The sequence below is a fragment of the Petromyzon marinus genome, unplaced genomic scaffold (assembly GCF_048934315.1).
Source record: "Petromyzon marinus isolate PM22_M1 ecotype Great Lakes invasive population unplaced genomic scaffold, UKy_Petmar_22M1.pri1.0 PM_G_Scaffold_54, whole genome shotgun sequence".
Taxonomy (NCBI): domain Eukaryota; kingdom Metazoa; phylum Chordata; class Hyperoartia; order Petromyzontiformes; family Petromyzontidae; genus Petromyzon; species Petromyzon marinus.
Genome location: NW_027423007.1, coordinates 644,769 through 716,857, shown reverse-complemented (window position 1 = coordinate 716,857; position 72,089 = coordinate 644,769). Strand labels below are relative to the sequence as shown.

The 72,089-nt window shown below is 47.3% G+C and overlaps 2 protein-coding genes across 2 annotated transcripts; one reads left to right on the top strand and one right to left on the bottom strand.

The window, feature by feature from the left end:
• Positions 1-18,904: 18,904 nt before the first annotated feature.
• LOC142917895 (neuronal cell adhesion molecule-like) lies at positions 18,905-34,405 on the bottom strand. The gene is made up of 14 exons (XM_076062238.1): positions 34,280-34,405; positions 33,081-33,239; positions 31,304-31,409; positions 30,892-31,124; positions 30,298-30,420; positions 29,405-29,572; positions 28,610-28,718; positions 27,595-27,797; positions 25,790-25,924; positions 25,140-25,283; positions 23,682-23,793; positions 21,304-21,470; positions 20,843-21,121; positions 18,905-20,340 (listed from the first exon to the last, which is right to left on the bottom strand). The coding sequence occupies exons 2-14, from the start codon at positions 33,175-33,177 to the stop codon at positions 20,075-20,077; spliced, it is 2,142 nt and encodes a 713-aa protein (XP_075918353.1). The 5' UTR covers positions 33,178-33,239; positions 34,280-34,405; the 3' UTR covers positions 18,905-20,074.
• A 14,455-nt stretch (positions 34,406-48,860) lies between these two features.
• LOC116937382 (gap junction gamma-1 protein-like) lies at positions 48,861-58,310 on the top strand. Its single transcript, XM_076062209.1, has 4 exons — positions 48,861-48,948; positions 55,145-55,479; positions 55,632-56,093; positions 57,544-58,310. Exons 2-4 carry the CDS (start codon positions 55,178-55,180, stop codon positions 57,986-57,988), a joined length of 1,209 nt encoding a protein of 402 aa, XP_075918324.1. The 5' UTR covers positions 48,861-48,948; positions 55,145-55,177; the 3' UTR covers positions 57,989-58,310.
• The last annotated feature ends 13,779 nt before the right edge of the window (positions 58,311-72,089 follow it).

The window sequence follows — 72,089 nt, the reverse complement described above, 5'->3', positions numbered from 1 at the left end:
CGCGGTCCAGACCTCCCCAGAGACCCTGGCTGACAGAGGAGGTGTTCAGGATGGTTGAGAAAAAGCGACAGGCCCACTGTCATCGGCTACATAATCCCACATCAGAGAATGAGGAGGCTTACCGCAGCCTTCGCTCAGAGGTTCGGAGAGCCGTGAGGCACTGCAAGGATGGGTGGTGGTCGCGGGTTGCTGAGGAGATGGAGTCTGCCTCAGTGGCCCGTGATCACAAATCTCTATTTAACTCCATCAAAAAAGTAACCTGCAGCGCCACACCTATTACCATCATTAGGGGAAAAAACGGTGATCCAATCTCCGACCCCCAGGAACAGGTTCGCAGTTTTGCTGAGCATTTCTGTGAGGTCCTGGGGGAGGGAAAATCCCTCAGCCAGGAAAACATCGTGGCACAAAGTGAGGATGACGCTGCTGAGGCTGCGGTGCCTCAAATATTGGAAGAAGTCACCCCCTGTGAGTGGCTGGCTGAGGTGCCATCTGGTGAGGAAGTATTGAAGGCGATCCGGAGTCTGAGACCAGGAAAGGCAGCGGGCAGAGATGATCTCCCAAGCGAAATGCTGAGAGAGGGTGGCGTTTGTGCACAGACTGCCCTATATGACATCATAACAACAGTCTGGACCACTGGACGGGTTCCGCAGGATTGGAAGGATGCCCTGGTGGTCCCCCTTTTTAAGAAGGGGGACCGCACAGACTGTAACAACTACAGGGGCATCTCACTCCTCAGTGTGCCAGGAAAGGTCCTGGCAAGGATTATTCAGCATCGCCTTGCCAGGCACGCTGAGGAGAGGCTTGCGGAGCCCCAATGCGGTTTCAGGAAAGGGCGGTCCTGCACAGATGCCATATTTTCTGTCCGTCTGCTACAACAGAGGTGTAGGGAATTCCAACAAGACCTACATCTCTGCTTTATTGACCTGGTCAAGGCCTATGATACCATCAGTAGGCCTGGGCTCTGGGTCGTTCTTCGTGCTTTTGGAGTACCTGACCCTCTGCTCACGATCATTAAGGACCTTCATGATGGTGAGCGGGCCCGGGTAAAACTCCGTGGCCGGGAGTCAGAGCCATTCCCTGTACACCTTGGGGTGCGACAGGGATGTCCTCTGGCTCCCACATTATTTAACATCTATTTTGACCACGTAGTTCGTGAAGCCTTCAATAGCTGTACCGGGGGAATCTCCATATGGTACAGATATAATGGGAGGCTAATCGATGCCCGGGTGCGGTCAAGGGATGGCTCCCTATTGCTCAACCACGTTATGTATGCTGATGATTTGGTAATAGCTGCTCAGTCAGAGGAGGAGTTGGAGACGCTGCTGCTGAGACTGGAGCGTGCCACTAAGAGGTGGGGCCTTACCATCAGCCCCACCAAAACTAAGCACCTGCCTGGGTATTTTGTACCATCGGACACTCCACCCCCACAACTCCCAATCGGTGATGGGGCAGTTGTGGAGAGAGTGGAGAGTTTCCCATACCTGGGCAGTGTGCTTATGACTGGCTCCAGTTTAACAGCAGAGGTCTCACTCCGAATCAGTCGAGCGGCAATATCTTTTCATCGGTTGCGTAACGCTGTGTGGAAGCTACCTGGTCTGTCGCTCCGCACTAAGCTTCAGGTCTTCTCGGCCACGGTCATTCCCTCCCTTCTCTACGCTTGCGAAACGTGGACCCCCCTAATGGAACATCTTTGCCGGTTAGAAACATTTAGGCTGGCCTGCCTACGATCCATCCTGGGTTTAACCAGACTGGATTGTGTGAGGAGCTCACAAATCCTTGAAAGATCTGGGCAGGGTCCCATCGGTGAGCTCCTCCGGCAGGCAAGGCTGCGATGGCTGGGTCATGTAGCCCGCATGCCCAGCCACCGCATGCCGAAACAGCTTTTGTTTGGCCGGATTGAGGGGGCTAAGCGGGCGCGGCACGGGCTAGAGAAGAGAAGGAGTGATGTGGTACAGGAGGACGTGGAGCTGAGTGGACTTGCCGATGACTGGTACCAGCGGTGTCAAGATCGGCCTCTGTGGAGGAGGCTCGTGAAGGATGCTACTGGGCAGTTGGAGGCAGTCGCCCTCCAACAACAACGGAGGGCGGAGGAGCGACGCTCAGAACAACGAGCGGAGCGCCGGGTGGCTAAAGCACAGCAGGTTGGCACAGTAGGGGGCACAGGTGGTGCATCAGCCAGTCATCTCAGTCAGTCGACCCGTGGCACCTGGGTCTGCCCAGTGACCTCCTGCCAGCGGGCGTTCGACACTTCACGTGGCCTCACGGTGCACATAGCCTGGCACAAGCGTCGTGGTGACGTCACCGTCACTTAGTGGCGAATGGCGGTTGTTGTTGTAAGAGAGTGTGTGTGTGAGAGTGTATGTGAGTGTGTGTGTGAGAGAGAGTGCATGTGTATGTCAGAAAGAGTGTGTGTGTGTGTGTGTGAAAGAGTGTGTGTAGGTTCGGAGAGCTGTGAGGCGCTGCAAGGATGGGTGGTGGTCGCAGGTTGCTGAGGAGATGGAGTCTGCCTCAATGGCCTGCGATCACAAATCCCTATTTAACTCCATCAAAAAAATAACCTGCAGCGCCACACCTATTACCATTATTATGGGAAAGAACGGTGATCCAATCTCCGACACCCAGGAACAGGTTTGCAGATTTGCTGAGCATTTCTGTGAGGTCCTGGGGGAGGGGGAATCCCTCAGACTGGAAAACATCATAGGACAAAGTGGGGATGAGTGGCTGGCTGAGGTGACATCCGTTGAGGAAGTACTTAAGGTAATCCAGAGTCTGAGACCAGGAAAGGCACTGGGCAGAGATCTCCCAAGCGAAATGCTGAGGGAGGGTGGCATTTGTACACAGACTTCCCTACATGACATCATAACAACAGTCTGGACCACTGGACAGTTTTGGCAGGACTGGAAGGATGCCCTGGTGGTTCCCCTCTTTAAGAAGGGGGACCACACAGACTATAACAACTACAGGGGCATCTCACTCCTCAGTGTGCCGGGAAAGGTCCTTGCAAGGATTATTCAACATCGCCTTGCCAGGCACGCTGAGGAGAGGCTTGTGGAGCCCAAATGTGGTTTCAGGAAAAGGCAGTCCTGCACAGATGCCATATTTTCTGTCCGTCTGCTACAGCAAAGGTATAGGGAATTCCAACAAGACCTACATCTCTGCTTTATTTACCTGGTAAAGGCCTATAATACCATCAGTAGGCCTGGGCTCTGGGTTGTTCTTTGTGCTTTTGGAGTCCCTGACCCTCTGCTCACGATCATTAAGGACCTTCATGATGATGTGGTACAGGAGGACGTGGAGCTGAGTGGACTTGCCGATGACTGGTACCAGCGGTGTCAAGATTGGCCTCTGTGGAGGAGGCTCATGAAGGATGCTACTTGGCAGTTGGAGGCAGTCGCCCTCCAACAACAACGGAGGGTGGAGGAGCGACGCTCACAACAATGAGCAGAGTACCGGGTGGCTAAAGCACAGCAGGTTGCCACAGTAGGGGGCACAGGTGGTGCATCAGCCAGTCATCTCAGTCAGTCGACCCCTGGCACCTGGGTCTGCCCCGTGACCTCCTGCCAGCGGGCGTTCGACACTTCACGTGGCCTCAAGGTGCACATGGCCTGGCACAAGCGTCGTGGTGACGTCACCGCCACTTAGTGGCGAATGACGGTTGTTGTTGTGTGTGATAGTGTGTGAGAGTGTGTGTGTGTATGATAGAGAGTGTGTGTGTGTGAGAGAGTGTGTGTGAGTGAGAGAGTGCGTGTGTGTGAGAGAGAGTGTGTGTGTGTGTCAGAGAGCGTGTGTGTGAGAGAGAGTGTGCACGCGTGTCGCACAGAGGACGCTCTGACTGAGTTAGCCTTCACTGCGTCTCGTTGGACATGTTTACCTATCATCAGGCGTATTTAGCGTGTAAGGAATTCATTGTATTTGAACGGAGAAGATTGGTAAACAGGAAATTAGAATGCGTGCCGTTGTGGTTCGCGAGTATGGGAGTTTGGTTACTCCAGCAGACAGCGGGCTATGAACTGTGTTTACTTCTTCGTCGTCATTGCGATCCATGGGAAGAAAGCCCGTAGTAGGTGTCCACCTATTACAAGGCCGTAGTAGCCATGGAATCAACATTCGGGGGGACCAAATCTTCCAGGGTGTCTGGGGGTCCCAACCCAGAAAAATATCTACATTTTAAAACTAATTTCCTGCCTAAAATATTAAAAAATTCAGTAACACATGGGATGGCTTTTTATTTATTTCTTACAATAATGTCTAAAAGTGTCTTAAATTACATTGCTCTGTTTTTTCTTCATAACCTTTTCTTGTTACATTGTATGTAATGGCAGAGATTAGCGATTAATAAAGTACAACCATAACCACAATTATATAAACAGAAATCTATGCATTGATTTATATGAAGACAAGTCCAGATATTGTGGCCAGCGTTTAGCAAATTGTTGTTTTTACTTACATAGCAAAGCAATTATTTTTTATAGCAATACTAGCGGTAAGTACCCGGCGTTGCCCGGGCGAAAAAGATAGACACACATCAACTTACACACAGACATCGACCCACACACATAGAAACACATCGACTTACACGCGCACACACATACACATATGGACTCACACAGACAGACATCGACTTACACACACATATGAACTTACGCACACATAGACATCCACTTTAGATACACACACATGGAGTTACACACACATATCGACATACACACATACAGCGACTCACACACACACACATCGACTCACACACAGACAAAGGTGAACTCATACACACATTGACGTAAAAACACATGTCATTACACACACACATATCGAGTAAGACACACATACACATGGACGTATATACACACACATGGACCGACGCACGCACATCGACTTACACACACACATAAACTCGCACACACATAAATAGACTGACACACACATTTCCCTACACACATATGGACTCTGACATACAGAGATCTACTTTAGATACACACACATGGAGTTACACACACATATCAACTCACACACATGTATGGACTTACACACACACATGTGGACTAACATAGAGACATATGCACTGACACACACATACACATGGACGTACACACACACATCGACTGACACACATAGACACACAAACGCACATTGACTTACACACTGACATGGAGCCATGCACACACATCGACAAACACACACACACACATCGACTAACATACACACAGCGACTGATACACACACATGGACTGACACGCACCCTTGGATTGACACACACACAAACACATCGACCTACACACACACACATCGGGGGTTGTCCGTTAGAAAAAAACAGACACATGCATGGTCCTTCACGCACACACATATGGACTCAAACACACACATCGAATCACACACACACACATCGACGTGCACAGCAATCCCCGATTATGGCACACCTATGAGCATCACAGTACTACGTATCAGTAAATAGTGTGACGTGAGCAATCGAAACAGTAGAAATGCATAGAAGAAATCAGCTGAAATAAGTGTACATGAAAGAGCATCAGTATGCACAGGTAAGTTGAGAAGCAGGCTACAGTCTAGATTATAGAGTGGCAGTACGTGGCAGCCTCGGCCGGTTGGTGCGCCCTGTTTTGTCCAGTAAAGTCTTGAGAGGGGCCTGCTGTTAAGCACACCCGTGTTGGTGAGGGGGGCCTGCTGTTCAACACACCCGTGCTGGTGAGAGAGGCCTGCTGTTCATCACACCCGTGCTGGTGAGAGAGGCCTGCTGTTCATCACACCCGTGCTGGTGAGAGAGGCCTGCTGTTGAAGGGCCTGCTGTTCAGCACACCCGTGCTGGTGAGAGGGGCCTGCTGTTCAGCACACCTGTGCTGGTGAGAGGGGCCTGCTGTTCAACACATCCGTGTTGGTGAGAGGGGCCTGCTGTTCATCACACCCGTGCTGGTGAGAGAGTCCTACTGTTCAGCACACCCGTGCTGGTGAGAGAGGCCTACTGTTCATCACACCCGTGCTGGTGAGAGAGTCCTGCTGTTCAGAACACCCGTGCTGGTGAGAGAGGCCTACTGTTCATCACACCAGTGCTGGTGAGAGAGTCCTGCTGTTCAGCACACCCGTGCTGGTGCGAAGATGGCGCCGATGATGGTAGCCTCAGCCGGTCGGTGCACCCTGTTTTGTCTTGTTTTGTCTGTCAATTCAGTGTTTTGCCAAGATTTTCGGAGTTCTCTAACAAGAAACGAACTTTTAAATATCAGGGAAACAACTCCTGTGAATTTAATTCCTACTTTTCTGCTTCCAGCGGCAGAATTAGTAGGCATTCTAGTCAATGCCGCGCTAGGCTTTGCTCAAGCAGCGAAACGCCGCCCAAGGGGTAAACGGTCGGGGGCTCTAGTACGGCTACGCAGACGCGGGATCCGAACAGTGCTTCCGAGCTTTTCCCTCTCCAACGTACGTTCACTGTACAACAAAATGGATGAACTTCAGCTACTGATGGTAAAAAACAAAGACTTTCTTTCATCTTCTGTTTTGTGCTTCATGGAGACATGGCTGTGTGATTTGATTCCGGACACTTCGCTACAACTAGTAGGATTCCATCTTGTAAGATCGGATCGTGACATAGCACTCTCTCACAAGACGAAAGGCGGTGGTATTTGTTTTTACATTAACAGTGGCTGGTGTGTAGATGTCACAGTGATTCTGCAACATTGTTCTCCACTCCTTGAATCAATTTTTATAACCTGTAAACCGTTTTACTCGCCTCGCGAGTTCGCGTCGCTCATTTTGGTCGGAGTTTATTTGCCGCCTTGTCCTCAGGTTAAAGAGGCCCAACGCATGCTCGCCGATCAGATTCTGAGTGTGGAGCGAGCAAATCCAGATTCGTTGGTTATCGTACTTGGCGACTTTAACAAAGGTAATCTCAGCCACGAACTCCCCAAATACATACAATTTATTAAATACCCGAACAAAGAGAAGGGAACACTCTGGATCACTGCTACACTACAGTCAGTAGAGCCTACCACGCCGTCCCCCGAGCAGCACTAGGACACTCTGACCATGCCATGGTCCACCTGATTCCTGCATACAGGCAGAAACTCAAACTCTGTAAACCTGCTGTGAGGACATCTAAACAGTGGACCAGTGAGGCTGTGGAAGATTTGCGGGCATGCTTAGACTGTACTGACTGGGATATGTTCACGACTGCTACCAATAGTCTGGATGAACTCACAGAGGCTGTGACGTCCTACATCAGCTTCTGTGAGGGCTGCTGTATCCCAACACGTAACAGGGTGAACTTTAACAACAATAAGCCCTGGTTCTCAGCAAAGCTCAGAAGGTTGAGGTTGGAGAAGGAGGAAGCGTTTAGGAGTGGGGATAGAGACAGATTCAAGGAGTCGAAGAACAGGTTTAGCAAAGCGGTGAGAGAGGCTAAACGACTGTACTCAGAGAGACTAAAACACTAGTTCTCTACTAACGACGCTGCTTCTGTCTGGAGAGGGCTCAGGTAGATCACCAACTACAAACCCAGAGCCCCCCACACCACTAACGACTCCCGCCTAGCCAACGACCTGAACGAGTTCTACTGTAGATTTGAAAGACAATTGGACTGTCCTGAACCACCCCTTCCCACCCAAGAGGCCCCATCCCCCACCCATACTACAGAGACGACTCTCTCCTTTCAGGAGGGAGAAGTTAATAGACTTTTCAAGAGGCAGAATCCACGCAAAGCAGCCGGGCCGGACTCTGTCTCTCCAGCCACCCTCAGGCACTGCGCTGACCAGCTGTCTCCGGTGTTCACCAACATCTTTAACACCTCCCTGGAGACATGCCATGTACCAGCCTGTCTCAAGTCCTCCACCATCATCCCTGTGCCCAAAAAGCTAAGGCCAACAGGACTAAATGATTACAGACCGGTCGCCCTTACATCTGTGGTAATGAAGTCTTTTGAGCGCCTGGTCCTGGCACACCTCAAAGCCATCACAGACCCTCTCCTGGACCCCCTTCAGTTTGCCTACAGAGCCAACAGGTCTGTGGACGACGCAGTTAACATGGCCCTCCACTTCACCCTACAGCATCTGGATGCCCCAGCATCCTACGCCAGGATCCTGTTTGTGGACTTCAGCTCTGCCTTCAACACCATCATCCCTGCCCTGCTTCAGGACAAGCTCTTCCAGCTGAACGTGCCCTACACCACCTGTAAATGGATCACAGACTTCCTGTCTGACAGGAAGCAGTGCGTTAAGCTGGGAACACAAGTCTCTGACTCCAGGTCCATCAGCACCGGAACTCCTCAGGGCTGCGTCCTTTCCCCTCTACTCTTCTCCCTGTATACCAACAGCTGCACCTCCAATCATCTGTCCGTCAAACTCTTGAAGTTTGCGGACGACACCACCCTCATTGGGCTGATCTCTGGTGGAGATGAGTCTGACTATAGGTGGGAAGCTGACAACCTGGTGACCTGGTGTAGCCAGAACAACTTAGAGCTAAATGCTCTAAAGACAGTTGAGATGGTTGTGGACTTCAGGAAGAATACAGCCCCACTCACCCCCATCACCCTGTTAGACTCCCCAGTCAAAATTGTAGAGTCCTTCCGCTTCCTGGGCACTATTCTCTCCCGGGACCTCAAGTGGGAACTGAACATCAGCTCCCTCACCAAGAGAGCTCAACAGAGGATGTACTTTCTACGGCAGCTGAAGAAATTCAACCTGCCAAAGACAATGATGGTGCAATTCTATACAGCGATCATTGAATCCATCCTCACCTCCTCCATAACCGTCTGGTATGCTGCTGCCACTGCCAAGGACAAGAGCAGACTGCAGCGTATCATCCACACTGCTGAGAAGGTAATTGCCTGCAATCTACCAACCCTCGAGGACCTGCACACGACAAGGACCATGAGGCGAGCGAGGAAGATTATGGCCGATTCCTCCCACCCTGGACACTCTTTGTTTCAGCTACTCCCCTCTGGCAGAAGGCTTCGGTCCATCAGGACCAAAACCTCACGCCATAAAAACAGCTTCTTCCCATCTGCTGCTGGCCTGTTAAACAAGGCCAAGGGCTTACACTGATTTTAACATTGTATCTACATAATGACACCTTGCCGATATTAACTATGTTAACCTATTTGTATTTTTATTTTTAAATTATATATTAAAGCTATTTTAAATTCGATATTTATTCAATTTTATATACTTCAGCCCCTTGGTGTTAGTTAGACTTTTAACCCTTATTATTATAGTAAGACTTGTTTAAAACTTATTTAAGATTTTAGATTCCTATATGTTGAATGTATGCACCATCCTGCCAAAGTAAATTCCGTGTCGGTGTGAACTTTCATGGCGAATAAAACCCCTTTCTGATTCTGATTCTGATTGACATAAGCATTGCTACAGTCGACATAAAAAGCTCGCAATACGGGCAGCAGCTGAAAAAGCAGGATACAGTCGACATGAAAGGCTGGCAGTACACTGAGTGAGGTAAAGAAGCAAGCAACAGATTATAGACTGGCATACACTCATAATGGGCAAAAGCAAAATTAGCAGTGTATATAATAGTGGCAGTGCACTGGCGTTAATTTATCAGCAGGCAGCAAGCCACATCACAGAATGGCAGTACACGGTCTCAGCGTCATAAAAACACAGCTCAAAAAGGAAACATGTAGCAACCTATAGTAATAGGTTTTACCCTTTTAACTGGCACAAAAACTGACACCTTTTGGCGTCATCTGGTCCAACACCAGTGGAGACTAGCCTCTAAGAAAAGCCGTCTCGGGTGTGGACCAATCAAATTCAAGGACAGTGCATATTATTATCAGAGTTGTCTCTTTTGTTTGCATTTTGACTGCTTGTGTTGTGGTTATTGCAAACATGATGCCTTGAATAAAGGTATCGGTTTTTGTGCCAGTTAAAAGGGTAAAACCTATTACTGTACTATATTGTTCTTTAAGATGTATGACCACGACGATGCAAACAAATGTTTTACTAAATATAAGCATCAGCTATGCACTAACATAATCCATTTGTTTGGACTCTGCATTGTTAATGGATGCTTTCAGTCAGTGACACCATATTTTATGAGCAAAGACACAAAAGCCACACTTTTTTCCTCCGTCGTCTCATTAGTATTGCACTCCGGTCTCGTGGATTAAACGTCAGCTTAGTGTTTCGAAGCAGCCCAACTCTGCCCTCTTTCTCTCGCAGGCTGCGCTGGAGGCCATTGACGAGTTGGATCTGATTGGAGCACATGGGGACCCCAAGTCCATCATCCATGTGCTTCCTGACGAAGTCCAGCACTGCCAGGTAAAGGCCCTAAACAAGCGGAATGATTTTCCTTTGCGTCTGTCAACGCTTTCGTGTCCAGAACTTGTAAAGCGCCAGATGGCTGTGTGAGAAAGCTGATGAGCGAGTGACCTTTTGATCAGTTCGCTTTTATGTCTCTACACACTTTGAACGTTGTCCCATATTTTATATGGAGTGCTCGTTGGCCAATAACTACTAATCCTTTAGAACTGCTTTTTGTGTTTAGTTTGTTGCCTTTATCATTCACCTCCAGTTAACATTGTTGGCTACGTACGGTGCAAAATAAGTTCAACATACATATGTAATCCATCAGCATTTGCTTTATGAGCCTGACTGCTTATGGGACAGCCTATTTGGATCTCAAATAGTGGAGGCACAAAACGGGGTTCTGCTTATATTAGCTTTTGATGAGTGGAATAACTGCTAAAGGTATCTTACTCGGAGTTCAGTTATATTACTACTGCAGCTGCTTGGTAATTTTTTACAACCTTAGCATTAAGCTAAGTACATTATCAGCTTTTTAAATATTGCATGAATGTAAATTAATAGATGTGTTGTCATATATCTATTAATCAATTGATTTTAATGATGAAGCTCACATTTTACATGCATCACATTGCATGTGTAAGGTTGAATGATTTTGTATTCATATACCTTGTGACCTCTAAAACCACTGGAGGTTGCTATATTTGCCTCTCTGTAAATAAATAATGATATCTTCATGTACCCCTAATCGTGACCCTGAATGGGAAGGAGCTGAGCGATTCTGAACATTGTTCATGTGCAGCTCTTTTTTAATCCACTGCTGGATGAGGGCCTCCCCCATACCGTGTCGGTTACGGGGGTTATATTACTATACTTCGCCACGATGGTCATTGTGGGTTTGTGAAAGCATATGAACACAGCACAACAATCGATTAGCTGCATTGTCCTCTCCTGCTTCTCTCCGAGCCTACAGCAGCTACATGCCTCTGACAGGAGTTTTACAACTCCTTGAAGCTTCTATTGGTAAATCAAAGTTCATTATTGTTTACAATTATGAGTAGGTATTCAATGAATTGTACAGATTCAGGATCGTGATTAAATTCAGGAATTTATATTTTCTCTCTTTTTCTCCCTCATTTGTATTCGTTTTACCATCTCGTTTGTACAGTTTGGTTCACTTTTGGCCAGTATGTAGTTTTCACATATCTTATGCATATAATTTACAAAGGTCATACATAATGTGTTCTTTTATGGACAGGACAATGTTATCCTTGTATTGTGAACGTAAGAATCGATTTTTATTAACAAATATGCCTAGCCATTAGGCACATAGAGCACAAGACATGCATAGAAGCACGTGACCTTATACAGCTTGACAGGGATATATAAGGACCAAAAAATATGAGAGCGGTTGAAGTCCGCTTTTGAGAAGACACAAATATTATGGAATTCGATGCCTAAGGAGATGCCACCTGTATATGACAGGGGGAACAGAGGGAGGCAGTGTTTGACTTGGAAGGATGTGTTTGACTTGGAAGGAGTACGTGCAGAGGAGAAATCTGAGCAGCCGATCCGATGCAGTTTTGGGACTTCTGGCTTGGAAGGAGGAGAAGTTGAAGTGCGCTGCCAATGTGGTTGTCCATTAGGCAGGGTACATGACGATGCTCCTGGGCCTCGAGGCATTCGTCTGGGTCACGTCAATACCACCACCAGGAATAACTTGCGCCAAAAATAAATGTCGACCGGAGGAAGGGTGGCTTCTTAGAAAAGTGTGGCACGTTACCAAATGTAACGTCACTCGGCAAGCGTGCGGTCAGGAGATACGAGTACAGTGAATTCATCTCTGTCTCAGGCTTGTCCGATTTGAATTAGTTGTGATGTTGGACAAGCGACAGATTGTTTTCTCCTGAAACCCCGTGCTTGGTGTCACCGTTCTTTTATAAAACCGCCTTGCAAAAGGTCCTTGAAAACTCGGGTTTTGTTAATTGCTGTACCAGCTATAGGTCCTATTGGTATATCAAATTGAGAATGGCCATTTCCGGAATGTCACCTATTATATATTTTTTCCCATTTTTCTTTTCAAGGCAGTGTCATTGATGAATATGCTGAGTTTTCTTTCACATCATGCGTTAAGGTTGCGCTTTTCAATCTTTTATATTTAGTTCTTTTTCGCATGTAGAATATGTAAAGACAAGGTTGTCCCTATGCTCGAACAAGTGGTTTGGAATTGTAGAACCTTTTCAGTCTTGAGTGAATTTTGTAATGGTCTTGTTTATATAATAGGGATGAGAATTTCCCATCATCATGAGACTTTCATTTGTAAAGTCTCAATATATGAGGATCAACATTCAGTTGTTGTTTTTCCAATGCTTTCTACTCCTACGGCCACCAGAAGTGCACTTGCCGCGCTTCGCCACCCGGGCATGCTAGTTTTAATACAACATTACAAAAATGTTCAAAAAATTTAAAAGAATAACATTTAAAAAAAAATAGTGCACAGTTATGCAAAAATAAGAATAGGTTTTATTCTTTCTGAAAATGAAACTTGTGTTAAGATGTTCAAACACCAAATAGAAACCTTTTTGCAAGTAATCATGTCGACATTAACCACACACAGCACTTGTGGTGAACATGTAAACAAACGTGCTCTGATAATAGATGCATTATCTCTTAAACTGATTGATCTACACTGGAGACAACCTTCTTTAGGATGTAGTCTCACCAGTGTCAGACCAGAGAACGGCAAAAGGCGAACAGTGAAAAGACAATGCACTATCAGAGCATTTATAGCTTGGGGTGAGCAGCTACAAAATGGGACCTTTTTGCCAGTATTTTTTTTGTGCGCAATTGTTAACAGCCACTCGGCACAGGAACGGGGGAGAATAGCACTCACAAAGCCAGCGGAGAAATTGCATAAACCTACCCCCGCGTTTGCATGGCTAGTTCACCGCATGCCGGACCTTGGCTCATGCCAATATGGTGCCAGACTGCGCTCAGCTGTGTCCGCAGAAACCACCGTAGCCTTGTTCCTTTCTGTGCCTCTGTCCCTCTGCCCAGGGGGGACCCAGTGTTGTATCACGTGAGGTTACACAATGGTGAACCGACCTCCAACTAGGCAGGAATGTTTGGCAAGGTGGTGTGGTGCAAGGAGGGAATGGATGTTAAAAACAACAACTTTGTGTTGGACGCATGGGAATGTGAGCTTAGGTAAATATTTTATATGTAGAAATCGTTACGTACGTTTTTAACCTACTGCTAACTCTGCTTCTTTTCTTCTTTATGTTTTTGCTAAAATCTTGACTTGTCATTCCTACAAAAAAAAAATCTGGTTTGGGTGGAGAAGCCTTTCCTATGTCTTTGTGCTCATAATCACTCAGTCATGAGATGTTTTTTTTTTGTCCACATGAGCATGCGAATGGTCTCATTTTTAATTAAAATTGTTTCCTTACCTCCTTAGCGCCAATGAGCAAGAGTCTCCAAACTCTAGCCTTGATGGCAGCATTAATTCTGAAGTGGCCTTGTGACCTCAGGTCACATGTCAGAACTCACACTATTCTGTAGAATCTTATGTTAAGCAGTTATCAGGAGCAGGGGCCTGTTACTTAATATTATTTTTTTACTTTTGGCCCAGTTTTATCCCCGATGTGCTAACAGCATCATGGCATGATAATAATTTATTCGGAACTATTGCAGATCAGTGAATCTTCTCCGTGCTAGATAACAATCTGCTGAGGGAGATTTAATGGAACAAATTACCTCATATCCACGCCAGGGCCAGATTCCCCCCACTTTTGCCCTGCTACAAGGACAAATGTTTGTCGCATTATGGTTGACTCGATGTTTTATATTCAGTGCAGACATCGGTGACTGGACTGAGACCATCAGCTCGCCACACTTGAGGGACCCAGATTAATCACGGGCAGTTGCCTGGTTTCAATCCCAGGACCTGAGTGGTGCCAGACCAGCGCTGTAACCTCTGAGCTACTGTGCACCTCTGAGGAATGGGAATCCTAATATTTTACAACTGCAGGCCTCTTCCAGCCCATTGATTGGACACTGGTGTGTGTTCACTTGCAAATTGATCAAATGTCAATTTGTTAGTGAACACATACCGTACCCCCGATTAGCACGGTTGGCTATGTATGGTGAGAACAGAGTTCAACATACGTGCATACATGCAAACAAACCTCGTATATACGAAATATCTCTGTTTAAAGCTTTCGTGACTGCAGGGATTCATCTTCTTGGTTCTTTCGGTAAAGTCACCACGTAGAATGGAAATAAAATAATAAAAAGAAAACATGTTTATTTTATTATTTTATTTTATAATTTTACATGAGGACGCACTTTCTCTTCGATAAAACATGTTTTATTTTTATTATTTTATTTCCATTCTACGTGACTTTACCGAAAGAACCAACAAGATATTATCTCTGTGTTTTGGAAAACATACCTCAATAAGTAAACCGTGTATAGCTTAAACACAAGTTTGGTAAAACAGTATTTGTCAAGGTATGACTATACATCAAATATCTGGGGCTATCAATCTCAAGATACCCAATTAATTCACTGCTTACCAATCTACTCTGCCACATTTATAGAGCAATTAATTATCTCAGCATCTCAAAGCACCTTGTATCACAGCTCATCTCAACCATGCCATTGCCCTACGGAAGCCTAGCCTAGGGGATACCCAGTGGCAACCTCCCCTGTGAGCCACAAGGTTCATGCAGCATTGGCCTGCTTGTTTGAATACTGTATTCTCTGGATTATAAGACACACTTCTTTACTCAGTATTTTAAAGAAAAAGTCGGGGTTGTGTCTTATATGGGATATGTGTGTGTGTGTGTGACCAATTTGTATCTGGCCACACACACAGAATTCTGTCAGTGTATGAATCAAGTTCTCCCCTTCGCTGGCTCAACAATCTGTGTGCTTCGTTGCGGGCGGTGTTGTGACGGAGCAGTCGATCCTGCACTCCATGCTGCCACGGGCATCCACGTCCAAAGAAATTGATGCGGGGCTGCTTTCCATCATCTCCTACCCCGCGTCCGCCGTCGAGGACGTAGACCTTGTGATGATCACCAAGGATGAGATCACCTCCAAGTTGCAGGTGTGTACGCCTGGGTGAGAGTGCCGAATATCCGGACAGGTGCTGGGCCTCCCAGAGGTTGACTCGGTCTTAAATAAGTACTTGGTGCAGTGGGTGCAACACCAACACGAGGGAAAGAAAGGTGGCCGGGCACGGTTCTCACTCGGAGCACATGCTCCAACAGCCTGAAAAAGCTATACGGGGAATCTTTGTGTGTGTGTGTGTAAACCAGGGGTGGGGAACCTCTCCTTATTGAGGACCGAATGTCTTTCAAATGCCTTTGGTGGGCGACATTTATAACAGACACCTCACTTAGCTGTGTTACTGCACCTCAGATAAGCACGGTTGGCTACGTAAGGTGCAAAAGAAGTTCAATTAATACTGCAAGAGGCCTTTGCAGTAACAAAATGGACTTGAGTTTGCTAAAATTAGAAATCACAGTGCAACAATTCGTTTTGCTGCACTCCCCTCTGCTGCCCACAATGCAATTCAGGCAGCTCCCCGCTTTTACGACACAATGCATTCCTGGAAACCCCATTGTAAATCAGATCATCGTAAATCGGACCTATTTTCCTATAAACAGTAGGAAATCATTTGCCAATGTGAGTTTCTTTTTATCACCCATATTTAAAAGGCTTTAATAGGTAAAAATCGACAAAAAAATTGAGAATGACAAAAACTCCATATCAAGTCACATCAGAAACCAGACTAACTGTTGAAATGTTTTCGGAGTTACGTCAGAAGATGCCTCCTAAATCAAGTTCCTTTGTCCTAAATCAATCTATGGTGGCATTATATAAACATTGTGAACATGGATCGTAGTAAAGTGGTGGAGACCGCCTGTGTAGCGACATCGGGGGATGTCACTATTGTTCCGGCCCAGAAGGGCTGTGGCGTGCGATGCATTGTCATCGCGTACACCCGTGGTGGGTGTCGTAGCAGCCCTAGCGGGTCTTGGTGAGAGCTGGGATAGCACAGGCACGACACATAGCGCGCAGTGCAGTCTCCCACAAGGGGGAGCAGGAGAGTGTCAGCCCAAGGACAGGGTTGCCTCGGGCCATGGCACTCTGGTTGACCCTGCAGACACACGATCTAGAGTGTTCACAGAGAGGCCCCCAGGTGGGGGGACGAGGAGGCGATCGCGTGTCCGGGGAGAGCTTTCGAGAGGGATCTGGGGGGGAGCTAGAAGGTGGGCGGGGCCAGGGGCGGAGCGGCCCCGACCCGTGGGGGGATATAAGGCGGGTCCCTGAGAGGGACCGGGGTCGCTGCATTCTACAAGCTGAAGCTCCACGTCCACCAGCTTGAAGCTCTGCGTCTCAAGCTGGAAGCTCTACGTCTTACGAGGCAAACACGTGGTCGCGGACCCGAGTGAGGCCCGACCTTTCGTAGCAGTAACTCCTCTGTATAGAGTGGTTAGCTGGGTGGTCACCACCCTAGGCTGTATCTGGTGAAGGGGCCAGTTACCCCTTTGTGTTGTGTGTTACAAATAAATGTGATGCCTCTACAAAGGAACAATGTCTGCGACTCACTACACCTGTAATATTGAATGATAATAAAAATAACACGGTGATCCATTTATAGACAGCCCAATGGTTTATGATGATCCCCACATTGCCAGGCTGGGCCGCCCCCCCCCCCGCCCCCCCCCCCCCCCCACCATGCCCCCGCCCGAGCCACAATAATACTATGTAAGCGCTGTAATAATATTAATATCTAAGGACTTTATAGCAGTAACTGCACGCATCGTGTGGGGGGGGGGGGGGGAAGAGGACATTAGACTGTGAAGAAATAGCCGCAGCGTTATGTGTATATTTATTGCATGTTAAACACGTAAAAGAAAATGTCCGGTGTGAGCTCCACTGAACGCACAACACTTGGCGGGGTCCGACCCCCCCCCCCCCCCAAACAATTGGCGTGAGTTGGTACGGTCGATGTCGCACAATAACTAAATTAATATAGCGAAATCCCATGAAATCGCTAATGTGACTAATTGAAAGGTGACGGACATGAAAAAGGAATTGCCTATTCCCACCGTGGGGCTTAGGGCGTGCTGGCTGGCACATTTTTTTCGATGTCAACCCCACGGTTCGAGAGCCAAATCCCTCGCAGGCGCACGCGTGCGTAGACGTTTATAGATAAGAGGAAGATGCGAGCTAATCCAAAAACTAACCTCTATTATGGAGTACGTACGAAGTATAAACGTACGCTAGCGGGTTCGGGGCGAGATGACTGCGACACTGTGCCACACCTCCCCATTGTCAGGTGGTCAGTGGGCACGTTGGACCCTCGCAAATACTTGGGGAGTTTTGGGGTATGGCGGTTGGTCGCAACGCGGGAGAATTGGCACACGTCCAGCAACTGGCAAATTTGCGAAAACTCAACGAGTCCAGCGTTCTCCAACACACAACCGGTGTGCTGCATCAGTAACGAACTGGCACGTTCTGTTTACGTGACACTAAACCTTACTGATTGGCTGTGTCGGGTGGCGGCGGGTTCAACAACACATTTATATAGTCACGCCATCTAACCCAAACACAAACCCACGATTATATAATTTAACCTTCAGCCCAACGCTGATGGGAAGCCACGTGCGGGCACAATGCGCCCAGACAACGCTCCCTCTTTCACCGCCCATCCCGCCCGTTCGTGCCTTGGCAGGAGATGAGAATACGGCGAGCACCCCCGGTGACGAGCGGTACGCGTGCCAGGAGTGCGGAAAGCGGTTCCCCCAGTGACCTGAGCACAAATGATAGCTCAACGAAGTAGTTTATCATCATGATGTGGAAATTCATATCAGCCAAATACTCTAAAAGCATGAACATTAATTCTAACTGTAGAGAGAAAAATCGGAAGACCCGAAGAAAAATCCACGCGATCACAGGGAGACACGCAAACTTCAAATATACAGCAGTTATCGGGGTCAGGATCGAGCAGATGATGTCCTACACACCAGGCGAGGTAGTTATCATCTAGCCGTCGTTTTAATGGTGTTTGTCCCGTATCATTTATGTTAAGAATTTTGCAACATTTCCGTTCCGTCATTCTCACAGTAATCACCTTAATATGGTGTAATGTGACCGTTGGGTTGGAATGTTTTTGTTTCATATAATTGAAATGTTCACTTAAGTAAAAAAAAACATCATGCCTCTGTAATGAGAGTGGGGCGTTGTTTGCTATGCAGTTATGGTTTATCTGGGGTAAGGGTTTACATCTAGAGCAAAGGTGAAGGGGCGGAGCCACCCGGGAAGCCTCTGGAATGTTCCCGAAGGTTCCATGAGGGGCGTGGCCAGAGTCGGGGTTTAGTCGCCGGGGAGCGTTTATAAGCGGGGGCCAGTGCGAGGTGCGGGGTCGGTGTGAAGAATCAAGAGGAGCTCCCCGTCGTGCTGCCCCATCATCTCCATCGGCCACGTGGCGGCTCGACCTCCAGCCGCTCAACCGCTCCCTAGCGCGCCGTCAGCCAGCGGCACGCTAGGGAGCGGTGAGCGCCACGTGGCACGGGGCAGTGAAGCCGCCTGGGTGGCGATCATTCCGTAGTGAGAGAGACAAGAGACATCTAAGCTGTACCGAAGATTTATTAATAAACGACTTAAGTTCCTATCGTGTCGGAGCCACTTATTACACCTGTATGGGTCAGTGTGGTGAGCCTAAGGGTCTCTGTGTGCGGGTCTATGGGTCTCTGATTGGTGAGTCTATGGGTCTCTGTGTGATGAGTGTATGGGTCTCTGATTGGTGAGTCTATGGGTCTCTTGTTTGGTAAGTCTATGGGTCTCTGATTGGTGAGTATATGGGTCTCTGTTTGGTGAGTGTACGGGTAGGTGTGGTGCGTCTACGGGTCTGTGTGGTGAGTCTACGGGTCTCTGTTGAACTTATTTTGTACCATGCATAGCCAACCACGCTAATCAGAGGTGAGGGGGAAGGACAACAAACTAAACACAATGAGCAATTTTGTGTTTTGTCTCACGTTTATTTTCAGCAGCTGTCAATATAATTCGTGATTGGTGGCTCACTGCACTCACAGTCACCCAGCGTTTGATTGCTCCCTGACCCCGCCCAGTGACGTGACTTCTCCCTGACCTCACCTGTGAACATCACTACTCTGCTGTAAACATGAACGATTTCAAAACACAAAAGCACTTTTAAATCATCTGCATGGAAAACTAATTTCTTTAAAACTGCTTCTTGTGTTTAATTTGTCGTCATTCATAGAGGGTTTTTTTTTGGGTTAGATCGTGTAAATATATAAATGTGTCGTTAAAACCCCGTCACCACCCGACACAGCCAACTCAACACAGCACACCGGTTTGTTGGAGAGCCAAGCCACAACATTTACAATCTGAGTATGATGTTTCGCCAGTAATTACAACCAGTTTCATCAGGCAACAGCCAGATTTGTTGTCCTTCCCCCACTCCTCCGATTAGCGCCGTTGGCACCGTACAGGAGTGCGAAATAACTTCAACATACACGAGTATACATACGTATAGCCCCGTCCCACTTGCCCGCTTCCACCAGTGAATCATCCAGGACTAGCGCCGGCATGCTCTCTGAAGGCAAGAGGATCACGGAGTGTGTGAAGTTGGAGGATTTGGATTCATTGGAGGATGAGGTATAAGGGGAGAGAACGGTCACCACGGGGCTAGGGTGCGGAGGGGCTCGGAGGCTGACGACCATGGCAGGGAGATTAAAACAGACGAGATACCTAAAGACGTGAAGGATAAATGAATGTTCCTACATACAAAACAAGTCTGGGTGTATGGGATTTTTCAGTTGCTGATCTCTGGTATTATATTGCCATGAGACTTGATTTACAGTCACAGTGCCACTCCCGCTCACCAAGGGGGCTTGCAGGCGCAGTTGTTGCTGCCGCTTCCTGCCCCACCACGCAACGGACACCACGAACGTCACCAACGTAAGCAACGCCACCACGCCAATCATGGAACTGATGAAGGGGCTCTTAGTCATGGCGGCTGTCTCCTCTTCTGACGAGGAGCGGACTGGGGGGGGGGGGGTCACGAGAGCAGAGAAAAGTCCAGCAACAGCGAACGTTATAGTTGCCCATGCCACAACCTATGAATTTTCATCTCCATAAAAAAAAACTGGACCAGACATATTTTACTGCCCTTGGTAACCCTCCTGGCAGAGTGCAGTGCTGACCCCGTGGGATTGTTTTGTCTTTCATAATCAGCAGCCACCATCTATCTACCTGATAAATGAACCCTCCTGGAGACTTTACAAGCCATCACCATCTTTTGCACAACGATCCATCTGGCTCTATTTAAGCTGTTCGGTAAATGAAAAACATCGTGGACTTTATCCACAAATTTTCTTCCAATTGCGTAGGAAATACACGCAACCACAGGGACAGAGACAATCAAACAATAAACATACAGGCATCGTCAGGGTCAGGATTGAATCCACAAACTCCTGTATACCAGGCAAGGTAGTTAAGATTTTGGCATCACTGCGGTTATGGCGAGAGGGAGGAGAGGGACTCACCATCATCAGCATTGGCACTTCCGATGCTGGCTGGCGTGCGTGGTGATGGTGTGCTCACGCCGTAGTAGCGGTGCCGAGTGGTTGTGGTGGTGCTATCGGTGGTTGTAGCAGCGGTTGCGGCGACTGTTACAGTGGTGGTGGCAGCGGTGGTGGTGGCAGTGGCGGTGGTGATGGAGCTCCAGAGGCCGCTGCCACCGCCGTCCGGCATGCGTGGCGTGGCGCTGGGCCACGCCAGGTCACCGTGTGGCACCGCTCCCGGCTCCGAGTTGTTGCTGGCGACTGTAGGGGGCAGTTTACCAATGGGGGGGGGGGGGGAAGAGAGCGGCGAATGATAGGCAAGCCAGCCTAAATGTTTATAACCGGCAAAGATGTTCCATTTAGGGGATCCACGTTTTCGCAAGCGAGAGAAGTTAGGGCATGAACGTGGTCGAGAAGACCCCTGCTGGATTGCTTTTTCTAACCTTCGACGAAGAGGCGTGCCTGGAGCTGGTCGTAGTGCAGCTTGTTCATCGCAAAGCACGTGTACGTATCGGAGTCGGTACGCAACAGGTTCGAGATGAGCAGCGTGCCGTTGGCAAAGGTTTGGTAACGCTTGCTCAGCAGGGGTCCGCTGTCCTCACCCTTAAACCTGGCGGTGCGCGGCGTAAGCAGAGAGGGAGGGGGGGGGGAGTCTTGACTACCAAGCAACTAAACAAAACAATGTTTATTTTACCAGGTAAGGCGTCACTGAGCTATATAGCTCTTTTTCAGAAGCAACCTGGCTATTGTTGGATGTGTACCCCTTTTTGATAATCAATACATAGTTAATATTCGATTCATAATTATACTACATTTATGTTGAGCTCATTAAGACAGGGCCTTCACTCCTTCCAGCAGAGTTGGGGTCTCGGAAGGGAGGCATCTTTTACACATTCGAAATGAAGGATGTGGGCAGGTGCTCCAAATCGAGGGCAACACATTTATTGTGGTAATCTGTGAAATGCAACAGCACATGTAGCACACACAGCAGATTTCAACCGAGTCACCATTAACCACGTGACTAGTGTACAGGTCAGGTTACTCAATAACAGTTTCCCTTCAACCCAATTCCACTGCTGATAAACCATCTTTGTATTCATTCATAACCTTTACATTTCACTATTCGAATATTACCTTAATCCTAAGCTGTATGTCCATCTAAACCATCCACTTATATTGATATCTTACACCCATTATCTGTACAGTATGTATTGTGCTTGTCACCATTGTATAACTTACTTCTGTACAGGTGTTCTATTCTTAATATCATTACAAGAAGCCATATTCTGGGTGCAATGGCATGGTTATGGAATAAACAGTATTAGGGTTAGATAATTACCAGTATTAACTACAGTAAGTCATCCTTTACAGTGCATAGTGCTAAACCCCCTCCAATTGAATGTATCACAAACTACCAATTCAAAACAACATTTTGGTCCTTTACCTGTAAAATGCAACAGCACGTGGGTCACACAGAAATTCTCAACCGAGTCGCCATTAACCACGTGACTGGTATAGAGGTCAGGTTACTCAATAACCCTGCCACCCACCTACAGGCCCGACTCAGTATCGCATGCTGGTGTACACGTGCATTGATGTACTGCACAGCACATAAGGACCTTCACAAAAGCACACTTTACCCCATTATTGCACGAGGAAATAATTTAACGAGTGGTCTATTTATAATGTGCCTCTTATCATTCTCATGCCTATAAATGTATAAATAAGTGACATCGCACGTGAGACCTTCACGGGACATAGGCCCTTTGTCCGAACTAAGTTAGTTAAAATGTGGGTCCTTGCAAGAAGTAGCAAACACCTTACGTGGATATAACATCCGGCATTCTGGTCCAAAAGCTTAGGTTCTACATCCACCCAGGGTCTGGTTGCATTGACCGTAATTCATATTCACGAGAAGGGGCGTGATTTCAAGAGGGGAAATTGCCATTTGATGTTAAACTCAAAGTTCTCAAGTCAGTCTATGCGGGGGCATGACTCCCAGGGGCTACCTCATGAAGAGCACCCACTGGTAATTGTTCTGATGTATCACTGGTAGAATTATTGTTTATTGATATGTTGTTTGGTCTGCTGCGACTTTGTCTTTCCAGACTGGTAGATGGCCGTCTGGTTTTGCCGATGTTTTCCACATACTGTTAAGTTCTTGGAGAGTAAACCTTTTTGTTCTAATGCCAGTGTGTTCCCATATTTTCTTAAGGCCACGGCTATATCATTGAGCTTGCATATTTTTCTGTAGTCACTTATCTATTAAATACTCAGCGTTATAGAGGACTGAGTGTCCGAGTGGTTTATTTCGGTGGCATGAGTCGTATTGCTTGAAAAAGCCTCGCCTGGTATACAGGAGGTCGTGTGTTGGATCCCGACCCTGATGGTTCCTGTTGTCTATGTGTAGTCTGCGTTTCTCTCTTTCTCCCCGTGGTGGTTACGTGGATTAGTCTCCAGGTTATGTGGTGTTTTCCCCTCTACATCAACATCATGCATTTAGAGTATTATGGGTCTCTCTGGGTCTTTATGGGCGGTCTGTATATATGAAGTTTGCATGTTCTCCCCATAGTTATGTCGATTTTTCTCCGGGTTCTCTGGTTATCCCTCCACATTCAGAATCAACGTGGAGGTTTAGAGTATTTGGCTGCTATAAGTTTCCACGTGAAGATAAGCCACTTCATCGAGCTATCATTTGTGACAGACAGATGACTTCTGAAAAGAGATAAATGGTAGCTCAGTGGGGTCTTAGCTGATAAAATAAAAAAAAGACTGTTTAGTTAATGAGAGAGTAAAGTAGCCAGGCCAGCGTCGGTCTCACCAGATGATGTTGGGGCGCGGTAACCCAAATACTGCACATTCCATGTACATGACCTGGCCCTCTGTCGCCGTGTACAGCGTGTCTGGCTCCGACAGCATCCGTGGGGGCACGGCTGTGGGAGAGGTGGGGAGGGCGGGATGGGGGGTGGCAGAGATAGGGAGCAGGGGGGAGGTGAGGGAGGGAGGGGGGTTGCTGAGTTAGAGAAATGTTGTGGAACCGCAGCAGAGATGCTAACAGGTGAAGGAGGAGGAGATCTTGGGGGGGGGGGGGGGGGTGGCAGGAGTTGACGACAGAAGATTCAGGAGGGAAGTGAGAGAGAGATTGGAGAATGAGGAGAGCGAATTAGCAAATGTAAGGAGGGGAGGAAGAGCAGAGGGAGACACTGAATGGGAGTGCGGAGGAAGGGTGGAGAAGCCCAGAATACAGGAAGTGGAATGTGGAGGGGGAGGGAGGGGGAGGGTTTGAAGGGGGGGAACCAACACGAGAGGAATAAATATGGGGACCGAGAAGACGGAGTTGGAAAGCGAAGATGAGCGAAGTTGAGGAGCGAGATGTTACAAAGTCGAACCGAGACTAGAGAGGTGGCAGAGAAGGAGGACATGGAGGAGGAGATGCAGGGTTTAGCAAGAGAGAGGATGGTGGTGATGGCGAGAAGGGTGAAGACGAAGCCGGGGAGGAGCGACGCTTGTGGGAGGAGCCCCCCTCATCCTCCTTACGTAGCATGGTGGTATGAAAGGATATCATCATACAGCCCCATAGACTCACACAGACACGCATAGACTCATACAGAGACCCATAGACTCACACAGAAACTCATTCAGTTTATTTATTTGGTATAGCCCTGTGAGCCATTCGGCTCTTGACTCACACAGAGACCCACAAACTCATACAGATACCTATAGACTCACAGAATCACAGAGAGACCCACAGAATCACACAGACCGATAGACTCACACAGAATCCCACAGACTCACAGAGGCTCATAGACTTATACAGAAACTCAGACTCACACAGAAACCCACAGACTTACAGAGACCCACATAATCACACAGACCGATAGACCACACAGAATCCCACAGAGACCCATAGACTTACACAGAAACTCATTGACTCATGGAGACGCAGACTTACACAGAAACCGATAGACTTTCACAGAAACCGATAGACTTACACAGTGACTTACAGACTCACACAGAGACCCACAGACTCACAGAGACCTACGGAATCACACAGACCGATAGACCACACAGATTCCCACAGAGACCCATAGACTTACACAGAAACTCAGACTCTCACAGAGACCCACAGACTGACACAGACGCACAGACTCACACAGCAACCTATAAACTTACACAGAGACCATAGACTCGCACAGAGACTCAGTTGTCTTTCCCCCGCATCTCCGACTATCATAGTTGGCTACATGCGGCGGTGCGTTACCCACAACCCCCCGCTCACCCAGCACGTTGACGTATGCATTAGCCAGGATGGTGCCGTGCCGGTTTGAGGCCTCACACTGGTACACACCAGTGTCTTCCTCCTCCAGCCAGGTCAGCGTCAGGGAGTCGCCGTCCACTCGCCGTCCTAGCACCTCGGGGGCTTCTGCTCCATCGCACGGCGGTACGACACCCGGCACAGTTTGGCGTGGTCTTGGCACGATTTGCCACGATTTGCCACGATTTGGAATGGTCTTAGCATGATATGTCATTTTTTGGTAGGATGAATTTAGCACAATATGGCATTATGTGGCTCAATTCGATAAGTTCTGTGATTTGGCTGAGTGAGTGCGCGACTAGCTGGGTGAGTGTGTGCACATAGCGGATGAGTGAGCGGGTGAGTAAGCGTGTGATTGGTTGACCGAGTGTGTGAATTGTTGTGATTGGTTGACCGAGTGATCGGTTGACAATCGACTGCGAGCGTGAGCATGCGAGTGGATGAGGCGTGTGCATGTGTAAGTCGGTGGACAAGCGGTTGAGTGAGCATGTGATCGGCTGTGAGTGTGTGGACGAGAAAAATTCGAGTGGGTGAGCAAGTGCATAGGTGGGGCAAGTGGCTGAGCAGGTGATGCTGGCCGCCCCCCCCTATTCACACGCCCCCTCGTGTCTCACCATCGATGGGCACGCCGTTGATGAACCATCGGATGGTCGGTGTGGGGATTCCACTTGCACGGCACGTGAGCTCAACGGTGTCCCATAGGGTGTAGTCACGGTTCTCTGGCACTGGAGCGGTCCAGTACGGCTTGGCTGCAGTGGCCGGGAAAGCACGAGGAGGAGGAGGAGGCAGGGGGGGGGGAGAAGGAGGGATTAGACAATGTCCCATGCTTGTAAACTAGACGACACATTTTTGTAACTATTTGTAGTTACCAGGTAAGGTCCGCTGAGCTATGTAGCTCTTTTTCACAGGCGACCTGGCTCTTGAACGAAAAAATCCACGTGACTGTCACATGGCACCAATAAGTGTCAAGGCAGAACAAGAAAGAGGGTGGGGGTCCACCTGTAATAGGGAAAGGCGTCTGATGAAAATTAACAAAGCAAGGTGCCAATCACCATTAGTGTGGCCAGCTTCCTATAAATAGGGACCACCCCACCCGCACCAGACATCGGAGGGAGAATGGAGGAAGACCCCAGCTGTGTGTCTGCTCACAAGGCTCCAGCCAGCAGCGGGAACAGGAGCAGTCCCCCCAAAACCTCCAAGCATCCCCAGCTGTCAGCAGCAGCTCAGCGTGGACCGTGGGTTATTGGTAACATAAAAACAATACAGATGTCGGTAATGCACCCAGGGCCCTAAGTAACGGTCCCTGTGATTTGTCGGTGGTCACCCGGTGGGGGGGGCAGACTGTACAGAGGAGCAGCAGAGAGGTTGCCTCTGACGTCGCCCCCCTGTCGTGGTGAGGAACCAGCAGGCGGCGGCTCTCTTTCTCCTCGGACTGCGGTGGCAGGCCGGGGTTGGCACCTCCAAGTTGCCTTTCTTGTGAACGCAGCCCGACATCGGGTGGTGAACGCCGGCTGAGGCTAAACGTGTCCTAAGGGTGCTGTGCTTGTGCGTGTGTTCGGGAACCCGTAGCCTCAGGTGTGAGCGTTGGGACAAAGGGGACGTCCTGGGGTATAATGTGAGCACATCGTGTGGTGCAGATAGATGCTGTGGTGTGAAAGCAGGCAGGGGAAGCGTTTCTAAAACTTAAAGACGGAGCGACCCTCTGAAATCGCCTCGGTCTTGACTCGACCCACGCTATAGATGACCGTGACTTGGCTGACCAAAAAGTATAACAGTGGCAGCAATAAAGGTGAGCCTTGAAGTAGGCTAGAACCGAATGCGCCACAGCGAGCACGGGTAAAGAGACACCGTAAACTCCAAATACGCAGCCGGTGTCAGGATCGGGATCAAACCCACGACCTCCTGTGTACCAGTCGAGGTAGTTAACATCTCCTAGCCACTGTGATGATGATGATGATAGACGCAAACTCTGAATATACATCAGCAGGCATCGTCAGGGTTGGGATCTAACCCACGACCTCCTGAATACCAGGCAAGGTAGTTAACATCTCATAGCCATCGTGGCACCCAAATAACAAAGACCCCCTTGCATAGACTTTAACAAACTGTTGAGGCAAGTGCTGTTTGTGAGCAACTCTGAAGGCCGACATGGCACACAAGGGGGTGGGTGGCCAGCACCGTACCCGGCCGCCTTTGTCTCCCCAGTGGCGATATTTACATGCCGCACCAGGTACTCATTTGAGGCCGAGTTGACCTAGGCGAGGCCCAGGACCAGTTTAGATAATCGTCGCTGGCGGTAGTGGCCGACAGTGAGGAGGCGAATCGGAAACTCGAGCTGCTGGGTTCATAGCGGAGTTGCGCTAACACCAAAACCACCACTCCGCCATGCGCACACACGCAGGCACACACGTGCACACACATTCCACGGTGACCGTGACGGTGTGCAGCGCCACGCCCTCGCTGTTGACGGCGCGGCATCGGTAGTCGCCGCCATCGGACTCCGACGCGTTGCGGATGGCCAGCGCTGTGCCGGAGACGGCGGCGAGGGCGGCGGCGAGGGCGGCGGCTTGCTCCGACGACACCGCCCCACCCCACTTGCTCCAGCTCACCTCCGGCGTGGGGCTGCGTGCACACACACGGGGAGTGCACACGCAACGCGCGCACGTGTGTGGAACTAGGGTAGTGTACAGTAGTGTAAAGTGTAGTATGTAGTGTATAGTGTAGTCTGGAAAAAAAAAAACCCCTGCCTCTTCAGCGGTGCCGGACGGTAACACTGCGGTGGATGTGAGCAACGCCATGGAGGGAAGGCCAATTGCAAATCGGCTATTCCCTCACGGCGCTTATAGCCCAAACAGCGGCCAAATGCAGGCTCTGGACAAGCGCGAGGAGCTGGTAACCCCTCCACCTTCAATTCAACTACCACTGAACCATGTGCAACATATAGAATGAAGATTGTGCCGGAGGCCCCAGGGGGACAGGCGTCTATGACGTCTCCTGGCTAAACAACAAATTGCAGAGCCACGAGGCTGCATCCTTACCCTTGGGGTTCCTCCAGAAACAGCAAAGAGACACGTGGAATGTTCAAACGCTCAATGCGGAGGAGAGAGCGCCACTCCTCTGTTGGGATCTGGACCGGTACCACCTGGACCTCTCTGGTATTTAGGCAACTGTGGGCTCACAGTAGGGGCCACAGGCGGTGCATCAGCCAGTCATCTCAGTCAGTCGACGCATGGCACCTGGGTCTGCCCCGAGACCTCCTGCTAGCGGGCGTTCGACACTTCACGTGGCCTCGACGTGCACACGGCCTGGCACAAGCGCCGTGGTGATGTCACCGCCACTTAGTGGCGAATGGCGGTTGTTGTTGTTGCACTTGTGTGGGTGTGCGTGTACGTGTGTACATGTGTGTGTGTATGTGTGCATGCGTGTATACGTACAGCCCTTGTGTGATGCACGTCAGCAGCAGCGTTTCCCCAGAGAGGACCATCTTGGTGCTCGTCTCGCCCACAGGCTCCAGGAACACTGGCCGGCTCTTTGACGGACGCTCTGCGTGCATCCACGCATGCGTGGGGAGCGGTGGCACGGTGGTTAGCGCTACACTGTGCTACAAACCTGGCCATGACCTGAGTTTGATTCCCGCTGTAGGGCAACACCGGTGATGATTATCTGAACCGGTCATGGGCCTTCCCTAGGTCGACTCAGCCTCAAATGAGTACCTGGTATGATGTGTAAACATCGCCACCGGGGAGACAAAGGCGGTCGGGCCTGGTGATGGCCACCCACCCTCTTGTCTGCCATGCCGACCTTCATAGGTGCTCGCTAACAGCACTTGCCCCCGACAGTCTGTTGCAGGCACTAACCTGCCACTTTAACACAAAGACAGAGATCCCCCATATAGCCTTCACAGACTGTAGGGGCAAATGCTGTTAGCGAGCACCTATGAAGGCCGGCATGGCACACGAGGGGGTGGGTGGCCAACACCACGCCCGGCCGCCTTTGTCTCCCCAGTGGCGATCTTTTTACGCACCGGACCAGGTACTCATTTCAGATAATCGTCACTGGTGTTGCCCGGGTTCATGGCGCAGCGTAGCGATAACCGCTATGCCACCGCACCCCACATACACAAACTTACACACATGCATGTACGCACACACACGTACACACACACACACACGTACACACACGCACTTCCCCGCGTTCGCCACCGCCGCCACCACGCCGTCGCCACTCACCGGGTTTGACGACCAGCCGGAGCGGCTGCTTGTACTGGATGGTCCCCGTGTGCGGGTAGCGAGCGTAGCACACGTAGTCACCCCGGTCGCTCGGAAGCACGTTGGCGAAGTAGAGGTCCCCGTCCAAGCCCTGCGACACTCGCGCATCCAGCGGCACTTTCTCCATGGCTGCAGCGCCATCCCGGGGGTAAGGGCGGTGGGCAGTCGGGGGGGTGGGCGGGGGGGGGGGGAATTAAGGAGATCTGAATCTTTATTAGGGGTCCACCGCACAAACCGTGGAAGCAGCGGATGCGGATACTTGATGATGCGCAGATGGAAGATGAACAACTCTCCAGTAGTGGTGTGCAACTGCGGTCATCCACGACAGACACCGTAACAACGTAGGACGACGCGAACGCCCGATCCGCAAATACGAAGGAGACGTCACGGACGTCTCCTTTTTTGGCATCGACACCAGCAGCCACACGAAATAAGCAGACTCGTGGATACCCATAGATATCCAGACTCACAGAGATGCACAGAGACTCAGGAGACCCAGAGACACCCCTAGAGACCCGTATAAACACATAGACCATGGAGACATCACAGAGATGATTCACCACTCCGCTACTCCCTGTCGACGGGGTCGTCTGGCATGACCACCCGAATGTGACATTGTAGCTGTTGCTCTGCATCCACATCAGCAGCCGTACGGAAGCAGAAGAACACGGATGTCCAGTATGGGCACGGGGTCAGCGAGTTACAACAACCAACAATGCAAACAACACGATGGGAGAGAGAGTCGCACGCAAACTGCAAGTATGCAGCACGCGTCATCAGGGTCGGGATCGAACCCACGCCCTCCTGCGTATCAGGCGAGGTAGTCAACATCTCATAGCCACAGTGCCACTCACAGCCGTCCAACCAGAAGACGGTGGGAGGAGGAAAGCCGTGGGGAGGGTGGCAGCGCAGCACGGCCGGGGAGCCCTCGGTGGCCATGATGGGTTGAAGCAGCTCACGGGGCCACAGGGGAGCACCTGCAGGATACAGGCAAAGACTCCCCGTGTAGCCTCAAACAGACCATTGGGGCAAGTGCTGTCGGCGAGCAGCATCACCTGTGAAGGCCGACGTGGCACACGACAGGGTTGGTGGTCAGCGCTGCACCCGGGCCGCCTTTGTCTCCCCAATGGTAATGTTTTTACATTTCGCATTAGATACTCGTTTGAGACTGAGTCGACCTAGGGGAGGGCCCAGGACGGGTTCAGTAACAGTCGTTGGTTGTTGTCTAATTAAACCTGACTAAGTGCAGCCAGAGGGACAGCGCACTTTGTGTGTGGGGAGCAGTAGTGTAGCAGTTAGCGCACTGTGTGTGTGGGGAGCGGTGGTGCAGCGGTTAGCACACTGTGTGTGTGTGTGTGTGGGGAGTGGTGGTGCAACGGTTAGCACTCTGTGTGTGTGAGTGGTAGTTCACGGTCCAAGCGTGGCATCATCCCCCCCCCCTCACTCACGCGCCAGCCGCACGGTGATGTTTGCGGTGAGCGCCGTGCCGGCCCGGTTCTCCGCCGAGCAGCGGTAGACCCCCTCATAGGCCTCCACGGTGATGCTGTCATCGCCGTAATCCGCGGACGCCGCCACCACCGCCGCCATGTCTACAGTGAAGGTGCCCGAACTTTTCCCATGCCGCCTCACGTGGGGGTCGCTGTCCGGGTCAAAGCTCCGGCCATCTTTGCTCCACCAGAACCTGCAGCACAAACGGGAAGGGAGGGAGGGGGAGGGGAGAGAAGGGAGGGAGAGAGTTAATAAGAGATGGAGGGAGGAAGGGGGGGAGGGAGGTGGGGAGGGAGGGCTAAGTCGGGAGGGAGGGACGGAGGGAGGGGATGGAGGTTGGGACGGAGGGATGGAGGGAGGTGGGGAGCGTACTTGGGTGTTGGGTTGCCGTGTGCCTCACACTCCACCACAATGTTGTCCCGTGGGTCCACGATGTAATCCACCCGCGATTGCCGGGTGATGGACGGAGGCTGAGTAACTGCAAGAGATCAACGGGTTAACAAACCGTGGCAGCAGCAGCAGCAGAAGAAGAAGCGGATACCTGACAATGCAGCAAATGTAAAATAATAAGAACTCTCCGTCAGTGGTGCAACTGCGGTCATCCAGAACAGACACCCAGACACCGTAATAACCTACAACGACCCACTGCCCGATCCACAAATACGAAGTAGGAGACATCACAGTGTCACCGGCTCGCCATATCCCTCTCCTGCCGTGGCCATAACGAGGGGACAAGCCGTTGAATACAGACAACCACAACAGACGAGATCGGAGGCGACGAGTGGATACTCCGCGTTGTGTTCTGCCCTCCTCCTGAGGATCGAGTGACTCCACCACCGAGGGACACCAGAGGGTCGTTGCACGGCAACTCGTTATTTCCAAGTGTTCTGAGGAGCATTTGTGCTTCTGCAATGGTGACCAGGTGCACACCGATCGACCCAACGTCCCACAGCACCTCACTGCTCAATCCCCATACAGCGTCCATCTGAATCTGAATAGGTGCCCTGTACCCTGAATTGATTACTCCACTGGTGGGCATTGCCTACTGTGCAGTCACGTGAGTCTATGGGTCCAATCTAAGGTCATCATTAACTCCGTTAGATAATTATACGTGTGGTTCGTTACAATCAAGCCCATAGCGGTTACATTAGCGATGATGATACACAACTCTGTGACTGCTCCTGACGTGGTTATCTGGGCTTGGCCACCTGCATGTGAAATTGTAGTTGTTGCTCTGGAATTGACATCAGCCATAGGGAAGAAGGAGATGGCTCATAGATATCCATACAGATCCAGACTCAGAGACTCACAGACACTCGGAGACCCATAGAAAGTTGTAGAGACTCAAAGACCCATAGAGACTCACGTAGACTCATAGGCACCCACAGAGACTCAAAGAGATCCACGGAGACTCAGACCCAGAGACTCTTGTAGACCCAGGTTCAGAGAGCCCTATAGAGATCCATAGACTCAGAGAGACCCCATTGTGACCCAGTGTCCCATTGTGTCCCAATGTCCCATTGTGTCCAGTTGTGTCCCATTGAGCCCTGTTGTGTCCCATTGTGTCCCAGTGTCCCATTGTGTCCCAATGTCCCATTGTGTCCCAATGTCCCATTGTGTCCCATTGGGTCCCATTGTGTCCAGTTGTGTCCCATTGTGTCCAGTTGTGTCCCATTGTGCCCCGCTATGTCCCATTGTGTTCCATTGTGTCCCGCTGTGTCCCATTGTGTCCCGTTGTGTCACATTGTGTCCAGTTGTGTCCCATTTGAGCCCTGTTGTGTCCCATTGTGTCCTGCTGTGTCCTATTGTGTCCCGTTGTGTCCCATTGTGTCCAGTTGTGTCCCATTGAGCCCTGTTGTGTCCCATTGTGTCCCAGTGTCCCATTGTGTCCAGTTGTGTCCCATTGAGCCCTGTTGTGTCCCATTGTGTCCCAGTGTGTCCCAGTGTCCCATTGTGTCCCATTGTGTCCAGTTGTGTCCCATTTGTGACAGGAAAAGGCGGCTTCTGAAAAAGAGCGACAGAGCAGCTGAGTGGGGCTTCCTTGGTAAGATAAAGACATCGTTTAGTTGATAGACTTTGGTGGGCGATTGGTGGGTGTAGTGTTGTAGAGGGGGTATCAGCTGGGAGAGGGGGGGTGTTTGCTACTCACCGCCAAGGGGCAGGACGAGGGGGTGGTCACAAAGAGCGCCAAGCAGAGATGCCAGCAACGCCACGAAGCAGGCGGTGGTGGTGGAGAAAGCCTCCATCGGGGTGGGGGCCGGGCGGATGGTCGGACCGGGGGGGTGGGGTGGGGGCTTCCTTCACTTGGCTAGGAGAGGAGGAAAGGGGGGAGGAAGAGGGGAGGAGGAAGGGGCGGAGGAGATGGAGAGGCAGGAGGGGGAAGGATGGGAGGGAGATTTGAAGGCCTTACAATGGAATAAGTAATATTGAAAAAAAACTTTTAAAACGCTTTATTCAAATGTACCGTACTAGTAATGGAAGAACTCCACGACTCCAGGAAGTGGCCCCGAAGCTTGCCACAATGTAAAGGGGACCGTGGGCAATTACAGCCAGCGTCAGTTGAGCGTGGACAATTAGACCCAAGCCGAAACATGACGTATAAAAATGAATGTTTAAAAATATATTTTTAATGATTGAATATCGTATTGTCATCAGTATGACACAAGTATACCAAGTTTGCAGTCGATACCACATTTGGAAGTGGGTTAAAATTGAGTTACAAGATTTGAGGACACAACAACAACAGAGTGAGTTCAATAAAAGCGTGTTGAGTACAATCTCACGCGGCGTTCGGGTTTTCTCCCTGTTGTTTGTGTACTAAAAGCTGTCTGGGAAGCCAATTTCAGCTTTCTGCCTCGTCGGCAAGTATCCTGGAGGTGTTTTAGAAATACAGATGAAGGTTTTCACCCCGACGAGCTATGAAGCTCTCTTACACAAACGTCGAGGAAGGGCACGGGGTCAGAACATGAGGACAATCACTACAAAGACACGATACGTTCAACGTGAAGAAAAGGAAGACAATACACTTTTAAAAATGTATAAATTATCTGTACATCGATTAAATGTACATGGTAGTCCCCGACTTACGACGGAGATGCGTTACGACGAACCCCATCGTAGGTCAAAAAATATCGTAAGTCGAAGATGGCCTTAGCCTACCCAGGAGTCTTAAAGAATGCTGATAATTTAGCAAAACACAGCAATTTACAGTAGCGTACTGTATAAACTATACACTGTATGTATTGATTAATTACAATACTGTATTGCTCGGTAAAATGTAAAGTAAACACCAGGGTAAATTCTTAGCCTACCTATATGAACTGCAATTTCATTCTTGCTCTCACTCACCCACACAGGCGGAGGAGGAGGTGAGGATGAGAGGGCTTGGCTGAGGAGGTGTCAGTGGCAGCAACACAGCCACAGCAATGGTGGAGCAGCAGCAGCAGCAGTCCAGTAAAAAGCCAGCCAGCACGCAACTTGACTACAGCCAGCGTCTTTGTTCAGGGCTCAGGAGGCGAAGTTGTTGACTCAGCCCTGTTGACTCAACACGCCCCTTAGCAAGGGGTGGCTTAAGCTCTGGCAAATAGGCGATGGTTTCCGCCGAGTTGTGTGGATTAAAGTTTCACATTCCTGGGATGCATTGCCCAGTACTCACGTCTAGAGTCAACATCGGCGTATACACACAAAGACAAAGATCCCCCGTGTAGCCTTAACAGACTGTAGGGTCAAGTGCTGTTAGCGAGCACCTATGAAGGCCGGAACGGTACACGAGGGGGTGGGTGGCCAGCACCACGCCCGACCGCCTTTGTCTCCCGAGTGGCAATGTTTACACACCACACAAGGTACTCATTTGAGGCTGAGTCGACCTAGGGGAGGCCCGGGACCGGTTCAGATAATCGTCACTGGTGTTGGCCGTGAGCGGGAATCGAACCCACGTCGCCAGGTTCATAGTGCAGCGTAGCGCTAACTGCTACACTACCGCTCCCCACACACACATATACATACACACACACAAATACAGTGAGGGAAGAAAGTATTTGATCCCTGCTGATTTTGTACGTTTGCCCACTCACAAAGAAATGATCAGTCTATAATTTTAATGGTAGGTTTATTTGAACAGTGAGCGACAGAATAACAACAAGAAAATCTGGAAAAACGCATGTCAAAAATGTTATAAATTGATTTGCATTTTAATGAGGAAAATAAGTATTTGACCCCCTCTCAATCAGAAAGATTTCTGGCTCCCAGATGTCTTTTATACAGGTAACGAGCTGAGATTAGGAGCACACTCTTAAAGGGAGTGCTCCTAATCTCAGCTTGTTACATGTATAAAAGACACCTGTCCACAGAAGCAATCAATCAATCAGATTCCAAACTCTCCACCATGGCTAAGACCAAAGAGCTCTCCAAGGATGTCAGGGACAAGATTGTAGACCTACACAAGGCTGGAATGGGCTACAAGACCATTGCCAAGCAGCTTGGTGAGAAGGTGACAACAGTTGGTGCGATTATTCGCAAATGGAAGAAAGACAAAAGAACTGTCAATCTCCCTCGGCCTGGGGCTCCATGCAAGATCTCACCTCGTGGAGTTGCAATGATCATGAGAACGGTGAGGAATCAGCCCAGAACTACTTGTCAATGATCTCAAGGCAGCTGGGACCATAGTCACCAAAAAAACAATTGGTAACACACTACAACGTGAAGGACTGAAATCCAAAATCGATCCTGAGATGTGTACAAACCTGGTGGCCAACTACAAGAAACGTCTGACCTCTGTGATTGCCAACAAGGGTTTTGCCACCAAGTACTAAATCATGTTTTGCAGAGGGATCAAATACTTAATTCCCTCATTAAAATGCACATCAATTTATAACATTTTTGAAATGCGTTTTTCTGGATTTTGTTGTTGTTATTCTGTCTCTCACTGTTCAAATAAACCTACCATTAAAATTATAGACTGATCATTTCTTTGTCAGTGGGCAAACCTACAAAATCAGCAGGGCATCAAATAGTTTTTTCCCTCACTGTATACACACACACATATACACACACATATATACACACACACATATATACAGGGCTGGTTGGGTGGGTGAGTGGGGTGTTTGTTTTTGGCATCATCCGAGATAGTGCTTTGGCGCGCGGCAGTCACACACACAAAAGACAAAGATCCCCCGTATAGCCTTAACAGACTGTAGGAGCAAGTGCTGTTAGCGAGCAGCACCTATGAAGACCGGCACGGCACACGAGGGGGTGGGTGGCCAGCACCACGCCCGACCGCCTTTGTCTTTCTCTCCGGGCGGCGCACGATTCTGCTCGCAGCTCCTCACTCACTCTCAGAACTCACCAATTGTATTCGCGCCGCGGCCCTCAGCTTCTCGCAACTCTTATCGCTCATCGAAATCCTTGACTCTGGAAAGCAACTCAAAATATCAGGGTAAATGTAGAATAAAACTTTCAGCGACGCTGTCGGTCAGCACCCAGCAACACTTCACCCCTCTCCTCTGCAAGACGAAGTTGCATGATCTTTTGTCCTTGCTTATATGTGAAATAAAGTGAATAAAAAAATAACGACGTCGTGATATGTATACAAAAATCACGACTTCGTGATATTTTTAATATTTTTTAATTCACAGTCTGTTCAAGGCTACACGGGGGATCTTTGTCTTTGTGTTGGGTGCTAACAACACTTGCCCCAACAGTCTGTTCAGGCTACATGGGGGATCATTGTCTTTGTGTTAGGTGCTCACTAACAGCACTTGCCCTAACAGTCTGCTCAGGTTATACGGGGGATCTTTGTCTTTGTGTTAGGTGCTCGCTAACAGCACTTGCCCTAACAGTCTGCTCAGGTTATACGGGGGATCTTTGTCTTTGTGTTGGGTGCTAACAGCACTTGCCCCAACAGTCTGTTAAGGCTATACTGGGGATCTTTGTATTTGTGTTAGGTGCTCGCTAACAGCACTTGCCCCAACAGTCTGTGTGTGTACACTGTGTGTGTACACTGTGTGTGTCCACTCTGTGTGTACACTGTATGTGTGTACACTGTGTGTGTGTACACTGCGTGTGTACACTGCGTGTGTACACTGTGTGTGTCCACTCTGTGTGTACACTGTGTGTGTGTACACTGTGTGTACACTGTGTGTGTGTACACTGTGTGTGTGTGCACTGTGTGTGTGTCCACTCTGTGTGTACACTGTGTGTGTGTACACTGTGTGTGTACACTGTGTGTGTGTACACTGTGTGTGTCCACTCTGTGTGTACACTGTGTATACACTGTGTGTGTACACTGTGTGTGTGTACACTGTGTGTGTGTACACTGTGTGTGTGGACACTGTGTGTGTAGTGGGGGGCACAGGTGGTGCATTGGCCAGTCATCTCAGTCAGTCGACCCATGGCATCTTTTCATAAATTTATTATTTTCAATTTATTATTTTTATTTGTTACTAATTTTATTAAAATGTTAATTTAGAATTTTTATCTTTCATTTTGTTTATTTTTTGTTTTCTATCTACGTGACTTTACCGAAAGAACCAGGAATATGGCAGCGCATTCTCTATTTGTTGCAGAGGTTTAAGGTTCAAACCCGACAGGCACACCTGGCTACCCCAGTAACATTCACCACAATATGCGCAGTCTGCTTAACAGCGGATGTAAAACAGTATTGTGTCACTCAAAACGCACGGGTCATTGCGTGTTGGTGTCACGGTCAAAATTGTGGTTAATTCCAGACATTATCCAGAATCTCCACAAGGGAGATGACGCGTCAATGATCGCCCCCTTACCGACAGACTCATGCCACGTGCAGGCCGGTGTAGGGCCACCTTGTGCCACACAGGGGCAGCTGCCACTTAGGGGCACCCTTCGATTGTTTGAGATGAGATTCGATACGAAACACCGAGTAGGCAAGCGACTTATGAGTGCAAATATGTTGCTTATAACGTAGTGAATCCATAATAGAAGTTTTTTGGGTTTCATCGCGTAAATATATAAATGTTGTGTCGTTAAAACCCGCCACCACCCGACACAGTCAACTAGTAAGGGTTGTCACGTAAACAGAACGTGCCAATTCGTCACTAGCACAGCACAAGTGTATAGTGTAGTGTATATAGTAGTGTATAGTTTAGTGTATATAGTAGTGTATAGTGTAGTGTATATAGTAGTGTATAGTGTAGTGTATATAGTAGTGTATAGTGTAGTGTATATAGTAGTGTATAGTGTAGTGTATATAGTAGTGTATAGTGTAGTGTATATAGTAGTGTATAGTGTAGTGTATATAGTAGTGTACTAGCACAGCATTAGCGTGTAGTGTATAGTGTAGTGTATATTGTAGTGTATAGTGCAGTGTATATAGTAGTGTATAGTGTAGTGTATATAGTAGTGTATAGTGTAGTGTATATAGTAGTGTATAGTGTAGTGTATATAGTAGTGTACTAGCACAGCACTAGCGTGTAGTGTGTAGTGTAGTGTATATTGTAGTGTATAGTAGTGTGTAGTGTAGTGTATAGTGTATGGTACTAGCACAGCACTAGTGTGTAGTGTATAGTGTAGTGTATAGTGTAGTGTACTAGCACAACACTAGTGTGTAGTGTATAGTGTAGTGTATAGTGTAGTGTACTAACACAGCACTAGTGTGTAGTGTATAGTGTAGTGTATAGTGTAGTGTAGTGTATAGTGTAGTGTACTAGCACAGCACTAGTGCGTAGTGTAGTGTATAGTGTAGTGTATAGTGTAGTGTATAGTAGTGCATAGTGTAGAGTAGTTTAGTGTATAGTGTATTGTACTAGCACAGCACTAATGTGCAGTGTAGTGTATAGTGTAGTTTACTAGCACAGCACTAGTGTGTAGTGTAGTGTATAGTGTAGTGTACTAGCACAACACTATTGTGTAGTGTAGTGTATTGTGTAGGGTATAGTGTAGTGTACTAGCACAGCACTAGGGTGTAGTGTAGTGTATAGTGTAGTTTACTAGCACAGCACTAGTGTGTAGTGTAGTGTATAGTGTAGTGTACTAGCACAACACTATTGTGTAGTGTAGTGTATTGTGTAGGGTATAGTGTAGTGTACTAGCACAGCACTAGGGTGTAGTGTATAGTGTAGTGTATAGTGTAGTGTAGAGTAGTGTAGTGTATAGTGTAGTGTACTAGCACTGCACTAGTGTGTAGTGTAGTGTATAGTGTAGTGTATAGTGTAGTGCATAGTGTAGTGTACTAGCACTGCACTAGTGTGTAGTGTAGTGTATAGTGCAATGTATAGTGTAGTGTATAGTGTAGTGTACTAACACAGCACTAGTGTGTAGTGTATAGTGTAGTGTACTAGCACAGCACGAGTCTGTAGTGTAGAGTAGTGTAGTGTATAGTGTAGTGTATAGTGTAGAGTATAGTGTACTAGCACAGCATGTGTGTAGTGTAGAGTAGTGTATAGTATAGTGTACTAGCACAGCACGAGTGTGTAGTGTAGTGTATAGTGTAGTGTATAATAGTGTATAGTGTAGTGTACTAACACAGCACTAGTGTGTAGTGTATAGTGTAGTGTACTAGCACAGCACGAGTCTGTAGTGTAGAGTAGTGTAGTGTATAGTGTAGTGTATAGTGTAGAGTATAGTGTACTAGCACAGCATGTGTGTAGTGTAGAGTAGTGTATAGTATAGTGTACTAGCACAGCACTAGTGTGTAGTGTATAGTGTAGTGTACTAGCACAGCGCTAGTGTAGTGTATAGTGCAGTGTATAATAGTGTATAGTGTAGTGTAGAGTAGTGTAGTGTATAGTGCAGTGTACTAGCACAGCACTAGTGTGTAGTGTATAGTGTAGTGTACTAGCACAGTGCTAGTGTAGTGTATAGTGTAGTGTAGAGTAGTTTAGTGTATAGTGTAGTGTACTAGCACAGCACTAGTGTAGTGTATAGTGTAGTGTAGAGTAAAGTCACGTAGAATGAGAATAAAATAATAAATTGATAAAATAAAATAACACAACAATATTCTCACGACGTTTCGGCCACAACACAAGCGGCCTTCATCAGGTGAAGGGGCGAGACTGTCTGGTAGGGCAGCGCTGGAGCGCTGTGACTTTACCGAAAGAACCAAAGAAGATGAATCATTGCAGTCACGAAAGCTTTAAATCGAAATTTAGTGTAGAGTAGTTTAGTGTATAGTGTAGTGTACTAGCACAGCACTAGTGTGTAGTGTAGTGTATTGTACTAGCACAGCACTAGTGTGTAGTGTGTAGTGTATTGTATAGTGTAGTGTACTAGCACAGCACTAGTGTGTAGTGTAGTGTGTAATATAGTGTAGAGTAGTTTAGTGTATAGTGTAGTGTACTAGCACAGCACTAGTGTGTAGTGTATAGTGTAGTGTACTAGCACAGCACTAGTGTGTATTGTAGTGTATAGTGTAGTAGTGTGTAGTGTAGTGTATTTCATACAGCTGCGGGGACATGCCCCTTGCACTGCACACAATTTTTATATCCATGTAATGAGTGGCTCCGACACGGTAAAGACTTGAAGTTTGTTTATTAATAAATATTCGCACAGACTTGTTCCTCTCTCTCTCTCTGCGGATGTCCACCCGCGCTCACCCCGCTCACCAACACGCCGCCGGCTGATGGTGGCGTGTTGGTGAGTGGGGTGAGTGGGGTAAGCGCCATGTGGCCATAAACCCGCTCACCAACACGCCGCCGGCTGACGGCGCGCTGGGGAGCGGCTGAGCGGCTGGAGGTCTCGACGCCACGTGGCCGGTGGAGATGGCGGGGCAGCAGCAGCGATGGGGAGCTCCTCTCGATCTTCAACACAGACCCTTAACGTTGCTGTGCCCCCGGCTTATATTCGCTCTGCGGAGGCTAAGCCCCGCCTCTGGCCACGCCCCTCTTGGAACCTTCGGGAACGTTTCAGAGGCTTCCCTGGTGGATCCTTTCACCCAGATGTAATACTCACTATAGATAAACACAGCCTGTATAAGGTAATTTAGTTCGATCCTCCACACATTTTGAACCGCTTTTAATGAACGCACGCCCAGTGTCAATTGTGGCATTCAGCAAAGGTAACTTTAAACCTAATGTCAAAATAATTAACGTCAACAACCAAACGATAACCATCGAACGAGGAAGGACACCAGTTCAATCCCTGGTTGGGGGCCGACTCAGCCCATCATGTCTACAACAACTCCACGTCCGAGGCCCGAACGCAAAAAGGCGGAAACCTCCTCAGGGTTCCACGTGGAGACCTGGGGACACTTGGAGGCATTTTGACACCACCCACCACCCCCGCACGGTGCGATGCTGAGACGCTTGTAGCAGGCCGCACACACCCCCCTCCATCCTCTCCTTCCACCCCTCCCCTCCCTCCCACCCCTCTCTCCCCTCCCCTCCCTCACCCACTGCTCGTCCCTCCTGACCCCCCCCTCCCGAACTGATGATACGGGTTCCATCTCAGCGTCATCGCCTGTCGCAGTCGCTCCATCCACTCACGCCCCCTCCGACCCCTCTCCCCACCCCCCCCTGCACCCCCTCCCTCCGCCCTCCCTCCTCCTCCCCCTCTCTCCACCCCTCCCCCCGCTCCACCCACCCCCCCTCCCCCAACTCTGCTCCCCCCACCTCTCCCCCCGCGCCCTGCCGTGCCCCCCCCGGCGTGTCTCCACACCTCCTCCGTCGGGTTGAAGTGGACGTTCCGCCCCCGGCTGGCGAGCTCCTGTAGCTCCCGTCGCCTCTCGACAGAACTCCGATGCCGCGAGAACTGCTCCCTCAAGAACACCTCACGCTCCATCGCAACCCTCGCCTGCTCCACCGCCTCCCTCTGCCTCACCCGTGAGTCCCTCCTCGACTCCCTGTCGCCTCCGGCCCCGCCGCTGACCCCCTGCCCCCGGCCCTCCCTGTCCGGCGGCCGCCGCTGCCCCCTGTCGGCGTCAATCAGCTGCCTGAGCCTGTCCGAGATGTCGGAGATCCTCCCGCGGTTGACTTCTCCTCCTCGACCTCGGCCCCTCTCCATGGCCGGCGGTTGTCACCGGTCGGATTCTTGCTCGGCCCCTCCTGTGCCGTCACAGCAACCATCACAGCCGTCACCGCCTCCAACACCGTCACCTCTGTGTGTGTCTCTGTAGGTCTCTGTGAGTGTGCTGGTTTCTGTGGCTCTCTGTGGGTCTCTAGCGGTGACGTGCGGTGAGGTCAATGGCTGGGGGAGGCACTGGCTGGTGTCAGAGCCAGATTTACACACTGAGGGGGGCGTGGCCTCATTGATGTGGGCGTGGCCTCACTGATGTGGGCTTGGCCTCACTGAGGGGGGCGTGTTAGACATGTCCCCCTCAGTGAGGCAGATGTGAGAGCTGCCTCCCCTGGTGCTTTTTCATTGCAGTTTCACGACGAGACCAGCGAGCCTACATATCTCTATACACACACGTGAAATAAGTTACCTGGAGTATGGAAGGCGAGGACATGAAATGAAGGGGTCTACAAACATTATATTGGTGACATACTGAGATAGTAACAGGCACGCGCTTTTTGCCCACGCTCCATCCAGTTACTGAGGGGTTGCGCAATCAGAGGGGAGGCTGAGCTCGTCGCTGCATCACCTCTCGTCTCTTCCTGTATTTGCAGTGGAGCTCCGCAAATTTGGCGATTTTGACTCTAAAAATGATTGGAATCATACAGAAATTACATTCATAACACACATCAGTGGAAAAATCTTAATATTTATTTTATTGGATTATTCTTTATTTTTACTTTTCGTAACAGCTGTTTTCATTGGAGTATCACAGGTGAGGCTCTGCCTCCCTTGCCTCCCCTGACCGCACGTCCCTGGTCTCTATGAGTGTGGGTTTCTGTGGGAATGGGTCTCTGTGGGTAGCAGTGGGTCTCTATGAGTGTGGGTTTCTGTGGGTATGGGTCTCTGTGGGTAGCAGTGGGTCTCTATGAGTGTGGGCATTTGTGAGCATGGGTCTCTGTGGGTAGCAGTGGGTCTCTATGAGTGTGAGTTTCTGTGGGTATGGGTCTCTGTGGGTAGCAGTGGGTCTCTATGAGTGTGGGTTTCTGTGGGTATGAGTTTCTGTGGGTAGCAGTGGGTCTCTATGAGTGTGGGTTTCTGTGGATATGGGTCTCTGTGGGTAGCAGTGGGTCTCTATGAGTGTGGGCATTTGTGAGCATGGGTCTCTGTGGGTAGCAGTGGGTCTCTATGAGTGTGGGTTTCTGTGGGTATGAGTCTCTGTGGGTAGCAGTGGGTCTCTATGAGTGTGGGTTTCTGTGGGTATGGGTCTCTGTGGGTAGCAGTGGGTCTCTATGAGTGTGGGTTTCTGTGGGTATGGGTCTCTGGGTAGCAGTGGGTCTCTATGAGTGTGGGTTTCTGTGGGTATGGGTCTCTGTGGGTAGCAGTGGGTCTCTATGAGTGTGGGTTTCTGTGGGTATGAGTCTCTGTGGGTAGCAGTGGGTCTCTATGAGTGTGGGTTTCTGTGGGAATGGGTCTCTGCGGGTTGCAGTGGGTCTCTATGAGTGTGGGTTTCTGTGGGTATGGGTCTCTGTGGGTAGCAGTGGGTCTCTATGAGTGTGGGTTTCTGTGGGTATGGGTCTCTGTGGGTAGCAGTGGGTCTCTATGAGTGTGGGTTTCTGTGGGTATGGGTCTCTGTGGGTAGCAGTGGGTCTCTATGAGTGTGGGTTTCTGTGGGTATGAGTCTCTGTGGGTCGCAGTGGGTCTCTATGAGTGTGGGTCTCTGTGGGTATGGGTCTCTGTGGGTAGCAGTGGGTCTCTATGAGTGTGGGTTTCTGTGGGTATGGGTCTCTGTGGGTAGCAGTGGGTCTCTATGAGTGTGCGTCTCTGTGGGTATGGGTCTCTGTGGGTAGCAGTGGGTCTCTATGAGTGTGGGTTTCTGTGGGTATGGGTCTCTGTGGGTAGCAGTGGGTCTCTATGAGTGTGGGTTTCTGTGGGTATGGGTCTCTGTGGGTAGCAGTGGGTCTCTATGAGTGTGGGTTTCTGTGGGTATGGGTCTCTGTGGGTAGCAGTGGGTCTCTATGAGTGTGGGTTTCTGTGGGTATGGGCCTCTGTGGGTAGCAGTGGGTCTCTATGAGTGTGGGCATTTGTGAGCATGGGTCTCTGTGGGTAGCAGTGGGTCTCTATGAGAGTGGGTTTCTGTGGGTATGGGTCTCTGTGGGTAGCAGTGGGTCTCTATGAGTGTGGGTTTCTGTGGGTATGGGTCTCTGTGGGTAGCAGTGGGTCTCTATGAGTGTGGGTTTCTGTGGGTATGGGCCTCTGTGGGTAGCAGTGGGTCTCTATGAGTGTGGGCATTTGTGACCATGGGTCTCTGTGGGTAGCAGTGGGTCTCTATGAGTGTGGGTTTCTGTGGGTATGGGTGTCTGTGGGTAGCAGTGGGTCTCTATGACTGTGGGTTTCTGTGGGTATGGGTCTCTGTGGGTAGCAGTGGGTCTCTATGAGTGTGCGTCTCTGTGGGTATGGGTCTCTGTGGGTCTTTGTAAGTATGGGTCTCTGTGAGTGTGGGCATTTGTGAGCATGGGTGTGGGGCCTTACGTGGTGAAATAAAAATTATCGTGAGGCGATGTATGATGATTATGCGTAATCTAAACTGTTTTTTGTGTGTGTACATAAACTGTATATCATGTATATATGAACTGTATATTATGTATATATAAACTGTATATTACGTGTATATAAACTGTCCGCACCAGGGACAGCTCCAAGCGAGGAGTGAGGAGCACGCTGGGGCCTTCTTGGCGTTGATTCAGCGACGGAGAGCCGTGGGGAGGGAGGGGGTGAGATGGGGAGAGATGAGAGAGGGACATCGAAAGAGAGAGATGAAACATCTCCTGCTGCTACTTTTGCTGCGTCTCCCCTTAAACTCATACAGGAGACTACACATTATAGTGGTAGTAGGACACAGTACTACTACTACACAGTACTACTACACAGTACTACTACTACACAGTACTATTACACAGTACTACTACACAGTACTACTACTACACAGTACTATTACACAGTACTACTACCACACAGTACTATTACACAGTACTACTACTACACAGTACTACTACACATCACTACTACACAGTACTACTACTACACAGTACTACTACCACACAGTACTACTACACAGTACTATTACTACACAGTACTACTACTACACAGTACTACTACTACACAGTACTACTACACAGTACTACTACACAGTACTACTATTAAACAGTACTACTACTACTATACAGTACTACTACTACACAGTACTATTACTACACAGCACTACTACACAGTACTACTACACAGTACTACTACACAGTACTACTACTACACAGTACTACTACTACACAGTACTATTACTACACAGTACTACTACTACACAGTACTACTACACAGTACTACTACTACACAGTGCTACTACCCAGTACTACTACTACACAGTACTATTACTACACAGTACTACTACCACACAGTACTACTACACAGTACTATTACTACAGAGTACTACTACACAGTACTACTACTACACAGTACTACTACACAGTATTACTACTACACAGTACTACTACACAGTACTACTACACAGTACTATTACACAGTACTATTACTACACAGTACTACTACACAGTACTACTACACAGTACTACTACTACACAGTACTAGTACTACACAGTACCATTACTACACAGTACTACTACACAGTACTACTACTACACAGTACTACTACACAGTACTATTACACAGTACTACTACACAGTACTACTACTACACAGTACTACTACACAGTACTATTACACAGTACTACTACAAAGTACTACTACTACACAGTACTACTACTACACAGTACTACTACACAGTGTTATTACACAGTATTACTACACAGTACTATTACTACACAGTACTACTACCCAGCACTACTACACAGTACTACTACTACACAGTACTACATCTACTACACACGCCAGCTCGTGACGTCTACTTAGTAACACTTGGCCTGCTGAGTCTCTGTTTCTGTCTCTCTCTGTCTCTCTCTGTGTCTGCCTCTCTCTCTGTGTCTCTCTGTCTGTCTCTTTCTCTATCCCTGTGTCTCTCTCTGTGTCTCTCTCTGTCTCTTTCTCTATCCCTGTGTCTCTCTCTGTGTCTCTCTCTCTGTCTGTCTCTTTCTCTATCCCTGTGTCTCTCTCTGTCTGTCTCTTTCTCTATCCCTGTGTCTCTCTCTGTCTGTCTCTTTCTGTATCCCTGTGTCTCTCTGTCTGTCTCTTTCTCTATCCCTGTCTCTCTCTGTGTCTCTCTCTGTCTGTCCTTTTCTCTATCCCTGTGTCTCTCTCTGTGTCTCTCTCTCTGTCTGTCCCTTTCTCTATCCCTGTGTCTCTCTCTCTCTCTCTGTCTGTCCCTTTCTCTATCCCTGTCTCTCTCTCTCTCTTTCTCTATCCCTGTGTCTCTCTCTGTGTCTCTCTCTCTCTCTGTCTCTTTCTCTATCCCTGTGTCTCTCTGTGTCTCTGTCTGTCCCTTTCTCTATCCCTGTGTCTCTCTCTCTGTCTGTCTCTTTCTCTATCCCTGTGTCTCTCTCTCTCTCTGTCCCTTTCTCTATCCCTGTGTCTCTCTCTCGGAGGCGACGACGAGATGGTGCCGACGATGGACGTGAGTAGCACGACGGGCAATCATCCCACTTCCCAGCAACAGCCACGAGGTCCCACACAGGGGCCCCTCCTGGACTCTCAGCGAGGCCACGCCCCTCCCCGGCCACGCCCTCCTTCTGGAACCTGCGAGCGCCCTTCCCGATTGGTTCCCTCTTTGACTTTTATCCGAGATGTCCCCCTCTCAAGTTTCTACCGTGGCCTGCAGGCGTCAGTAGTGGCGTCGCAGGCAGCGCTATGCCACGCCACTCGCAAAGGTTAAAGGTGAGTACTTAACAATAATGACATTTTGATTTAAAGCTTTCGTGACTGCAGGGATTTATATTCTTGGTTCTTTCGGTAAAGTCACCTGCACGTAGAAGGGAAACAATAAAATAATAAAAATATAAAACAATAAAATTCTCACGAAGTTTCGACTGCAACACAAGCAGTCATCATCAGGTGTTTCCCTTCTACGTGACTTTTACCGAAAGAACCAAGAATAATAATGACATTGCCAGGCATCTTAATTTCTTTGGGAGTACTCCCTCGGTGATTTAATATTGCTCGAAATAGATTGGTTTAATGTGGTTCATTAAGGTCCAGGTAATGACTACGCTTGCTGTACGAGTTACAAATCTGTTATGAGTGGCTAATGCTGATTTGGTTTTACGTGGATTAAATGCACACAGCAGCCAGTGCAAAGGCGTTTTTTTGTACAAATACATTTTGAAGTATATATAGTATGGCCAATTTAAACACTGCATAAAACAAATTATAAGATTAATGCCTTTTAATGTTAATGAATGCAAAGGAAAAAAGATCAAAACACAGTGTTTAACCATTCGGTCTCTGATACATTTAATGTTTAGTTATGAAATCGGCTCAAATCTATCAATATATCAATAGTTACAATTCCTGTAAGTTTTAAACTATTATACACTGCAAGTACATCAAGTGAAGGTTGGTTGAATACTGTAGTTAAAATTTTTGAAGATTTTGGTTGAGGTTTTATTTTGAACAGTACAATCGTGTTCATCAACCAATCAACAGAGAGCCGCTCTATGGGTATCTCGGTAAAGTCAAGTAGGTAATAAAATAATTTAAAGTAAAACAACATTTTATCTTATACCTACTACGTAACTTTACCGAAAGAAACTAAGAGTGTGGATCCCTGCAGTCACGAAAACTTCAAGTCGAGATTATTATTATTGTTGCTGATACAGCTGACCCTGGACTTTCAATATCCCGGGAAAGGATTCGAGACTTCCCCGGACGTCGGCAAACGCGAACTTACCAGGAAGAGAAACCGGGACAGGTGGCAACTCCAGGTGGAGCGCCCCGCGACAATTACCGACCGCGCGCGCGGTCGGAGCGAGCGACTGGCGGCGCGTGGGCGGGGCTTGGTGACCCACCCGGACTGTACCACCCCGCTGGACGTTGTGGGGGGGGGGGCTGGCAGTGCCCTGCCCGACAATGGGTCTCGGTGGTCACAATTTACATTTAGAGATGGGATCGGCCAAGTTCGGCTTCCCCCCCACCCCCCACCGCCCACCGCCGCACCCCCTCCACTTTGTATCGGATACGGTGAGTTCAGCTCCTGGCTAAGTGACTCAGTGCCCAGGTCGACTGCCGCCACTCTGCTGCGTCATTAAAATCGTAAGCCCGGCCAGGTTCAAGTCCTGCTCTGGAGAGGGGGTGGTGTTGACTCAGCCCATCATCATCATCATGCCTCGGTGGGAGTGGTCGATAAAATAGGTACCAATTAGGTGGCACGTGACTAGTAGCCACCAGGGCCATAGAAAGATGCGGGCTGGATGTTTTATGCCGGGTGAACAATTATGATGCCGGATCATCGACGCATGCAGAGAGAATCGAAGCCCCGGGCAAATTGTAGCTCGTGGCGAGCGGACACCGTGGACCTTAGCGACTGGGTCGCGACTGATTAATGAAAAGATTGTGGGGTCATTAGGAAGGATCACAGGGAGGTGGTGAGGATGGGTCTGGTAGGACGGGGAGGTGGGAATTGGAGCGAGTGGACAGTGTGGGGGAGGGGTTCATTGGGGTCTTGGTTTTGTGGGGGGGGGGGAGGTATGGGCGAGGCGGGGGGGGCTGTTTACAGCCCTGAACCAGTGGTGGAAACTCCACATTACTATGGTGGGGGGCGAGTAACCCCACGGATTATCAAACCCGGAGATCTTCTGCGTTGGGTCTTTCACATCCACTACCACCTATGGGCACACGACCCTGTCACGTGGGGGGGCGGACCCTGCCACGTGGGGGGGCGGACCCTGTCACGTGGGGTGGGGGGCGGACCCTGCCACGTGGGGGCGGACCCTGCCACGTGGGGGAGGACCCTGCCACGTGGGGGAGGACCCTGCCACGTGGGAGGGGGCGGACCCTGCCACGTGATGCGCGTTCGGTCGACCTCACGGCCACATCGCGTCACTGTGTCACGTGAGTACTTTGTGCTATAGAGTCACTAAATATACTGTTATAGAGTCACTAAATATACTGTTATAGAGTCACTATTAATACTGTTATTGAGTCACTATTAATACTGTTATAGAGTCACTATTAATACTGATATAGAGTCCCTATTAATACTGTTATAGAGTCACTATTAATACTGCTATAGTCACTAATAATACTGTTATAGAGTCACTATTAATACTGTTATAGAGTCACTATTAATGCTGTTATAGTCACTATTAATACTGTTATAGAGTTACTATTATTACTGCTATAGAGTGACTATTAATACTGTTATAGAGTCACTATTAATACTGTTATACAGTGACTATTAATACTGCTATAGAGTCACTATTAATGCTGTTATAGAGTCACTATTAATACTGCTATAGAGTCACTATTAATACTGTTATAGAGTCACTATTAATACTGTTATAGAGTCACTATTAATACTGTTATAGAGTCACTATTAATACTGTTATAGAGTCACTATTAATACTGCTATAGAGTCACTATTAATACTGTTATAGAGTCACTATTAATACTGTTATAGAGTCACTAATAATACTGTTATAGAGTGACTATTAATACTGTTATAGAGTCACTATTAATACTGCTATAGAGTCACTATTAATACTGTTATAGAGTCACTATTAATACTGTTATAGAGTCACTATTAATACTGTTATAGAGTCACTATTAATACTGCTATAGAGTCACTATTAATACTGTTATAGAGTCACTATTAATACTGTTATAGAGTCACTATTAATACTGTTATAGAGTCACTATTAATACTGCTATAGAGTCACTATTAATACTGTTATAGAGTCACTATTAATACTGTTATAGAGTCACTATTAATACTGTTATAGAGTCACTATTAATACTGCTATAGAGTCACTATTAATACTGTTATAGAGTCACTATTAATACTGCTATAGAGTCACTATTAATACTGCTATAGAGTCACTATTAATACTGTTATAGAGTCACTATTAATACTGATATAGAGTCACTATTAATAATGCTATAGAGTCACTATTAATACTGCTATAGAGTCACTATTAATACTGCTATAGAGTCACTATTAATACTGCTATAGAGTCACTATTAATACTGTTATAGAGTCACTATTAATACTGTTATAGAGTCACTATTAATACTGTTATAGAGTCACTATTAACACGTTATAGAGTCACGATTAATACTGTTATAGAGTCACTATTAATACTGTTATAGTCACTATTAATACTGCTATAGAGTGACTTAATACTGCTATAGAGTCACTATTAATACTGCTATAGAGTGACTATTGATACTGCTATAGAGTCACTATTAATACTGTTATAGAGTCACTTAATACTGCTATAGAGTCACTATTAATACTGTTATAGAGTCACTATTAATACTGCTATAGAGTCACTATTAATACTGCTATAGAGTCACTATTAATATTGTTATAGAGTCACTATTAATACTGCTATAGAGTCACTATTAATACTGCTATAGAGTCGCTATTAATGCTGCTATAGAGTCACTATTAATACTGTTATAGAGTCAATATTAATACTGCTATAGAGTGACTTAATACTGCTATAGAGTGACTATTGATACTGATATAGAGTCACTATTAATACTGCTATAGAGTCACTATTAATACTGCTATAGAGGGACTATTAAATCTGCTATAGAGTGACTATTAATACTTCTATAGAGTCACTATTAATACTGCTATAGAGTGGCTATTGATACTGCTATAGAGTGACTATTAATACTGCTATAGAGTGACTTTTAATACTGCTATAGAGTCACTATTAATACTGCTATAGAGTCACTATTAATACTGCTATAGTCACTAATAATACTGTTATAGAGTCACTATTAATACTGTTATAGAGTCACTATTAATGCTGTTATAGTCACTATTAATACTGTTATAGAGTTACTATTATTACTGCTATAGAGTGACTATTAATACTGTTATAGAGTCACTATTAATGCTGTTTTAGAGTCACTATTAATACTGCTATAGAGTCACTATTAATACTGTTATAGAGTCACTATTAATACTGTTATAGAGTCACTATTAATACTGTTATAGAGTCACTATTAATACTGTTATAGAGTCACTATTAATACTGCTATAGAGTCACTATTAATACTGTTATAGAGTCACTATTAATACTGTTATAGAGTCACTATTAATACTGCTATAGAGTCACTATTAATACTGTTATAGAGTCACTATTAATACTGTTATAGAGTCACTATTAATACTGTTATAGAGTCACTATTAATACTGCTATAGAGTCACTATTAATACTGTTATAGAGTCACTATTAATACTGTTATAGAGTCACTATTAATACTGTTATAGAGTCACTATTAATACTGCTATAGAGTCACTATTAATACTGTTATAGAGTCACTATTAATACTGCTATAGAGTCACTATTAATACTGCTATAGAGTCACTATTAATACTGTTATAGAGTCACTATTAATACTGATATAGAGTCACTATTAATAATGCTATAGAGTCACTATTAATACTGCTATAGAGTCACTATTAATACTGCTATAGAGTCACTATTAATACTGCTATAGAGTCACTATTAATACTGTTATAGAGTCACTATTAATACTGTTATAGAGTCACTATTAATACTGTTATAGAGTCACTATTAATACGTTATAGAGTCACGATTAATACTGTTATAGAGTCACTATTAATACTGTTATAGTCACTATTAATACTGCTATAGAGTGACTTAATACTGCTATAGAGTCACTATTAATACTGCTATAGAGTGACTATTGATACTGCTATAGAGTCACTATTAATACTGTTATAGAGTCACTTAATACTGCTATAGAGTCACTATTAATACTGTTATAGAGTCACTATTAATACTGCTATAGAGTCACTATTAATACTGCTATAGAGTCACTATTAATATTGTTATAGAGTCACTATTAATACTGCTATAGAGTCACTATTAATACTGCTATAGAGTCGCTATTAATGCTGCTATAGAGTCACTATTAATACTGTTATAGAGTCAATATTAATACTGCTATAGAGTGACTTAATACTGCTATAGAGTGACTATTGATACTGATATAGAGTCACTATTAATACTGCTATAGAGTCACTATTAATACTGCTATAGAGGGACTATTAAATCTGCTATAGAGTGACTATTAATACTTCTATAGAGTCACTATTAATACTGCTATAGAGTGGCTATTGATACTGCTATAGAGTGACTATTAATACTGCTATAGAGTGACTTTTAATACTGCTATAGAGTCACTATTAATACTGCTATAGAGTCACTATTAATACTGCTATAGTCACTAATAATACTGTTATAGAGTCACTATTAATACTGTTATAGAGTCACTATTAATGCTGTTATAGTCACTATTAATACTGTTATAGAGTTACTATTATTACTGCTATAGAGTGACTATTAATACTGTTATAGAGTCACTATTAATGCTGTTATAGAGTCACTATTAATACTGCTATAGAGTCACTATTAATACTGTTATAGAGTCACTATTAATACTGTTATAGAGTCACTATTAATACTGTTATAGAGTCACTATTAATACTGTTATAGAGTCACTATTAATACTGCTATAGAGTCACTATTAATACTGTTATAGAGTCACTATTAATACTGTTATAGAGTCACTATTAATACTGTTATAGAGTCACTATTAATACTGCTATAGAGTCACTATTAATACTGTTATAGAGTCACTATTAATACTGTTATAGAGTCACTATTAATACTGTTATAGAGTCACTATTAATACTGCTATAGAGTCACTATTAATACTGTTATAGAGTCACTATTAATACTGCTATAGAGTCACTATTAATACTGCTATAGAGTCACTATTAATACTGTTATAGAGTCACTATTAATACTGATATAGAGTCACTATTAATAATGCTATAGAGTCACTATTAATACTGCTATAGAGTCACTATTAATACTGCTATAGAGTCACTATTAATACTGCTATAGAGTCACTATTAATACTGTTATAGAGTCACTATTAATACTGTTATAGAGTCACTATTAATACTGTTATAGAGTCACTATTAATACGTTATAGAGTCACGATTAATACTGTTATAGAGTCACTATTAATACTGTTATAGTCACTATTAATACTGCTATAGAGTGACTTAATACTGCTATAGAGTCACTATTAATACTGCTATAGAGTGACTATTGATACTGCTATAGAGTCACTATTAATACTGTTATAGAGTCACTTAATACTGCTATAGAGTCACTATTAATACTGTTATAGAGTCACTATTAATACTGCTATAGAGTCACTATTAATACTGCTATAGAGTCACTATTAATATTGTTATAGAGTCACTATTAATACTGCTATAGAGTCACTATTAATACTGCTATAGAGTCGCTATTAATGCTGCTATAGAGTCACTATTAATACTGTTATAGAGTCAATATTAATACTGCTATAGAGTGACTTAATACTGCTATAGAGTGACTTGATACTGATATAGAGTCACTATTAATACTGCTATAGAGTCACTATTAATACTGCTATAGAGGGACTATTAAATCTGCTATAGAGTGACTATTAATACTTCTATAGAGTCACTATTAATACTGCTATAGAGTGACTATTGATACTGCTATAGAGTGACTATTAATACTGCTATAGAGTGACTTTTAATACTGCTATAGAGTCACTATTAATACTGCTATAGAGTCACTATTAATACTGATATAGAGTCACTATTAATACTGTTATAGAGTGACTATTAATACTGCAATAGAGTCACTATTAATACTGCTATAGAGTCACTATTAATACTGCTATAGAGTCACTATTAATACTGCTATATAGTGACTTAATACTGCTATAGAGTCACTATTAATACTGCTATTGAGTCACTATTAATACTGCTATAGAGTCACTATTAATACTGCTATAGAGTGACTATTGATACTGCTATAGAGTGACTATTAATACTGCTATAGAGTGACTATTAATACTGCTATAGAGTCACTATTAATACTGCTATAGAGTCACTATTAATACTGCTGTAGAGTGACTATTGATACTGCTATAGAGTCACTATTAATACTGTTATAGAGTCACTATAAATACCGCTATAGAGGGACTATTAATACTGCTATAGAGTGACTATTAATACTGTTATAGAGTCACTATTAATAATGCGATAGAGTGACTATTAATACTGTTATGGAGTCACTATTAATACTGCTATAGAGTCACTATTAATACTGCTATAGAGTCACTATTAATACTGCTATAGAGTCACTATTAATACTGCTATAGAATCACTATTAATACTGTAGAGTCGATATCTACTGCTATAGAGTCACTATTAATACTGCTATAGAGTCACTATTAATACTGCTATAGAGTCACTATTAATACTGTAGAGTCGATATCTACTGCTATACAGTCAGCATGTACTACTGTACAGTCCATTAATACTGCTATACAGTCAGCATGTACTACTGTAGAGTCGATATCTAATGCTATAGAGTCAGCATGTACTACTGTACAGTCCATTAATACTGCTATAGAGTCAGCATGTACTACTCTAATCATAGCAGGTACCACCACTTTCGCTTGCCCTGCTCTAATCATAGCAGCTTACACCACAGTATGCATGCACTGCTGCAGGGAAAGCAGGTACCACCACACTATGCACTGCTGTAGTAATAGCACGGACCACCAAAGTCACTATGCACTGCTGAATTAATAGTGCTCAGTTGTGGCGAGAGTGCAGAGTTTCTCACATCTGCCCAGTGTGCTCATGACCGGCTCCGGTTTAACACCAGAGTGTGTGAGGACGGGTGAGACATCCTCTAACACAAGTGCGGCTACGCTTTTTTTTGGTCACGCTGCACAATGGTGCCGATCGCCGGGACTGGTTTACTACGGCCTTTGGAGCGGCTTTGCCAGTTTCGCCAGATCGGCCCAGGACCGCTGGATAATGTCGGATGATAATCGTGTGGTGACGGATAATCGATGACGATCGACGGTGTCTCGAGCTGAATGCGGTGCCCAACGTGCGACATTGGTTGACGCGCGGCCGGCCAACGCGCCGTCTAAATCCGCGTCTCTCTTCTGGAATTCTCAGGCGGGCAACGCTTTTGGTGAGCCGGCGGTCGCAATGAGCTGGAGCTTCCTGACCCGTCTGTTGGAGGAGATATCTCTGCACTCGACGTACCTGGGCAAGCTCTGGCTCACCACGTTCCTGATCTTGCGCATCATGCTGACTATCGCGGCGGGCGAATCCATCTACCACGACGAGCAGAGCTCGTTCATGTGCAACTCGCAACAGCCGGGCTGCACAAACGTCTGCTACGACTCCTTCGCTCCCCTCTCCTATGTGCGCTTCTGGATTTTTCAGATTATCACCGTGGCGGCGCCCAGCATTCTCTACCTCGCCTTCGCCATGCACAGGATACAGAGGTCTAGTAGAGTTACGACGACGACGATAATCGTGATGATAATAATGACGATGAAGGCCCCCCCCCCCCCCCAAAAAAAAAAACCTTAATTCCACTCTTTGTTTTGGTGAGAAGGATATTTTTAAACTTTCATTCCCGCGTCGTTATCCGCAGGTCAGAAGGCTCGACCGGCCACAAAAAGCACCGACGGACCGAGCAAGCCGAGGAGAATGTCCAAGCGGAGAAAGGAGGGGAGTTTGCCGACGAGGCCGGCGAGGTCAAGAAGAACGACCACAGATGGCACGACGGGCGCCGCGCGATCCGGTCCGACGGCCTCATGTGGGCGTACACGCTGCAGCTCGTCCTGCGCACGGTGGCCGAAGTGGGCTTCCTTCTGGGCCAGTACGTGATGTACGGCTTGGAGGTGATCCCCCGCTTCGAGTGCCCCCGCCGCCACCCTTGCCGCCACCGCGTCGACTGCTTCGTGTCGAGGCCCACGGAGAAGACCGTCTTCCTGTATGTGATGTACGCCGTGGGCGGCCTCAGCCTGGCTCTCGAGCTGGCCGAGTTGTGGCACCTGGGGATGGGCGCCCTCGGGGACTTGCTGCCAGGCAGCCGAGCCAAGCGCCAGCAACGGTATTTCTTATAGGCCTTCAGTCAGGGCCAGATTAAGGTTCTTGTAGGCCCTAGACACTTCTATCTCGTAGGCCTTCAGTCAGGGCCAGATTAAGGTTCTTGTAGGCCCTAGACACTTTTATCTCGTAGGCCTTCAGCGGTAATGTTCTACAGCTGCTACTGCTGCTAACCCATGTCACTAACTCCCTCCGCTGTCACTCGGCTTCCTTCACGCGGTACTTGAAACTGGACGTGCGTCGTCGCTGCTGACATTACTTAGCCAGTGCCCTCGTTCGACGGGAGGGCGCGCTGCGTGCCCGCACTTCGGCAGATTCCTACTTGAAGTCATTGGGGAGAGGAGCAAAAATATATCACGCGAGGTAAGCCTCGAAATATCGAACGCGGAAATGTCTTCCGCTATTTATTTTTTGACCGCGGCTATCGCGTGGGATGCCGTTTGTTTTCACCGATAACAAATTCGACGTCACCATGGGACCTCCCATGATGTAGCTGCACATGATGTAGCTGCTCACAACGAGCTCTCAATGTGCTGATAGTGGCATTGTGTCTGTGCTGTTCGCCTTTTGGCATCCTCTGGTCTAACACTGTTTGAGGCTAGGCTCTAAAGATAGCTCTCCCTGGTGTGGACCAATCAGTTTCAAAGACAATGCATCATATACTACCAGAGCATGTTTGTTTGCATGTTCACCACAAGTGTAGCGACATAAATGGTGTCACTACTCTGTAGCGACAGTAGCGAGTGAAGAGTGGTGCTGTATGCGTGGTGCCGCTCTATGGTACCAGAGTGAGCACGGCACGGAATGGCTCACTAGAGGGCAGGGTCCGGGTGTCGCTGAGGTCGGGTCAGGACATGATATCCTGGGTGAACCCGAGAGGGCACGTGACTGGACGAGGGGGCAAGGGGGGACGTGAGGGTTACGTGATAAGGACCCAGGGTCCATCCCGGAAGGATCTGGAAGGGGGCGTGGCCAAGGGCAGAGCCGGCCACGCCCCCTCCCGGAAGGATCTGGAAGGGGGCGTGGCCAAGGGCAGAGCCGGCCACACAGTTATAAACCAAGTCCCGGGTGGGAGCGGGGCTGCTGGGTCAACTCTGGGAATGAAGCCGCCATCTAAGGTCCTCGGTCTCCGGTCTCCGCTAGTGGACCAGGCAGCGTGTTGAGCTGTCCTGGTCCGGTAATATAATTAGCTAAGTTGGGAGCGGTGGTTACCGCCCTATGTCGTCATCCTGTTGAGAGTTACCTGTTGCCTCCAGTTCTAGTGTGCGCCTAAATGGAACCCACCACACAAGTGCTGCGTGTGGTTAATGTGAACTTGATTCCATGCAAAAGGTTTCTATTTGGCGTTCCAACATCTGAACACAACTCGTGCTTTATTGCCAGAAAGGGTACGGGCTTCCTCCCTGACGCTCAAAACGTGCCGTTCCCGCTGCTACTGTCGTTGCCATGAACAGGATTGCGAACGGTGATCCTCCTCCTCCGCCTCCTCCTCCTCCTCCTCGTCGCGCGGCCGAGACGGAGGAGGCCGCCCCCCGGCAGGTGGCGATAACGCCGGCGGCTGCGTCGCAGCTGCAAGGTTACCTGCGCGCGATACAGCGGCGGCTGGAGCTGACGGTTTCTCCACCACCCCGACGGGCCAGGGCAACGCGGGGATACGGGGAGAGCGGAGCAGGGAGAGGTGGGGGAGGCGGAGAGGGAGGACGGCGGGAGACTCCGGCCTTACGCTCGGCCGCGGTGGCCGTGAGCAAAAACCCCCAAGTGCAGCTCGGCAAGAAATACGAAGTGGCGGCGGCGGCAGACGAAGTAGGAGATTCCGGAGAAGAACAAGGAGAGGTCAAGGCCGCCTCTAGGAAGGGAAGGGCCGTCCGAACGAAGAAATATCCAACCATCTCAGTTTAAGTTTCCTTACTCTTTGGTCCTTTCGGTAAAGTCACGTCGGTAGAAATAAACATTTTACTTTTTATTCTTGGTTCTTTCGGTAAAGTCACCACGTAGAAGGGAAACTATAAAATAATAAGAATATAAAGCAATAGAATTATCTTATTGTTTTATATTTTTTATTTTATTTTATTGTTTCCCTTCTACGTGGTGACTTTACTAAAAGAACCAAAGAGTGTGAATCCCTGCAGTCGCGAAAGCTTCAAGTCGAGATTTAAGTTTCCTGTTTTGAGTTGAACGCCGAGTTATTCACAAATAAAGGTTTTCTCTTTTGGGGGGGTCAGATCTCGCTTGTGAGTTGTAGATATGTCGTTGAGCACTCCACCACCCGGCATCAGCCAGCAAGGTTGTGTCACGTAGACGAAACCTCGTGCCGGGTGGTTACTACTGCAGCCCACCAGTGTGTTTGAGAGAACAATTGTGAGCATGGATTTATTCTCCCAACACTATACACTGCACTACTATACACTACACTATACACTACACACGGCACTATGCTTTACCCGACTATACACTATACTACTATACACATCACTACTATACATTACACTACTATACACTACACACAATACTGTACATTACACTACCATACACCACTATGCACTACACTATTATACACTACTCTACATCACTATACACTTTAGTAATATTCACTACTATACACTACACTATACGCTGCTATACACCACAGTAATATAGGCTACACTACTATACAATACACTATACACTGCACTATACACTACTATACACTGCACTATACACTACTATACATCACTATACACTATAGTAATATACACTGCTATACACTACACTATACGCTGCTATACACAGTAATATAGGCTACACTACTATACACTACACTGTACACTGCACTATACACTACTATACATCACTATACACTATAGGAATATACCTTGCTATACACTACACTATACGCTGCTATACACAGTAATATAGGCTACACTACTATACACTACACTATACACTACACACAATACTGTACACTACACTACCATACACCAATATACACTACTATACATCACTATACACTAGTAATATACACTACTATACACTACACTGCACTATACACTACTATACATCACTATACACTAGTAATATACACTGCTATACACTACACTATACCCTGCTATACACAGTAATATAGGCTACACTACTATACACTACACACAATACTGTATACTACACTACCATACACCACTATACACTACACTACTATACACTACACCATTATACATCACTATACACTATAGTAATATACACTGCTATACACTACTATACACTATACACTACTATACACTACACCACTATACATCACTATACACTATAGTAATATACACTACTATACACTGCACTATACACTACTATACACAACACCACTATACACACTATACACTACTATACACTACACCACTATACACTACACTATACACTACTATACATGACTATACACTATAGTAATATACACTACTATACACTACACTATATGCTGCTATATACTAGACCACTATACACTACTATACACTACGCTGCACTATACACTACTATACATCACTATACACTATAGGAATATACCTTGCTATACACTACACTATACGCTGCTATACACAGTAATATAGGCTACACTACAATACACTACACTATACACTACACACAATACTGTATACTACACTACCATACACCACTATACACTACACTATACATCACTATACACTATAGTAATATACACTGCTATACACTACTATACACTACACTATACACTACTATACACTACACCACTATACATCACTATACACTATAGTAAAATACACTGCTACACACTACACTACACACTACTATACACTACACCACTATACATCACTATACACTATAGTAATATACACTACTATACACTATACACAACACCACTATACACCACTATACATTACTATACACTACACCACTATACACTACACTATACACTATAGTAATATACACTACTATACACTACACTATATTTTGCTATACACTAGACCACTATACACTACTATACACTACACTATACACTACTATACACTACACCACTATACATCACTATACACTACAATACACTACTATACACTACACCGCTATACACTACTATACACTACACCGCTATACACTACACTATACACTACTATACATGACTATACACTTTAGTAATATACACTACTATACACTACCCCACTATACACTACTATACACTACACCACTATACACTACACTACTATACACTATAGTAATATACGCTACTATACATGACTATACACTTTAGTAATATACACTACACCACTATACACTACTATACACTACACCACTATACACTACACTACTATACACTATAGTAATATACACTACTATACACTACACTATACACTACAATACATTACACCACTATACACACTATACACTACTATACACTACACCACTATACACTACTATACATGACTATACACTATAGTAATATACACTACTATACACTACACTATATGTTGCTATACACTAGACCACTATACACTACTATACACTACACCACTATACATCACTATACACTACTATACACTACACCACTATACACTACTATACATGACTATACACTATAGTAATATACACTACTATACACTACACGACTATACACTACTATACACTACACCACTATACACTACTCTACACTATACACTACTATACACTACACTATACACTACACCACTATACACTACTATACACTCTGCTATGGGTGGGGGGGAGGGGCTGTCTCGTGCTGAGGGGGCTTTGAGGAGGGAGGCGATGTGAGCCAATCAGGGAATGTGCGTGTCACGTGAACAAAGGAATTGCTTGTCGAAGGAATCGTTTACCAAACGATTCGCCAGCCGAAGAATCGACGTTTAATGCCTGCGGCAATTCCGGATCGACTCGACAAGAGGGAATCGATGATAAAAACCACGATTCGCGATCCGCAATGGCGGCGCTGCTCCTGTGCCCACGTTGACGTCTCCAGCTGCAGACTGATCACCTCCAGTAGGGCAGTGAAGATGCGGCTACTAGTACCAGTACTACTAGTACCAGTACTACTAGTACTGGTAGTAGTAGTACCACTAATACTACTAGTTGTATTAGTACTAGCGGTACTACTACCACGAGTACCACGTGTAGTAGTACCAGTACTACTAGTACTGGTACTACTACTACCACGAGTAGTAGTAGTACCAGTACTACTAGTACTGGTACTACTACTAGTAGTACTAGTAGTAGTACCACTAATACTACTAGTTGTGGTATTAGTACTAGCGGTACTACTACAAGGCCTACGACAACTAGTACTACTACTGTACTACCACTACCAGTATTACTACCAGTACTACTACCAGTACTACTACCAGTACTACAACTACTACTACCGCTACTACCAGTACTACTACCAGTACTACTACCAGTACTACAACTACTACTACCACTATTACCACTACCAGTACTACTGCTACCAGTACTGGTACTACTGGTACTACTACCGCTACTACCAGTACTACTACAACCAGTAGCACCGGTACTACTACTACCACTGCTACTACTACCAGTACTACTACCAGTACTACTACCAGTACTACTGCTACTACTACCAGTACTACCAGTACTACTACCAGTACTACTACTGGTACTACTACCGCTACTACCAGTACTACTACAACCAGTAGCACCGGTACTACTACTACCAGTACTACTACTACCAGTACTACTACCAGTACTACTAATACTACTACCACTATTACCACTACCAGTACTGCTGCTACCAGTACTGGTACTACTGGTACTACTACCGCTACTACCAGTACTACTACAACCAGTAGCACCGGTACTACTATTACCACTGCTACTACTACCAGTACTACCAGTACTACTACTACCAGTACTACTGCTACTACTACCAGTACTACCAGTACTACTACTGGTACTACTACCGCTACTACCAGTACTACTACAACCAGTAGCACCGGTACTACTACTACCAGTACTACTACTACCAGTACTACTACCAGTACTACTAATACTACTACCACTATTACCACTACCAGTACTACTGCTACCAGTACTGGTACTACTGGTACTACTACCGCTACTACCAGTACTACTACAACCAGTAGCACCGGTACTACTACTACCACTGCTACTACTACCAGTACTACTACCAGTACTACTACTACCAGTACTACTGCTACTACTACCAGTACTACTACCAGTACTACTACTGGTACTACTACCGCTACTACCAGTACTACTACAACCAGTAGCACCGGTACTACTACTACCAGTACTACTACTACCAGTACTACTAATACTACTACCACTATTACCACTACCAGTACTGGTACTACTGGTACTACTACCGCTACTACCAGTACTACTACAACCAGTAGCACCGGTACTACTACTACCACTGCTACTACTACCAGTACTACTACCAGTACTACTACTACCAGTACTACTGCTACTACTACCAGTACTACTACCAGTACTACTACTGGTACTACTACCGCTACTACCAGTACTACTACAACCAGTAGCACCGGTACTACTACTACCAGTACTACTACCAGTACTACTAATACTACTACCACTATTACCACTACCAGTACTACTGCTACCAGTACTGGTACTACTGGTTCTACTACCGCTACTACCAGTACTACTACAACCAGTAGCACCGGTACTACTACTACCACTGCTACTACTACCAGTACTACTACCAGTACTACTACTACCAGTACTACAACTACTACTACCAGTACTACTACCAGTACTACTACTACTGGTACTACTACCGCTACTACCAGTACTACTACCAGTACTACACCTGGTACTACTACCGCTACTACCAGTACTACTACTGGTACTACTACCGCTACTACCAGTACTACTACAACCAGTAGCACCGGGTCTACTACTACCACTGCTACTACTACCAGTACTACTACTACCAGTACTACTACTACCAGTACTACTGGTACTACTACCGCTACTACCAGTACTACTACAACCAGTAGCACTGGTACTACTACTACCACTGCTACTACTACCAGTACTACTACCAGTACTACTACTTCTACCAGTACTACTACCAGTACTACAACTACTACTACCGCTACTACCAGTACTACTACTATCAGTACTACTACCAGTACTACTACTACCAGTACTACTACTACCAGTACTACTACTGGTACTACTACCGCTACTACCAGTACTACTACAACCATTAGCACCGGTACTACTACAACTACAACTACCACTGCTACTACTGCCACTATATCTACGAAAAATACTACTACCACTATAACTACTCATCAATTACTACTACTACCACTAAAACTCAATCGGAGGTGAGGTCTTGAGTCTATGGGCAATGTTGAGCATATGGGTAGTTTTGAGTCTGTGGGCAGTGTCGAGTCTATGGTGCAGTGTTGAGTTTATGGTGCAATGTTGAGTCTGTGGTGCAGTGTTGAGTCTGTGGGCAGTGTTGAGTTTATGGTGCAGTGTTGAGTCTATGGTGCAGTGTTGAGTCTATGGTGCAGTGTTGGGTCTATGGGCAGTGTTGAGTCTGTGGTGCAGTGTTGAGTCTATGGTGCAATGTTGAGTCTATGGTGCAGTGTTGAGTCTATGGTGCAGTGTTGAGTCTATGGTGCAGTGTTGGGTCTATGGGCAGTGTTGAGTCTGTGGTGCAGTGTTGAGTCTATGGTGCAATGTTGAGTCTATGGTGCAGTGTTGAGTCTATGGTGCAGTGTTGAGTCTATGGTGCAGTGTTGAGTCTATGGTGCAGTGTTGAGTCTATGGTGCAGTGTTGAGTCAATGGGCAGTGTTGAGTCTATGGTGCAGTGTTGAGTCAATGGGCAGTGTTGAGTCTATGGTGCAGTGTTGAGTCTATGGTGCAGTGCTGAGTCTATGGTGCAATGTTGAGTCTATGGTGCAGTGTTGAGTCTATGGTGCAATGTTGAGTCTATGGGCAGTGTTGAGTCTATGGTGCAGTGTTGAGTCTATGGTGCAGTGTTGAGTCTGTGGTGTAGTGTTGAGTCTGTGGTGCAGTGTTGAGTCTATGGTGCAATGTTGAGTTTATGGTGCAGTGTTGAGTCTATGGGCAGTGTTGAGTCTATGGTGCAGTGTTGAGTCTATGGGTAGTGTTGAGTCTATGGTGCAATGTTGAGTCTACGGTGCAATGTTGAGTCTATGGTGCAGTGTTGAGTCTATGGTGCAGTGTTGAGTCTATGGTGCAGTGTTGAGTCTATGGTGCAGTGTTGAGTCTATGGTGCAGTGTTGAGTCTATGGTGCAGTGTGTATTGTAGTACAAATTCTTACACCATGATCCGATGTTCTAGTGTGCAGGTGGAGTCACCGGTAGAGGCGGCCTGCAGACGCCGTCGGAACGCCCTCCCCCCGTAGGAGGGGGTTGATTCTCTGGTTCACTCACCCACTCACCCAGTCAACCACTCACTCACCCACTCACCCACTTACTCACCCAGTCAACCACTCACTCACTCACCCACTCACCCAGTCAACCACTCACTCACCCAGTCAACCACTCACTCACCCACTCACTCACCCACTCAACCACTTACTCACCCACTCACCCACTTACTCACCCAGTCAACCACTCACTCAACCACTCACCCACTCACTCACCCACTCACCCACCCACTCACCCACTCACTCAACCACTCACCCACTTACTCACCCAGTCAACCGCTCACCCACTCACTCAACCACTCACCCACTCACTCAACCACTCACCCACTCACTCTCTCACCCACTTACTCACCCAGTCAACCACTCACTCACTCACTTAAACCACTCAACCACTCACCCAACCACTCACCCACTCACTCAACCACTCACCCACCCACTCACTCACCCACTCACTCACTCACCCACTTACTCACCCAGTCAACCACTCACTCACCCACTCACTCAACCACTCACCCACTCACTCAACCACTCACCCACTCACTCACCCACCCACTCATCCACACACCCACCCACTCACCCAGTCAACCACCCACTCAACCACTCACCCACTCATCCACTCACCCACCCACTTATCCACACACCCACAATCACCCACTCACTCACCCAGTCAACCACTCACTCACCCACTCACTCACCCACTCAACCACTTACTCACCCACTCACCCACTTACTCACCCAGTCAACCACTCACTCAACCACTCACCCACTCACTCACCCACTCACCCACCCACTCACCCACTCACTCAACCACTCACCCACTTACTCACCCAGTCAACCGCTCACCCACTCACCCACTCACTCAACCACTCACCCACTCACTCAACCACTCACCCACTCACTCTCTCACCCACTTACTCACCCAGTCAACCACTCACTCACTCACTCAACCACTCAACCACTCACCCAACCACTCACCCACTCACTCAACCACTCACCCACCCACTCACTCACCCACTCACTCACTCACCCACTTACTCACCCAGTCAACCACTCACTCACCCACTCACTCAACCACTCACCCACTCACTCAACCACTCACCCACTCACTCACCCACCCACTCATCCACACACCCACCCACTCACCCAGTCAACCACCCACTCAACCACTCACCCACTCATCCACTCACCCACCCACTTATCCACACACCCACAATCACCCACTCACTCACCCAGTCAACCACCCACTCACTCACCCACTCACCCACCCACTCACCCACTCACTCACCCACTCACCCACTTACTCACCCAGTCAACCACTCACTCACCCACTCACTCAACCACTCACCCACTCACTCAACCACTCACCCACTCACTCACCCACCCACTCATCCACACACCCACCCACTCACCCAGTCAACCACCCACTCAACCACTCACCCACTCATCCACTCACCCACCCACTTATCCACACACCCACAATCACCCACTCACTCACCCAGTCAACCAACAACAACAACCGGCATTCGCCACTAAGTGGCGGTGACGTCACCACGACGCTTGTGCCAGGCTATGTGCACCCTGAGGCCACGTGAAGTGTCGAACGCCCGCTGGCAGGAGGTCACGGGGCAGACCCAGGTGCCACGGGTCGACTGACTGAGATAACTGGCTGATGCACCACCTGTGCCCCCTACTGTGCCAACCTGCTGTGCTTTAGCCACCCGGCGCTCCGCTCGCTGTTGTGAGCGTCGCTCCTCCGCCCTCCGTTGTTGTTGGAGGGCGACTGCCTCCAACTGCCCAGTAGCATCCTTCACGAGCCTCCTCCACAGAGGCCGATCTTGACACCGCTGGTACCAGTCATCGGCAAGTCCACTCAGCTCCACGTCCTCCTGTACCACATCACTCCATCTCTTCTCTAGCCCGTGCCGCGCCCGCTTAGCCCCCTCAATCCGGCCAAACAAAAGCTGTTTCGGCATGCGGTGGCTGGGCATGCGGGCTACATGACCCAGCCATCGCAGCCTTGCCTGCCGGAGGAGCTCACCGATGGGACCCTGCCCAGATCTTTCAAGGATTTGTGAGCTCCTCACACAATCCAGTCTGGTTAAACCCAGGATGGATCGTAGGCAGGCCAGCCTAAATGTTTCTAACCGGCGAAGATGTTCCATTAGGGGGGTCCACGTTTCGCAAGCGTAGAGAAGGGAGGGAATGACCGTGGCCGAGAAGACCTGAAGCTTAGTGCGGAGCGACAGACCAGGTAGCTTCCACACAGCATTACGCAACTGATGAAAAGATATTGCCGCTCGACTGATTCGGAGTGAGACCTCTGCTGTTAAACTGGAGCCAGTCATAAGCACACTGCCCAGGTATGGGAAACTCTCCACTCTCTCCACAACTGCCCCATCACCGATTGGGAGTTGTGGGGGTGGAGTGTCCGATGGTACAAAATACCCAGGCAGGTGCTTAGTTTTGGTGGGGCTGATGGTAAGGCCCCACCTCTTAGTGGCACGCTCCAGTCTCAGCAGCAGCGTCTCCAACTCCTCCTCTGACTGAGCAGCTATTACCAAATCATCAGCATACATAACGTGGTTGAGCAATAGGGAGCCATCCCTTGACCGCACCCGGGCACGGCTTCATCTTCGCCGGGTCGGCGGCGGCGGCGGCGGTGGTGGTGGGGGGGCTCGGTTGAAGGCTCCGCGGTTGGCACGATGGCGGCGCTGGAACCCAGAGAGAGACGGCGAAGGGTCCCCCTCAGGGAGTGATGTAGGATCACCCTGAGCGGGGGCCCATACCATTGGCTGCCATCGGAGCAGAAACCGCGCAAAAAATCCCCTAGGCCCCGTGGTAAAATCCCCTAGGCCCCGTGGTAAAATCCCCGAGGCCCCGTGGTAAAATCCCTAAGGCCCAGTGGTAAAATCCCCGAGGCCCCGTGGTAAAATCCACTTGGCCCCGTGGTAAAATCCCCTTGGCCCCGTGGTAAAATCCACTTGGCCCAGCGGTAAAATCCCCTTGGCCCAGCGGTAAAATCCCCGAGGCCCAGCGGTAAAATCCCCTTGGCCCAGCGGTAAAATCCCCGAGGCCCCGTGGTAAAATCCCCTAGGCCCCGTGGTAAAATCCCCTAGGCCCCGTGGTAAAATCCCCGAGGCAATACCTTTGCCCTAAGGCTGTGATTCCCACATTGGAGTACGAGCGTGGAGATGATTGTGTTCTCTCCGTAATAATTCTAAGGCATCTTCTTTAGTTCTTTCGGTAAAGTCACATAGAATGATAATAAAATAATAAATTGATAAAATAAAATAACACAATAATATTTTATTAATTTATTATTTTATTCTCATTCTACGTGACTTTACCGAAAGAACCATAGAAGATGAATCCTTGCAGTCACGAAAGCTTTAAATCGAAATTGTAAGGCAATTTTACTCAATCCCAGTAATGTTTGCGTGGATTTCGTTGCGACATCGAATGGCCTCAGTATGAATGTTTCCCCTGAGACACATTCAAACTGTTAAAAAAACATGCCTGAGTATTGCAATTACGTTTGCATTTTAAACAATTGTATAGTCTGTTAGCATGTGTGTTGCAGTGTCACCATGAAAGTATGCTTGAATTCCAACCCCTACGTCACAAAGTTTTGAACATGCACTTGTTATCGCGTGTAAATGTACAATTTTATAGTTCTGACAAGATGGTTGGCTTGTGTTGCCACTGTTCCTCTGACTGTCGCCGTGTTTTTTCACGGTAATTTGTACACTAACATCGCTGTGCGTGACAATAAATTAGCCGTCTCTGTTCAGGGCTTGGTGTTGCAATGCCACATTCCCCAAATTAGAAGTGGATAAACTCAACATTCCCCAAATGAGAGACGGATAACCAGAGTTCACCCGTATGTCTATTAACATGGAGTTATATAAATATAAGTGTATTGGTAATAATTATAATTTGAAGCTCTTTGTCAATCCACTGCTACGATGGAGGCCCTCTCGTTCTTTTCAGTCGCGTGGCTAGTTTGACCATACTTCGTGGAGTTGCAATGATCATGAGAACGGTGAGGAATCAGCCCAGAACTACACAGGAGGATCTTGTCAATGATCTCAAGGCAGCTGGGACCATAGTCACCAAGAGAACAATTGGTAACACACTACGCCGTAAAGGACTGAAATCCTGCAGCGCCCGCAAGGTCCCCCTGCTCAAGAAAGCACATATACATGCCCGTCTGAAGTTTGCCAATGAACATCTGAATGATTCAGAGGACAACTGGGTGAAAGTGTTGTGGTCAGATGAGACCAAAATAGAGCTCTTTGGCATCAACTCAACTCGCCGTGTTTGGAGGAGGAAGAATGCTGCCTATGACCCCAAGAACACCATCCCCACCGTCAAACATGGAGGTGGAAACATGCTTTGGGGGTGTTTTTCTGCTAAGGGGACAGAACAACTTCACTGCATCAAAGGGACGATGGACGGCGCCATGTACTGTCAAATCTTGGGTGAGAACCTTCCCTCAGCCAGGGCATTGAAAATGGGTCGTGGATGGGTATTCCAGCATGACAAGGACCCAAAACACATGGCCAAGGCAACAAAGGAGTGGCTCAAGAAGAAGCACATCAAAGGTTCTGGAGTGGCCTAGCCAGTCTCCAGACCTTAATCCCATAGAAAATCTGTGGAGGGAGCTGAAGGTTTGAGTTGCCAAACGTCAGCCTCGAAACCTTCATGACTTGGAGAAGATCTGCAAAGAGGAGTGGGACAAAATCCCTCCTGAGATGTGTGCAAACCTGGTGGCCAACTACAAGAAACGTCTGACCTCTGTGATTGCCAACAAGGATTTTGCCACCAAGTACTAAGTCATGTTTTGCAGAGGGGTCAAATAATTATTTCCCTCATTAAAATGCAAATAAATTTATAACATTTTTGACATGCGTTTTTCTGGATTTTTGTTGTTGTTATTCTGTCTCTCACTGTTCAAATAAACCTACCATTAAAATTTTAGACTGATCATTTCCTTGTCAGTGGGCAAACGTACAAAATCAGCAGGGGATCAAATACTTTTTTCCCTCACTGTATATAAATCAGCACTGAAGAGACTAAAACGGCCAGGTGTGGTGCTGGCCACCCACCCCCTCGCGTGTGCTGCTCGCTAACAGCACTTGTCCCACCTGTCTGTTAAGGCTGTACGGGGGGGGGGGGGGGGGGATCTTTGTGCAGTGGACGGACGAGTGAGCCGAGAGCTCGCCTACACACAGCTCAAGATCGGCGAAGACGCCGGAACGAGTCCACAGATGCTCATTCAGACGGGGCGCTCGGGCGGCGGTGGCATCGGAGCCGAGAAAATAAATCCACACCTTTTTTATGTTTCGGTCAGCCGTGGGTGGGGTCGTTTGACCATACTTCACCACACTGGTCAGTACAGGTTGTTGAAATCAGGAAGCATAGCTGTGAGAGCATGGAAGTTAAATAAAACAATAGAATTTGCAGTGCAGCGCTCTGATATTTAGTATATTGTAAAAAAACCCAGTTAAAATCGGTGGCATTCGATGTCTGAACCGCTGCTAGGCCCTTCTCTTCACCTACCCACAATGACCAGCGTGGTGAAGTATGTTCAAACAACCTCCGCTTAACTGACAAATAGCGGCCAAGTAAATAATTCCCATGTATTCATAAATATTTGTTGCTTTTGTAACCTGCAGGGGCGCATCTCAATTTGTGGCAATTTTGCGATTCAGCGCCCTACTTGGTGGAATTTGCTATGCGGGGGCTTGCACGGGAATAGCGAGTCAAGGAATTGTGGTGGAGGTGGGGGTGGGCGGGCTAGGAAGAGAGGAGAGTAGGGGTTTGATGTTGCAAATTTTAAACACGAATTCCCCACGGCATCGCAGTCATTGCGTCCCAGATCGGAGGCGCACGTTTCCACATTTTCATGGTAACCGCAGTCAGACTGCCGGGATCACTTTGACAAATCACAGTGGTGAGGTTTTGATGCCGCCACGGAAACGCCAAGGTGCTCGCGCCGATTTCCATCGCTGAGCGAAATAACTACCGCTATTTCTTACACCACCACCCAAACCATTCCCTCCACGCTCACCGAATGTTTAAAGAGAACATTTTTTAAAGTAAATAAATAATGCCAACCGTGCAGGTCACAGGTTGCCTTTTTGTTACAGCTGACCTGCATTCAGGGTCAATTCTGATGGTAAAAAAATAAAATAACTCGTGTAAGTGATTACGCAGATGCGTTTTTTTCCCCCGCTGTTTGTGTATGTGTATACAAACGCACTGCAGTTACGTACTGCGAACATAGTTACATACCGTGTGTCTATTAACATGGAGTTATATTAGGTGTGTTTGCGCTGCAGGTGACAGCGGGAACATTGTGTACAAAAGTAACCCGGTACCATTACTATTTGCAGACAGGCTTCGAGTGCTTCTGCAGTGACATTGAATTCGTTTGAAAAGGGTGGAGTGGAAGAAGAGGGGGTAGAGAAAAAGTTCGCTCTTATTACAACACAGCTTATAATCCCACCAATCGGTCATCTTGGTTTTTCGTGGCAGTGCTAATTAGCTCGAGCACGAATATTTAAAAGGTCAGAAAAAGTTTAAATTTCAAATCCTGGAATTTTTTTGAATTACATTTTTTTGTTACTCTTTTGTAATTATTATCATATATATTTTTACGCGTTCCAGCCACGTACTTACGCTCATTACAAAGCGGAAGTGGAGGTCATGAAGCGGCTCAGTGCGCCAAGCAGGAGTTGACTCATTAACCCAAACCAACTTAGCAAAAAAATCCTCTCAAATTGTTTTTCGGGGAGTAAATATTGCAACGTATTTAAAATAAGGAGAACTTTACGTTGCGGATTACGTGCGTGTGTGCCAATAACCAGGATAATTCATGTTTGCAACAGCATTTGCGGGGATTGTTGGCCAAGGTTGACCCGCAAAAGATTTCTCGGCAAAAGGTTAACATCTTTACACTCCATCAAAGACTTCCGTGGTGGGCCCATTAATGTTCCGCATTGCTGATAGGTCCCGTACGGACTCTTAGACGCTCAATTTTTATGTTTTGATGTGCTTTTCATGCCTCTTTTTACTTAATTAGAAATGTGGGAGCTTTAATGGTAACATAACCAACAATGTTCTTTCAAGGTTAACCCGTACACTTTGGGCGTAGACAGTCTTAAAATAACGGTCGATAGAGCACTGCTTCAAATTTGTGTGTAAGTGGCAGTGGCCAAAATTTGGCAAATCCTTGGTGGAGTGGCATCACAGCTGCGCAAAACAGTCTGGGTAATTGCAATATGGCGGCAATAGCAGTGTCTTGCATCGTTGGGATAGCAGCGTTGTGCGATTATGGTTCTGGTGAATAAAACTTTGAAGGGAGCTGAAATGTATGGGGAGGTTAGGGTGTACACTTCAGCGGTGAAAATGGTTTAAGAAGGTGGATGGATTGGATGCATGTGTCCCAGAGATGTCTACGCTTCTGGCATTTACATGGTACAACACTGATGAGGCACGTTCGTAAGTGTAGCAGGGAACACGAGAGTGGGAAGGTCTCCGTCCAGCAGCGGGTTGAGAAAGGTCTCCA

Coding starts and splice junctions, on each gene's coding strand:
- LOC142917895 (XM_076062238.1), bottom strand. CDS start 33,177: ATGGAGGCTTTCTCCACCACCACCGCCTGCTTCGTGGCGTTGCTGGCA. Junction 30,421..30,891: donor CATCACCGTGCGGCTGGCGC/GTGAGTGAGGGG, acceptor TGTATCCTGCAG/GTGCTCCCCTGTGGCCCCGT. Junction 28,719..29,404: donor CCGGCTGGTCGTCAAACCCG/GTGAGTGGCGAC, acceptor GGATGCACGCAG/AGCGTCCGTCAAAGAGCCGG.
- LOC116937382 (XM_076062209.1), top strand. CDS start 55,178: ATGAGCTGGAGCTTCCTGACCCGTCTGTTGGAGGAGATATCTCTGCAC. Junction 55,480..55,631: donor GCCATGCACAGGATACAGAG/GTCTAGTAGAGT, acceptor CGTTATCCGCAG/GTCAGAAGGCTCGACCGGCC. Junction 56,094..57,543: donor CGAGCCAAGCGCCAGCAACG/GTATTTCTTATA, acceptor TGCCATGAACAG/GATTGCGAACGGTGATCCTC.